General features: G+C 36.6%; 5 protein-coding genes and 1 long non-coding RNA gene across 7 annotated transcripts; 5 read left to right on the plus strand and 1 right to left on the minus strand.

Annotated features, from left to right (window-relative positions):
- The first annotated feature begins 20025 nt into the window (after positions 1-20025).
- On the plus strand, positions 20026-22203 carry LOC121244897 (UPF0481 protein At3g47200-like). Of its 2 annotated transcripts, none has more exons than XM_041143136.1 (2): positions 20026-20192; positions 20716-22203. In XM_041143136.1, the coding sequence occupies exon 2, from the start codon at positions 20785-20787 to the stop codon at positions 22135-22137; it is 1353 nt and encodes a 450-aa protein (XP_040999070.1). In that variant the 5' UTR covers positions 20026-20192; positions 20716-20784; the 3' UTR covers positions 22138-22203. The 2 variants fall into 2 exon arrangements, with proteins under 2 accessions (XP_040999070.1, XP_040999069.1); XM_041143135.1 differs by having other exon boundaries at positions 20743-22203.
- A 7571-nt stretch (positions 22204-29774) lies between these two features.
- LOC121244925 (putative nuclease HARBI1) lies at positions 29775-35384 on the plus strand. The gene is made up of 4 exons (XM_041143171.1): positions 29775-30090; positions 33753-34207; positions 34285-34510; positions 34620-35384. Exons 2-4 carry the CDS (start codon positions 33767-33769, stop codon positions 35123-35125), a joined length of 1173 nt encoding a protein of 390 aa, XP_040999105.1. The 5' UTR covers positions 29775-30090; positions 33753-33766; the 3' UTR covers positions 35126-35384.
- Positions 35385-37473: 2089 nt separating this feature from the next.
- LOC121244004 (uncharacterized protein At3g17950) lies at positions 37474-38450 on the plus strand. Its single transcript, XM_041142053.1, has 2 exons — positions 37474-37789; positions 37895-38450. Exons 1-2 carry the CDS (start codon positions 37706-37708, stop codon positions 38390-38392), a joined length of 582 nt encoding a protein of 193 aa, XP_040997987.1. The 5' UTR covers positions 37474-37705; the 3' UTR covers positions 38393-38450.
- Positions 38451-46502: 8052 nt separating this feature from the next.
- Positions 46503-50903, plus strand: LOC121244938. Its single transcript, XM_041143191.1, has 6 exons — positions 46503-46631; positions 46936-47078; positions 48188-48348; positions 49233-49319; positions 49645-49803; positions 50661-50903. The coding sequence occupies exons 2-6, from the start codon at positions 46949-46951 to the stop codon at positions 50757-50759; spliced, it is 636 nt and encodes a 211-aa protein (XP_040999125.1). The 5' UTR covers positions 46503-46631; positions 46936-46948; the 3' UTR covers positions 50760-50903.
- Positions 48355-49173, plus strand: LOC121244939. Its single transcript, XR_005936510.1, has 2 exons — positions 48355-49006; positions 49096-49173. It is a non-coding gene; the product is annotated as an uncharacterized LOC121244939 (long non-coding RNA).
- A 1857-nt stretch (positions 50904-52760) lies between the features above and the next one.
- LOC121244275 lies at positions 52761-53555 on the minus strand. The gene is made up of 2 exons (XM_041142287.1): positions 53339-53555; positions 52761-53083 (listed from the first exon to the last, which is right to left on the minus strand). The coding sequence occupies exons 1-2, from the start codon at positions 53553-53555 to the stop codon at positions 52761-52763; spliced, it is 540 nt and encodes a 179-aa protein (XP_040998221.1).
- Between the last annotated feature and the right edge of the window lie 8371 nt (positions 53556-61926).

Consider the following 61926-nt stretch of genomic DNA (forward strand, 5'->3'; position numbering starts at 1 on the left):
TAATTCCTCAAACCCAAGATTTTCCAACGTCTCGCGCTGTGTAAAAGATTTTACTATGGCTAGCAATATGATCCACCAACTACATCTGAAGCCATACCCTCGCCAACTCTCTTCTTCTCCCCGTTTTTCGGCTCCAATAGCTATGAATAGACCATACAATTCATGTTCAACATACACTGCTAACCTTTTCTGTTCTTTCTCAAATCGTTCTAGCTTTGTAGTAGCCAATAATATAGCCAGCAATGAGATGGTGCTAGTTACAGAAGAACAACCTTTTAAGGGTACTAGTCTGAACCTGTCAAACATGTCCAACGACCAGGTCATGAATCATATGTACGCAGGCCATCATCATGTTGATCATGATGCTGACAAAAACTTTGATCCCAACTCTGTTTTCGTTGTCGTCGACAACATTCTTATGCAAGCAACTCATACTGTTGACAATGCTTTCCTGGTATATATATGGTTCCGCCATAGATATTCAGTTTTTAAGTTTTTTTTTTTTTTCTGTAAACTTGTTTCCCTTCTACTTCTAATATTTTATCTCCTGTTTATTCGATTATTTTGTCCGTAACAAGGTAATCATCAATTTTACAGGAACTATCGCTCTCGGCTCAAAAGATCAACATCTCGCTCCTCTTGCGAAAGATGCAGACCGTACTTTGCCGTCGACAAATAGGTAATTAGCCTGTAGTACTTGGCCTAGCTGTATATTTCATTCATAAGATCAAAACAAGTTAGCTAGCTGCTTTCATTCTGTTACACATGATGCATGTAATGTAATATTATGGCTTGAAAATGGGCAAAAATGCTAGATAGGCCAAATTCATGTATTCTTCATCACCGCAGAGGAGGATGTGGAGGCCGCATATTGGGAGGTGGAATACCCAAATGCATTGGGTCGCATGATTCGGCTATGGGGAATGATCAATGCCTTCGCTTCCACCAACCGAGATAAAAAAGCGCCGACACGTGCAAATCCTCTGCCAGTGTCAAAAAGGCTTGATATCGGTCCTGGGACAGGGCCAAAGGTGAAGTTATCCCAATTGATGAAATGGATGCTATCTCTTAATTTAGGCATTAATAACAGTTTATAACGTGGATTCAAATAAAATTTTGAGGTTTGACATGATCTCAATTATCTTGTTCAATCAGAAACCAAAGTACACTTTCTTCTATGGTGGCCAAGACAAAGAATGGATCAAAAAATTTGGTCAGATGGTAGGTCATGTGGCTCAAGATAAGCTCATAATCAAACTAGGCATTTCCATAGTGCGGTATCCGGTTGGAAACGACAACAAAATCGAGGCTAAAAAACGTTTATTGAAAGTCACTCGTGGGAATTCGGAAAAAGTCAACAAGCTTTTGGATCTCTTCAAGACTGATAAGAGGGGATGGGTTGTGCTGAGTGACGAGAATGCAGTGAGGGTCTCTGATCATGGGGGGAAAATGCTGGCCGTATTGGAGCGTTTTGACGAGCACTGGAAGGCAAAAGTTGAAGAAATAGGCTTTGTAAGAAGTTTCGAGTATAGCCATAACCACTTTAAATAGATGGCTATTATGTGGATCATGTTTGATCTATAATGCTGCGCAATAATAAAGGGCATCCTGATTACGCGGGTCGTGATCTATGCCAATGTTGTTTGGAATTAAGTATCTATATATGTAATTGTTTGATAATATTCGTGTTGCCATAGCCATCTCCAAAATTTGATAAAAAAATACATGTTTTCCATAAATCTAAAACTTCCCTAGCCATAATTCCACAGTAGATTGGCTATTGGATTAATCAAAATAATAATATAATATTATTTTTTTTAAAAATAATATTTTAAATTTATTTTTTTCGTATTTTCTAATTACACTAACTATATGTTAATTAATAATTTAATTTTATACTTAAATTATTGTTTCCCAACTAATTTTTTTCCTCAACCTAATTAATCCTGATTAATACTTAGACCATGGTGGCATTGATCTGAAAGTTGGAGGAAGTGATTTTGTAATAAAGTAATAGAAATAGACCATGAAGAGTGTTTTCAAATATGAAGATGAAAGTAAATACACTGTAACTCAAAGTTGGAGTTTTGATTGTTTAGTGAATCTAATGTAGTGTTTTTAACTACAAACTATTCAAATTTTGAAGATTCCTCTATTTTGAAGACACCGATGCAAGTGGTCTAATTTCATTCAAAATTGCACGAGAGAAAAATAATATATTTTTTCATTATTTATTAGACAAGTAGTGATATTTGAAATCTATTACACCATATATCATTTACATAACATTATTTGATTTGTAAGATTTAAATTTTAAAATTTATCTTCTAAATCAAATTATACAACGTGTATGGTGTGTAATGTAAAGGTTTTCCATTAAAATTATTCTTTATTAGACATATGTTCAACCCTAGTCATAGGGAGTTTGGGTGAATCAATCCAATGCATGCACATTTTACCTTACGTTGGCATTGGTATTTTTTTATCTCACATGTCAAGTAATTATTAAATATTTTCAAAATATGAATATATGATTATGGGATATTCTTATCTTATTGCACTATATCATATCATTAAAAATTATTAATTGTATTTTTATTTTAATTATAAGAAGATATTATATAACTACATTTCATCTTAATTCTACCCTATTAGATAAATTATTTGTACAATTCTATAGTATACAAGTCTCACATACTCCTTTTGAAAATATTAGATAAATCGGGAATATACAAGAAAAAACTCACTTTTTAATGATGAGCCTCACTATCTTTTAAAGAGAATACATGAGACTTGCACAGACTATATTTATATAACATTATTTGTCAAACTCTAAATTTAATATTTAAAAAAATATAAGAGTTTGATATAGTAAGTGATAAAGGAAAACATATTAGAGCATTAGTAGTGGACTCAATAAAGTTTGGCTGAAATTTTGTTAGAGAATTCACTTTTATAAATTTAGCTAGCCACTTTTCAATAACATCAAATAACAGACTCTCCAAATCTATCATTATTTGATTAAAATATTGATTTTAACATTTTCATTTATTTTATTTCTAATTGCAATTTGAATATTTATTCATTATTAAAAAGTGCATATTAATTTTTTAACGTTCATATTATTCCTAACAAATATAATTTTCAAACGGTATTTTTTTTATAGCGGTCATATTCTTTCAACTGATATATTTTTCAACAGCTATATTCTTCCAACAGTCATATATTCATAACGAATATATTTTTTCTGCAGTATTTTTGCGTAAAAGGAATAGCAGGCAACGGGAAGAGAATTGTTTATGGTAAAATTAATATTTAGCTAGCACAAGGGGCTGGCCAAATTTGGCTAGTGAATAAATCTTAGACTAAAATTACTGTTTATTTATTTAGTACATTATAGTAAATTTTTGTACAACCTAGCTAAATTGAGTCTACTTCTAGTGCTCTTAACATGATAAAATGAAAATAGCACTACACATCTTCACTGTCTCAGTTAAGACTTACTGTGGCGCCCACGACCCCCATGTAAGGAGACACGGGAATCGAGACACCAAGATGGTGACAACACGGTCACACATCCCAACGAAGTGCCAGTGTGTGTACATGCAACAGTGTATAAATAAAATAACAGCGGATAATCAACTAAGTACCAGAATTTATTTACAATCAAATATCAGTAAAAATTTAAATAGCAGTTATACAGTCATCCATAAAAATATATTACAATAGTTTTCAAATAAACAAAAGAGTGATCCCAGATCACTCCTCGGGCGGAGCCGTCACCTCAGGCTCGCCCTCCTCCTCCTCATCTGCATCAAAATCTGCGTTACCACAAAATGGTATCGCAGGTAAGTATGACCCAAAATAACAACGTAATATAAAATGCATCAAATGCAACTAACATGCATGCACATGAAAAATATGCATTTTACTCAACACATTATTTTCCCCGAAAATAATTATTTCAACGCACGCCAAAATCCCATTTTGGCCCAAAATATCCGTAAAATTTTTTCCCAGAAAATGATTTACCCAGAAATCCAACTCGCACTATTTTCCTAGAAAATAGTGCATTAATTCCATATGCACCATGCATTAATTTCCATATACACAATGGCCTCCCCTATGGACCATCCGCACGTCCTGGCTTTGTAGCGGTGCTCAGTTCCTCGCCCGGCACGTACATGGCCAAGCACCCACACTATGCAACGAGCGATGCCAGTTCCGCACCCAGCGCATACGTGGCCAGACATCCTCTAGTCCCCGCCAACAGAAGGACCACGGAGTCGGCACGAGACCATCTCGTCCGATCCCATTGTCGCCCGGCGACAACCCAGGGGACGTTACTCAGTATATTCCGTTCCCGAGTAACCAGAGGAGCTCCACCGAGTTAATGCCCCATCTCGGCTTGGGGTCGTGATACACACGCACCCAAAAATAATATCACATAAAATCACAGCCTTTCAAATCACACATGAGCATGAATGCAATGCACGAAAACCCAGTTTTCTTTACAAACATGATCATGCATGAAATAATGATATGAACATGCACCAACACTGATCCAACATCCATCCAAAACCAATCCCAACAAATCCAATCAAAACAACTCATCAACAACCAAACCCAAATAAACCAAACCAACCAAACAATTCCAATCACAAATCCATCCGACCCCCGAACTCCTCGGACTCAGTTCGGCATGCCAAAAAATATAGTGAAATGGGTTAGTGCAAAAATACATTTAAATTATAAAAGTTCTTTGAAGAAATACTTACAGCGCTATATAGCAATTTTCGAAGGATCACGAAGTTGAAAAAAGCGACGTCTGAGCAACACCACAGTGTATTTGCACTGTGGCCGTGGGTCACAATAACTAACTTTTCAACAGGTGCAAACGAAGACTCAAGATTGATAGGGTAGGACCTAGGGAGGTCGGTGAAGCTAGTGGTGGTGGTGGTTGGCCGTGGGTGGCGGCGTAAGTGGTGTTTTTAGGCCAAAAATACCCAAAATGAAAATGGAGTTGGATGTGCTTCACCGGTGACGGATCGGAGGTGGGGTTGGGTCCAATGGGTTGCTAGGAGGTCGAGGATGAAGTGGTGTGAAGATGGTGGCCAATGGTGGTGCGACGGCGGCGCTGGAGCGAAAGTGACGCCGCGGCTTTGAAGGGCTACTGGTGGTTAACAGCGGCGCGAATGGAGGTGAGGTTGGTGGGGTAAGGTCGTCGGCGGCTGGGGAACCAAATGGGGTGGGCGGTGACGGTCACGGCAGCGGGTTGGGTATGGGCGACGGACGCACGGGAGAGAGGGAGAGCGGGTTGGGTCGCGCGGGAGAGAAGGCCGAAGGAGAAATAAGGGGAAAAAGAAAAGAAAGAGAAAAGAAAAGGACAAGAAAGAAAAATGGAGGAAAAAGAAATGAGGTCCAATTCTCATAACTTGGGTCACAAAAATGATCCAACGGAAACGATTTCAAAACCTCAAGTTAAATAAAATAATTTAAACGTAATAGTAAAGTCAAATTGAAATAATTAAATCCCACATTAATTAATTAAATATGAAAAATAATTTAAATGCACAACAATAAATATATATTAAGAAAGCACATAAAATTTAATTTTCACCTATTAAAAAATCCTAAAAATAATCCAATTAAAATCCAATAATTTTAAAGCAAGAGAATGATTTTTGAATAAAATGAAAATAATCATTCAATAAAAATACACTAAAATACGGGGTGTTACATCCTCCCCCCTTAAAAAAAATTTCGTCCTTGAAATTAGCAAGGTCAAACATTAAACCAAGACAGAATCAAGATTCAACCGAGAGCATACTTAGAACATACCGTCAAAATCAATCAAACAAGTACGGATATTGCTCCCTCATGTCGGCTTCTCTCTCCCAAGAGAAATCTTGAGCCAACGGATCACCCCATGACACTTTCACCATAGGTATTGTCTTGGATCTTAACTCTTGCTCTTTCCAATCCACGATCTATGTTGGGAAAACTTCATAAGTAAGGTTGGGCCGCAGTTGAATGTGTTCGGGATCCACAAAACGTGGCTCTTGTTGTCCAAAACTCTTCTTCAATGAGGACACATGAAACACATCATGAACATCCCCAAAATAATCTGGGAAGGCAACTCTATAAGCAGCAAGCCCAACCTTCTCTACGATCTGAAAAGGGCTAACATATCTTGGACTAAGCATTCCTTTCTTACCAAAACGCTTAACTCCTTTCATAGGAGAGACTTTAAGATAAACCCAATCACCTTCTTCAAAGGATAAGTCTCTTCTTCTTGTATCTGCGTAACTTTTCTGGCAACTTTGCGCTTCAGCCATCTTCTTCCTGATAAACTGAACTTGATCCTTCATTTCTTGAATTATCTCAGGCCCAAACAATTTGTTCTCGCCAACTTCATCCCAACATAAAAGCGATCTGCACTTCCGTCCATATAAAGCTTCATACGGGGTCATCTGAATGGAGGAATGAAAACTGTTATTATAAGATAACTCAATAAGCGGTAAGTGATTCTCCCAACTTCCTTGAAATTCCATGACACAAGACCGCAACATATCCTCCAGAGTCTGAATAGTACGCTCTGATTGGCCGTTCGTTTGGGGGTGATACGCCGAACTAAACTTCAATTTAGTGCCTAATGCTGCCTGCAAACTCTTCCAGAAATGGGACGTGAATCCCGAGTCCCGATCTGACACGATACTCTTGGGTATTCCATGCAAACGCACTATTTCCTTGACATATATCCGAGTCAACTTACCCAAAGAGTCAGTATTATTAACAGGCAAGAAATGGGCACTCTTGGTCAACCGATCCCAATCACCCAAATGAAGTTCTTCCCACTAGGAGTCCTCGACAAACCCACAACAAAATTCATAGAAATATTATCCCACTTCCACTCAAGTATAGGGAGAGATTGAGGTCTACCTTGATGCTCAGCCTTAACTTGACGGCACGTGGCACATTCCTCAATGAACATGGCATTATCCAACATACTCATTTTAGTCCCCCAATGACACATCACGACCAGTATTCCTAGAGTGACTGCTATCCAAAAATCTCATTTCCTCGAGAACCTTAATACAACATCCAATAAATTCCAATGATCAAAAGCCCTTACAATAATATGTGCCAACTGCAATCAACTCCTATGCTCCAACTTCTACACCTTCATTGAATTCTACTATTGGAAACCTAATAGCCACTTCCAATGTTAACCATCAGTAACAGATTTTGCACAACCAAATGATTAATCTCCAATTACAAGTATCTTCTCAAAATTCAAGTCACCATTAATTCTTCAAATCAGCACAATTTGAACTCCTGACTACAACAAAAATACCACGCTTCTGCTGCGCACTCCGATATTCGCCACATGCATAAAACTTACATCCTCATGAAACTAACACCATCGAGTACAAGGTGGCTCCATTCCTACTAACCAAAACTCTCATCACAATTTGTAGAAAAATACCCTCTCCCAAAACCACGAGTTATAACTCAAATTCCTCAATTAATTCCAGCTGCCTTGATCAAAATCAAATTCCATAAAATACACCCATGATCATTGACAGAAAATCAATATCAAACAACCTCAACATCTCAAATTGAAAATAAGCAACTTCAACCCAAAATACATTCATCTCATCTACAATAAGAAGCATACTTTAAAAGACTCAATTCCAACCTAGCGAACTAAAAAGAGTGCCTAGAAACTTCTACCTAACAACCTAAACCCGAAAGCTCATCATCTACATTTTGAACATCTGATATAGCGGTGACTAAACTCATTATGAACCACCATTGACTACACCAAAACATTATCAAAACCTTCTTGGTAACTCACCCACCTATTTCTACTCCTATAAGCTAGCATTAACACGACTAGTTCCTTCAATAGCATTTCACTATTTAAACCTTAATGCAAACCATACTGCTTAAATATTCAATCTACCAAAAGCCATTGCAAAGCACCCAAGGATCCTATTGCTTTATTAACCCACATACTTGATCATATTATCCACCGTTGATGCCTAAGCTTCAACTTCGAAGATCTTTTCATACACCATACATGATGTCCCAACAATCTCTCTTCAAGTTAAATAACAATGTCCTTAATTCAACCAATTAGATGCTCAATCTCCAAAGGTAAATATAGCCTCAAGATAAAAATGAAAATAAAAAATAAAAATAAAAATAAAAAATACCTAAGTAACCTCAAGTCACAATTAATTCCTGAAAATAATCACAATAACTATTATCAACCATGATTCCATTAAGTAACCCACTTGACTACACACTTTGATCAACTCACCAAAAATTCCAAGCCAAGGTCTCCTGAATTAGTACTATTGTGTCGACTCATCTTCAACACTTACCAAAGTTACTTTCTCCAAACCAAAATAATACTAGAACCTATACCCTCCGAAATGCGTACACACACCATTTCTACGCATCAATCTCATGCACCTCAGCCAAAACCAATAATCCTCCAAACGTGTAAGTGATCGTCCTTACCATTTCCATTACTAGACCTATATCCTCAAAATCAGCAAAAATCATTTCCTAAATCCGCACCATCTATTTTCCTTAAAATTTAATATGGATTAAATCATTAACCTGTCACTGTAACACCAAGCTAAAAATAATTATTTAACCAAATTAGATCAACATCTTCAATCCTCAGAAAATAAACAAACTAGATTATTACCTTCCATCTCCAAGAAAATTCTCGCCTGAAAAAAAAATATTCTCATATCAGTAACTCAACTCTCAGCAATCCTATTTTAATTCAGCCCTTCAACTCTGCAATTCTAAAACCTTAACCCAGATATAAATCATTTCCTGAAATCCTCAAGATCGATGATCTTAAATCTAAAACATTCGCCTTATAAAACTTGTAAATTCTAAAACCCCAAATGTTATCAAAATGCTTATCGAGGTCGACAAGATCAAAAACTTTTAATCTAAGTAATCCCTTAATTGTTTGTTGAACCTACCAGCTTAAATCCCATTAACTTATTTCCTAAAAACTATGGGGCCACAAACCTTAGATGAACTTCTCATAAATCTAACATTGACATTCGTTGAACTTACAACCTCCTACCCATAGACTCACTACATAAATTCTACAGAACCTAAAACTTCAATTATTCTAAGCAATTAAAAACTATTCCCCTCCTTAGCAGCAACTTGAGTACCTAATCCAAAGAGTTCACCCAGACCCTGATGTTCGAGCCTTGATATTAAAACAACCAATCACCAAGAGTTCAGGCCTATTACACCAATGTTTAAGCCTAACAATGGCCTTCTCAGTCGTACCATCTTCCTGTCATAACATAACCCTTAATCCGCCTTTCAATTTCGAATAAAACAAAATAAAATAAAATTTCATAAATAAAATAACATACGACAAAATGCATAAAACCAATGAAGTAGTTCACAATAAAATAAATAAAACAATAAAATAATCCGCCATAAAATAAAACAATTAAATTAAAATGACATGCAATAAAATAAATAAACAACAAAATTATTATACAATAAAACAAATAAACAACAAAATTATTATACAATAAAATAAATAAAGCCAATAAAACCATACTCAACCAAAGGTAAACACTAATTAAAGCAATAAAATAAAATAAATCAAATAACATCAATTAACATAAAATAAAATAGCAACAAACTCATAATATAAAATAAATAACTTAACTTACACCACTTAAACAAAAATTTTATTATTTTAAAATAATAAAAATAATTTCTAGTAATATCCTAAAGGACATGTGGTTTTACCTAGAGCCGAGCTGCTCTGATACCACCTGTGGCGCCCACGACCCCCATGTAAGGAGACACGGGAATCGAGACACCAGGATGGTGACAACACGGTCACACATCCCACCGAAGTGCCAGTGTGTGTACATGCAACAGTGTACAAATAAAATAACGCAGCGGATAGTCAACTAAGTACTAGAATTTATTTACAATCAAACATCAGTAATAATTTAAATAGCAGTTATACAGTCATCTATAAAAATATATTACAATAGTTTTTAAATAAACAAAAGAGTGATCCCAGATTACTCCTCGGGCGGAGCCGTCTCCTCAGGCTCGCCCTCCTCCTCCTCATCTGCATCAAAATCTGCGTTACCACCAAATGGTATCGTAGGTAAGTATGACCCAAAATAACAACGTAATATAAAATGCATCAAATGCAACTAACATGCATGCACATGAAAAATATGCATTTTACTCAACACATTATTTTTCCCGAAAATAATTATTTCAACGCACGCCAAAATCTCATTTTGACCCAAAATATCCGTAAAACATTTTCCCAGAAAATGATTTACGCAGAAATCCAACTCGCACTATTTTCCCAGAAAATAGTGCATTAATTCCATATGCATCATCCATTAATTTCCATATGCACCATGGCCTCCCCTATGGACCATCCGCATGTCCTGGCTTCGTAGCGGTACTCAGTTCCGCGTCTGGAGCGTAAATGGCCAAGCACCCACACTACGCAACGAGCGATGTCCAGTTCCACGCCCAGCGCGTACGTGGCCAGACATCCTCTAGTCCCCGCCAGCAGAAGGACCACGGAGTCGGCACGAGACCATCTCGTCTGATCCCATTGTCGCCCGGCGACAACCCAGGGGACGTTACTCAGTATATTCCGCTCCCGAGTAACCAGATGAGCTCCATCGAGTTAATGCTCCATCTCGGCTTGGGGTCATAATACACACGCACTCAAAAATAATATCACATAGAATCACAGCCTTTCAAATCACACATGAGCATGAATGCAATGCACGAAAACTCAGTTTTCTTTACAAACATGATCATGCATGAAATAATAATATGAACATGCACCAACACTGATCCAACATCCATCCAGAACCAATCCCAACAAATCCAATCAAAACGACTCATCAACAACCAAACCCAAATAAACCAAACCAACCAAACAACTCCAATCACAAATCCATCCGACCCTCGAACTCTTCGGACTCAGTCCGGCATGCCAAAAAATACAGTGAAATGGGTTAGTGCAAAAATACATTTAAATTATAAAAGTTCTTTGAAGAAATACTTACAGCGCTATATAGCAATTTTCGAAGGATCATGAAGTTGAAAAAGGCGACGTCTGAGCAACACCACAATGTAAAATACACTGTGGTCGTGGGTCACAATAACCAACTTTTCAACAGGTGCACACGAAGACTCAAAATTGATAGGGTAGGGCCTAGGGAGGTCGGTGAAACTAGTGGTGGTGGTGGTTGGTCGTGGGTGGCAGCGTAAGTGGTGTTTTTAGGCCAAAAATACCCAAAATGAAAATGGAGTTGGATGTGCTTCACCGGTGACGGATCGGAGGTGGGGTTGGGTCCAATGGGTTGCTAGGAGATCGAGGATGAAGTGGTGTGAAGATGGTGGCCAATGGTGGTGCGACGGCGGTGCTGGAGCGAAAGTGACGCCGCGGCTTTGAAGGGCTACTGATGGTTAATGGCGGCGCGAATGGAGGTGAGGTTGGTGAGGTAAGGTCGCCGGTGGCTGGGGAACCAAATGGGGTGGGTGGTGACGGTCACGGCGGCACGACGGCGGCGGGTTGGGTATGGGCGACGGACGCACGGGAGAGAGGGAGAGCGGGCTGGGTCGCATGGGAGAGAAGGCCGAAGGAGAAATAAGGGGAAATAGAAAAGAAAGAGAAAAGAAAAGGAGAGGAAAGAAAAATAGAGGAAAAAAATGAGGTCCAATTCTCATAATTTGGGTCACAAAAATGATCCAACGGAAACGATTTCAAAACATCAAGTTAAATAAAATAATTTAAACGTAATGGTAAAGTCAAATTGAAATAATTAAATCCCACATTAATTAATTAAATATGAAAAACAATTTAAATGCATAACAATAAATAAATATTAAGAAAGCACATAAAATTTAATTTTCACCAATTAAAAAATCCTAAAAATAATCCAATTAAAATCCAATAATTTTAAAACAAGAGAATAATTTTTGAATAAAATAAAAATAATCATTCAATAAAAATATACTAAAATACGGGGTGTTACACTTACCATATAAGAGCATTCACATCTCATACCCCAAAACACTACTTTTCCTATAATTTGAGGTTTATTTTAGGGTTTTGATCAAAATACTCTTCACATCACAATCTCTATTTTAGAGAAAAGGTTTAGGAGATGAACAGTGGTTCTCTAAATATAGGGAATCATTATTCATCTCTAAAACTATTTTTTATCAATATTTTATTCTAATGCATAAAATAAATTTTTCTTCTAATCATCTATACTTTCTCTAATACTCATATTTGTTATAGTTTTAAATAATAATTTTAAAAATAATTTAGTTAATTACAAAATTATAAAAAAAATTAATTTTAAAAATATTATCATATCCAAAAATAATAATTTAAATTTAAAATATTCACTAGAGTAATAGATCAAAATATAAGAAAAAATATTGAGTAATTAATTTTGTAAATGGAAGTAAGAGAAAAAATAATAAAGAAAGAATAAAAAATTATTATTTTAATAGAATATAAAAAGTATAGAAAATGATATATATGAAATTTTTAAAAGATGAATAAAATTTAAGAAAATACTTTAGGAGATGTATTTTTTAACTGAATTATAAAGAATTTTATAGGGAATGAGACGTAAATGTTATAAACAAGCGCTGAACATGGGAATAAAAACACAATCGCTCTGTGCACAGACCCAACATTACTGCTGCCACCAAGACGCCATTCATTTGGTTGTCTCCCTCTCCTTCTCTCGCTCTCTCTCTGATCTCAATAACCCTATTAACATTGAATTCTACCTCTCGCCCCCACCTGCCTCTGTTTCTCGAAAGGAATCAGCTAAACGTCGTGGTCTTCGCCTTCTTCGACTTTTCAGGTATGGGGGTTTAAGGATTTTGGAGGAGGTCAGTTTGGTTTCCTAACAAAAAAAATGTGGTAAAAGAGTAAAAGAGGAATCTGGATTGTGACTCTCGAAATTCTTTGTTATCTAGGAATTGAGAGAACAGTAATGACCGTGCCTCTACTGTGTGTAAAGTAATGATCGTGCCTCTACTGTGCCTCTACTGTTGATGATTGAATAGTTCGATTGGAAATTCTCGTTTGTATTGAAGGCTACATGTCTCTATTTTTGGTAGGATCACTAATGATAATTGGTTGGTCTTAAATGGCTTGTTTTGTTTGTGAATGCTTCTTTCTCTGCAATTTGATTGATACCTTCGTTCCCATCTCTACAATGGTGCTTGGTTTTTTTTATTTGAATACCAATGTAAAACTATGCCGCGGTCTCTTAAAGCTTTGTTCAATGGAGATGACAAATGTCGGTTGGCTTACACTTTGTGCCAAGACAAGCACTTCTATACATTCTTTTGATTAATAAACAAATGAATGGATGAATAAATAAATTTCTTATGGTGGGCAATGGATCCACGATTAAATTCTGGAAAGATATTTGTTGCGGAGATACTGTCTTACAAGATGTATTTCCCTCTTTATAAGGCTAGGCCTATTCTTGGAGTAATATAATTTGTTTACTTATAAAAAATGGATGAATAAATAAATTAGGGTTGTCTATCCATCTGAATACGTCCCTCACTTGGAACGAGTTTGTTCTTGTATCTTGCTATTTCCTCTCACTGCCAAAAGATTTGCATCTCATTTTAGGATCTATAACCTGTTTGTATATGAGGGGGGGTGTGAATGGAGATGGAGTTAGATTCTAATTCGAATAGACATTATGAATTTAATGGTTCTTTTTTAGTTCATTATCCGCATATTATCAATAGGCACTGACTGTTTTAATTCAATTGCCCAAAAATATTGGAAATAAAATTTGGTTATTACCTCACACTGAAATGGAAGTGACCTCATAACTTGTTCAGTGGCCAGTCTTTAAATATTTGATTCGTCAACTTTAGCTTTTTTGCATTAAGCATGTATACCTATGTCTGACTTCATAGAATATTGCCTTCCTTGATCAAAATTAACATCTTGCATGACCCTCCCCGGCACTAGCTTTGTCTATAAATCCATCATCCTGTACAATATAATGGGAAAAATGATAATAGTAATAATAAAGGGGGAACAAAACAGATGGTTAGTCAATCCATACCCCACAAGTTCACATAAAGAGAACATGGGGCTTTTATGCGTCAAGCGTTCGAGTACTGATAATCCTCGCTGTGTGATATATTCAGTAGGTCTGTGAACGGCAAGTCTTTTAACTTGATGTTATTTGTCTGCATGACAAAAGGATGCTTGAAAATCTTTCCACTTGAGGGAACATGGCCAGGTGAGGGGTGATGGAGTTGGATGACTCGGTTTGTTCTTCTTCCGGTTGCTAGTCATGTTGGTTGTGCTGGTCCATTATATGTTACGTCTTTCCTTGAACTCTAAACTTCTGACCTTGGAGGCTCATCATGTTGTTGAATGCTTTTACAGATGAGTTCTAAACTTATGTCTGGTTCCTTGAGTTATATAGATTTGAGTTTTTGAAGATAAACATTTGAATTTGGAAAATATCTGCGCGCTGCCTCTGTGAGACTATTTGATCTCTTGTTGGAATAGTGGGGATGGCAAGCACATTGCAATAACAAGTTTCTTGAATATTTGGTTATTATTTGACAGCATGTATTAAATTAATACAATTTTACTTTGATTATTTATCAAATTGACTTAAATAATTGGGGATCGACTGAGCCGAGAGAGGGAATCGAGTGGGGGAGAAGGAATCAGGTGGGGAGGGGAAAACGGACGCCGCGTAAGGTGTGTGAAGAGTATAATGCTACATGGGCTGATGTATAATAGTACTCTTTTAATTTTACTTAACTAACCTTCATTTTAAGTAGAGTAGTAAACTAGTTGTAGACTAATTGTAAGTTTATCATTTTCTTTTGTCAAAAGTATAAGAGAGTGGTTAGCATGAGTGAAGTGTGACTATTAAAAGAAATGAAATAATAGTTGCAGTCATGAGTGTGCGTAATTATTTTTAAAAAATTGAATAAATATGAGATCCATATAAAAAATTAATTTTTTTAATAATATACTCTACTTTCTTTTAAAATAACTGCACGACATTTGCATATTTTATTATTATATTTAGCATTAATCAATAATTTATACATAGCAATTACTCTATTTCGAACTATTTGCATTCAACATTCGGATGTGATATCATCTTTTCGAATGCTTTTAAAACCATTTGATTTGATATATGCAGTTCGAGTAACAGATTTTGTTCACAACTTTTCGAACGAGATTTAGGACAAAACACTTGGGTTTGGAGAAGTTCTTGATAGAAACGAACCAAAATCGCTTTATTAAGATATTAGCAAACACAAGACAAGCACATTATAACTAGAGATCGCTTTCACTCTTACATGCACAACATATTCAATTTCTTTATTTTAAGAGTTTTATACATACAGATATTTTTATGCATTCTATTAATGTGATTGACTAAAATAATTATTTTATATTAAAAAAAGAAAAAAGCTACTTTCACCCTGGACGAGGACACGCCACGTACCCAGATTCGAAGTCAGCATTATTTAAACGGTTAAACCGTACGTTTTTTAAATCAAACTTCTAAAATCAAACTCGAAACCCCCACGAAACCGAGAGCCCAAAGTCTGAGACCTTCAGCCAGCTTGCCGCAACACAAGATCTTAGAGAATAGCTCACCACCCGTGGCGAGCTCCACTACGAGATAGATTTTGGTCTTGGTGGCCATGACCTCGAGGATTTTGAGGATGTTGGTGTTGGGGTATATGTGGAGACTGGTTTTGGAGCTAAAAAAAGTGTTTGTTGAAAGTTGGCTCCACAGCTGGCTCGAGCCAAGTTCGCTCGACGTCGCTCGACAGACCGCTCGAGCAAAGGCAAGTCAGAGAAGTTCGCTCGAGTCACGCTCGACACTCCACTCGAGCGAGACGCAAACCCTAGTGTTCGCTTGACCATCGCTCGACACTCCGCTTGAGCCAATGTTCATTTGGCTGTTCGCTAGAGTCGCGCTCGACACTCCGCTCGAGCGAAACAGATTAGGTTTCCAGCGCCACTCACTATATATTCATCATATTAGACTTGTGTTGGACGGCCTTAAGCATATTTAGAGAGAGAACAATTGTCTAGTGAGTGCATATTGTGTGAGAGAGCAAAAAGTCCTAGAGAGTGTGAGTTGAGATTGAGTGATTGTAATCTCCTCTGGTTAATAAGATTTCTGCAGCTCCTGTGGACGTAGGCAATTTGCCGAACCACGTATATTGTGTGTTGTGTTCTTGATTGTGTTGCTTTTACTTTATTTGACATCGTTGGTGTGTGTGCTTTGTATAGTATTTCACAACAACTGGTATCAAGAGCCAAGGTTGGATCTGAAGGAGAATGATGGCTAGAGATAAAGTGAACGCACCCGGGATTGAGAAGTTTGACGGCACTGATTTTGGATACTGGAAGATGCAGATTGAGGATTATCTTTATGGGAAAAGGCTCCACCTTCCACTGTTGGGAAAGAAGCCGGAGAGCATGACTGATGCTGAGTGAACCCTGTTAGATCGACAGGTTCTAGGTCTTGTTCGGCTGATATTGTCCAGAACAGCGGCACACAATGTCAGTAAGGAGAAAACCATGGTGGATCTCATGGCGACTTTGTCAGGTATATATGAAAAGCCGTTTGCAAACAATAAGGTGCACTTGATAAAGAAATTGTTCAATCTGAAGATGTCTGAAGGAATGTCTGTAGCCCAACACTTGAATGAATTCAATACGATCACAAATCAACTGTCTTCTGTAGAGATTGAGTTTAATGATGAGATCAGAGCATTGATTCTGTTGGCATCGTTGCCAAATAGTTGGGAGGCCATGAGGATGGCTGTGAGTAGTTCAGCTGGCAAGGCAAAACTGAACTACGATGACATACGTGACATGGTGCTTGCTGAAGAAATACGTAGGAGCAAAGTTTTAAATTTCGTACCGTACCGGCCGGTACGGCCGAAATTTTTCGTTTCGGCCGTCCGGCCGGTACCGGTCATATCGGCCTCAATTTCGGCCTATACTGGCCTATATTTCGGCCGGTACCAGCCGATATTTCGGCCTGTGTTTTTTTTTTTTTTCGTTTCTTCAAACTACAAACTTATTTTTTAACCCTCAATTCAGACTAGACTATTTATAATTTATATATATATGTATTTGTATATAATTTATTTATATATAGACTATTATTTTATAATACAATTTTTATATATATTTATATATATAATTTATTTATAGATCAACTATCCCGAAACGTTATTCCAAAACGCTATCCCGAAACGGTACCGGTACCGAAATATTTCGTTCCAGTGCCTTGACCGGTACGGTGTCCGGTACGGTATTCAAAACATTGCGTAGGAGAGACTTTGGTGAGTCCTCGGGTTCAGGATCTGCCCTGATTGTTGACAATAGAGGCAGAGGACATGGCAGGTCAAGTTCCAAGAGTAGGGGAAATAGCAAGATGAGATCTGGGCAGCAGATCACGTTCTGGAGTTGTGGCAAGCCGAGCCACATCAAGAGAAACTGCAGGCAGGAATCAAGAAAGTTCTGATAATGATGCTGTGAATGTAGTGGCAGAAGAAATTCATGATGCCTTACTTCTTGCAGTACACAGTCCGATTGATGATTGGGTGTTGGATTCAGGATCTTCGTTCCACAGCACTTCACATCGATAAATCATGCAGAATTATGTTGCTGGTGATTTTGGGAAGATGTATGTGGCTGATGGAGAGGCATTGGATGTAGTGGGAGTGGGTGATGTGCATATCACACTTCCAAATAGGAGCGTGTGGACTTTACAGCAAGTCAGACATGTTCCAAATCTGAAGAAAAATCTGATCTCTGTGGAACAGCTTGATGACAACGGTTTTGCAGTAGTGTTCTTTGGAGGAGCTTGGAAGATCACTAAGGGTGTGCTGGTCCTAGCGCATGGTAAGAGATCTAATTCTTTGTATTTGACATCAGGATCCAGTGATGTGCAGGGAAATACAAGAGTGCAAAAAGGCAGGCTTGATCACGCGAAACATGTGAGGAAGCCAAAGGGAGTCAGATTTGTCGTTCCTCATGAAAGCCTGGGAAAGTTGGCTAAGGTTGCCAAGATCGGTTTGAGACCGGATACTCCTAGTGTAGTGGGAGTTGTGAGAAGCCCTAAGGGCAATGTATGTGGAAGACTAAAGTCGGGCTTGACTTCAGTGCGTCTTCTAGCTTGAAGACAGGAGCTGTGAGTTGCAGAGATGATAGGGCTTGGCTGGAAACAGTGGCTGGTATGTGGAGATCCAGTCTCCAAGTGGGAGATTGTTGGGGTATATGTCGAGACTGGTTTTGGAGCTGAAAAAAGTGTTTGCTGAAAGTTGGCTTGACAGTTGGCTCGAGCCAAGTTCGCTCGACGTCGCTCGACAGACCGCTCGAGCAAAGGCAAGTCAGAGAAGTTCGCTCGAGTCACGCTCAACACTCCGCTCGAGCGATACGCAAACCCTAGTGTTCACTTGACCGTCGCTCGACACTCCGCTTGAGCCAATGTTCATTTGGCTGTTCGCTCGAGTCGCGCTCGACACTCTGCTCGAGCAAAGTACGCAGATTTTGCCAGATTAGGTTTCTAGCGCCACTCACTATATATTCATCATATTAGACTTGTGTTGGACGGCCTTAAGCATATTTAGAAAGAGAACAATTGTCTAGTGAGTGCATATTGTGTGAGAGAGCAAAAAGCCCTAGAGAGTGTGAGTTGAAATTGAGTGATTGTAATCTCCTCTGGTTAATAAGATTTCTGCAGCTCCTGTGGACGTAGGCAATTTGCCGAACCACGTATATTGTGTGTTATGTTCTTGATTGTGTTGTTTTTACTTTATTTGCCATCGTTGGTGTGTACTTTGTATAGTATTTCACAACAGTTGGGGTGGTCCTAGAGGCGACGCATGGCCATGATCTCTTGGATTATCTTTGGTTCCATGGCAGCATCAACAATTTTGGACTTGTCGATGATCTTCACAGCCACAACTGTGTCGTCCACTATTGACCATGCTTGGTACACTTTGGCGAAGCTACCTCATTCCAGTAACCGCCCCAATTGGTACTTCCCCAGTAGGGTAGTGGTGTTGGATGCCGGTGATGGTGATGGTGTTGGGGTAGGTGCAACCCTTGGTTCCATGGCTCGAGAGGCCGAGAGAGAGATAGAGAAGGGAAAGAACCCAAGAAATGCGTGGAACGGGTTTGAAGAATTGCAGTGAATTTTTTTCTTTTTTAATAATAATATAAAATTGACTTGGCTAATGTCATGTCAGACAATTTTGCTATGAGTACCCACACGGATATCTAACGGCGGGTATCTGTAGCAGAATTGTTACAAAAACAATGTAATCAATCCTCTTAATAAAGTACTCAAAAAAAACGTAAAAATAATTATATATAAATTTTTTATTTTTTAATGTGATATATATCAGAATTTCAAATTTCGTTATCATTTAATTAAATTCGAGGAAAGATGGGTAGATGGCCCAGTTTTTTATGGCATTAATAGCGGACTGAAACTCGCATAGACTTTTTATGTAAAATCGTGACAAGTATTTTCTTTGATTCCTCTGACCTACCAATCCAACAAATAAACAAATAAATAAAACTACAAAACTATTAAATATTGATAGCTTTTGAAAGTCTCATTTTTGTATTTTGTAAGGTTCAATTTATGTAAATATCTCTTTCGTACTTTATTTGCATTTTAAATTTTGCACAAATATCTTCCATCTAAACATGAGTTATAAAAGAGGAATTTCTAATTTCGTGGAAATTACTTTATGGCAGATGGCTCGGTTTTTATATATGGCATTAATTATTGCTGACTTAGTAGTCAAAGTCTTCATCTTTGATTAGTCTTTTTTTCCAGTACTCTTCCCTTTCTGTAAATCATTAATTCAATCACATGGTATGGACGACTCTATATATATATATAGAGAGAGAGAGAGAGAGAGAGGCCACTGCAGATCAGCATTTCATTGCTAGGTTTATACACTCCCCTGCGAACGATTGCTGCTAAGTTTCGGAAATTAAGGGTGATCAACAGCGACCTGATCTTGTTCGTCAGTGGCACAGAAAGCTGAGAGTATTTCGTTACCAGGTGATCCGATAAAACTCCCTCCCCTCAGCAGTGATATATATATATATATAGACACTCAAGATTTTTACAATTTTTAACATAAACTTTACTACTTTGTGATAAAAAGATGGATCAGATATATAATATTAATAAAGTTGATGGAGATTATATTAATTAATTTTTGTTGTTTCAAGTGAATGGCATTAAATTCTAATTAAGACTGTATTCTTATCTAGAATATCACCAAGATTAGGCTTTTTTGCTTCTTGTAATTTAGGCTGCACGGACAAAGCCAAGGGGGCGAGGGCCGGGGGCCTGGCTTCTTGTAATCGCATGTTTTCCTTTTTAAAAATTTATAATTATTTAAGTGAAATATATTTAATGAAAAATAATTTATAATTATATGGATAGCTAGCTGGCTGCACAATGTGCGTAATTCATGTTATATAATAGTTTCTTAGCTTTTTTTTAGTTATAAAATTGAATATGAGATTTAATTGCATAGTAATGGGACTATATAATTTCCTTTCAATATAATTTGAAGGCCGGTGGCTCCAGTTTTTCTTGTCAGGAAATTCAGGAAAAAAAAAAGGAAAGAAAGAAACCTTGATAGATGGCCGAGGAATCAGCAGCTATGGTCATACCAGAAGAAACAATTAATGTTGTAACAAATATTAATGAGCATCAGGGGCCAACATGGTTAGTAGAGAAAATCAAACATGCTAAAAGCATAGCGCTTAATCGCCCATCACGTCGAACTATTTTGAGTATTTACAGGGTTCCTCATTCGCTTCGGGAATTGAACAAAGAAGTTTACACGCCTCAAGTTATTTCAATAGGGCCTTTTCACTACCGCTCGCAAAAATTGCAATCCATGGAAATTTATAAACTGAGATATTTCAGGAGGTTCATGGAAAGAATTACCAAGATCAACAGGGATGAGATGTTAGCAAGCATTATACAAGATTCGGAAGAACGGGTACGTGGATGTTATGCAGAGGCCATTTCATTTGATAGTGATACTTTGAGGCAAATTATCCTGGTGGATGCGACCTTCATCATTGAGTTTTTCTTGAGAGCTTGGTCGGTAGAATTTTTGAGAGATGACGGCTCTATAGAAGCAGAGCCATGGGCGCTGCTTTCTTGGATAAAATCTGACTTGATATTACTTGAGAATCAACTTCCTTTCTTTATAATCGAGAAATTATATGAGCTGCTTCCACTCGATCAGTCTCCCTCAATATACCCATCCAGCTTCCTCGAGCTTACCTTTAACTTCTTTGAATTTATGAATATTCAATTGATACGTCATGATGAGATAGATTCAGAAGAAGTATTGCACTTTGTTGATTTGTTGAGATACTTTTACTTGCCTCCTGACCAAAATAGGCTCCCAAATAGAAGTTTTAAAGTAGTACACAAAATGTACTGTGCCTCCCAGCTGGCTGAGGCAGGATTGAAGTTTAAGGCAAGTTCAAGCGGATCCATACTTGACCTAAAACTTAACGAGGGAGTGCTGGAAATCCCAAGATTTACATTACGCAATGCCACGGAGATTTATGCTCGGAACCTCATGGCCTTGGAGCAATGTGTCTATCAATTTGAAAGATATGTTACTGATTATTTTATGATGTTAGATTTCCTTACCAATACAGGCAAAGATGTGGATTTACTTATTCAACAGGGGATCCTTGTGAATGAAATGGGCACCAACAATATTAGGCCACCTTTCGCCGGCAATTTGTGCACAGGTATCTCATTTAGGGATGTCAGTGATGATTATTATGATATCTGTAGACAATTGGTGGATTTCCATAGAAAACATTGGTACGTAATTCTGAAGAGTAGCTTGAAACATGATTATTTTCGCACGCCTTGGATGGGTGCTGCTACCATTGGTGCTATTATCTTGTTGATTTTCACTCTCATACAAACTGTTTGTGCTGTCATTTCGACATTCAAGTAGAGTGAATTGCTGCTTGTGTAATAAGAGTATATATATTAATGGATTGCTTGCGTTGCATTGTCATAATATCTTTCATTGATCGCTAGTTTTTGCTTAATTCATGGAAGTTTGTAATTAAGTTGGTTGTGGGATGCATTCAAGCTACGTACAAGTTGGAAAGCTATATTTATTTTATTTTATGAATGTCCCTTAGAGTCAGTACTACAATATGATATTATAAAGAATGATCATTTCCTTTTTCTGAATGGAAAAAAAAAAATATATATATATATATATATGCTTATTAAATTGAAAAATCATATTTTAATATCTTAATAAAATGATTTTGGTTATTTTCCATTAAGAGCTTCTCCAAACCCACCAAGTGTTTTGTCCCTAAATCTCGTTCGAAAAGTTGATAACAGAGTCTGTTATTCAAACCGCATATATCAAACCGAATGGTTTCAAAAGTGTTCGAAAAGATGATATCACATTCGGATATTGAATGCAAATGTCACAGTCCATGAATGGAATGGTTGGGCTGGGCTTGGGTCAAGTCTAATAGGGACTGATTTTCTTAGCTGTTATTTCATCTTATGGAGTAGGCCGTAGAGTAGCTAGGCCTTAGTTGTTTTGCTTTCTTTCATTGAGTTTGTTTAGTTAACAGTTGTGGGCTAGTTTAAGGTTGAGGCCATTTTCCTTTGTTGCAAGACCTTCATATAAGGTTATTGTAGCTACCGAAAGGGGCATCGAGAAGGAAACTAAATGAAAAGTCTATTTTCCTTCTCTTCTCATCTTCTTCTTTCTTTTATGAAAATGCTCTCCTCGAAGTGAGCAATTTCAGCATATTTGTTCTCAAGTCACTTAAGATGTGTTACAATTGGTATCAGAGAGACGCCGATCTCTATATCATCAAGTTATGGAAATGGAAGAAATTATCTCATCCTTACTTAAAATCAAAGAGCCGGTCGAGCAATCACAACAACGCTATGAAGTTATACTGCAAACATTCAAAGATGTCAAGAACGGCTTTGAAGGCTTCAGGAAGAAATTTAATGAAGAGTTCACCTATCTGGAATACCAACTTTACATTCTGCATAAAAAGAAAAAATGTGCAGCAACTGTAGAAGAAAAAGAGTTAGTCAACCCAAATCATGTTCCTCTTTCTCTTGTTCCCATAAATCTCGTTAGAAATCGGAGACCATTTTCTCCATTTTCATATCTTCATCACCGACTATCGGGTCCATCCTTTACTCTGAAGAATTATTTCATTTCTCTTTCACTTTCGTCGGTCAAGCCTAGCAATAACTTAAGCATCAGGATGAATCTAGATACTAGATGGAAACTTGATCCTGGTGGTCTCTGATTACTACCCTCACGTTTCTTCTTCTTTAACCTTTATCTCTATCAATGTTGTTTCCACTCAGCAAAGCATCCTCTCCCCCCGATATTTCCCACAGATATGATTTTCACTCGATATTTCCTCACGACTTGTTCCATCGAGCTTTGAAATGACACTCACGACCACCGTTCATCTTCCTTCCACGAGCATCGTAAACACCCATATTTGGGCAATCAAAACCTAAACCTCTAAGTCCTTTCTCGTCCTGAGGTCACAAAACGAACAGAGATCCTCCAAACCGTTGGCCTAGACCACGACGATAAGGACTTTCTTTCGATCGACCATGGGCTCCTTAAGGTCGTAGCGGTGCAGTTCAACACCAACCAGCTCCTCGCCGAACAACCACAAGTTGCATCTAAAGGTGGTTATAATGGATTCAGTGGTGGTAGTAGAGGTGGTGGAGGCTTTTAGGGGGGCTGCTTTCGAGGAAAGGGGGGTCTGAGGAGTGACAAAGGTGGCCCTCCTAAAGGTGGTGTGCATCTCAGTTTTGGTCGAGATCTTAATGCTCAGTATACAATCGAAGGTATGATTGAGGTATATAAAGTCCTTTCTACCTTGCTTGTAATCTATGGTGGAGGGAAAATATTCATGGGTTTGCAAGTTTTAGGAGATAAGAAATTTGCGCCTCAGTTGCTTTATTTTTGCCACTTAAAAATTTGTTTTTAAGTCCTTTGATGTATTACTTGGTTCTGTTTGTTCAAGAACTTCTCTATTGCTCCCGACAAAAATGGGGTTTTGAGTCATGATGGCAGTCATTTGGCAAGCACGCACAATGCTCTAGCCATACTAAAAATTGTTGGCTATGATTTCTCAAGTATCAACTCTGAAATGAGGTTGACATAGATATAGGGAAAACCATGGCTGCCACCTTTTGGGCCGAATGAGTTGTCCACGCTCTTGGATTCTAAAGGAAGAATCATGGATTCAAAAGCTTTAAGAAAGAGAATATTTTATGAGTGAGTGGAGCATAGATTACGGAAGGAGTTATAGGCATTCTTGCTTGGATACCATCGCTATGATTCAACATATGCTGAGAGGGAATCTCGTAGGTCCCTAAAAAAGACAGAGTATGAGACCATAAAGATTCTGTGGCAGAATATCTCGTATGCCTTATTGAAAATGATGTGATAAGGACTGACAGATCGCTCTTCTTCTATGATGGGGATGATAATGTAAATGTGAATCTGATGTGTGATACTTTGCTAGCATACTCATTCTACAACTTCGATCTTCGTTACTGCCAAAGTACGAGTGATCCCTTGTCCCCAATATTGTTTGTAATGGATGATGAGTTAGAGGCATCTTGGTGTTTTCTTACAGCTTGTGCAAAAATAACCGACATCTCATTGGAAGCAGTTGGGTCGCTCTGCAAATCTTTGGAGACCTTGTCGTTGGATTTAGAGTATAAAAGCAACAAATGGTTACTTGTTGCGGCCAAGGGATGTCCTCTTTTGAAAATTCTGAAACTACAATGTGTTAATGTAACCGATGAGACTTTGGCAGCTGTTGGCACCGGTTGTTCATTGCTGGAGTTCTATACAACTTATAGAGATTTACTGATAAGTGTCTACAGGCAATTGGCAATCATACCCTAAGTGATTGTTATCTCCTAAGCGACAAGGGCTTGGAAGCAATTGCAACTGGTTGCAAGGAACTTACACAACTAGAAGTTAATGGGTATCATAATATCGGAACTATGGGATCAGTATATGCAGCAACACCCCTTGATAGTGTTAGTATTATGAAACATGAAGTGGCTGTTGGTACAAAGAAAACTTTTGTCGCTTAGTTGACACTATTGGTGGGACAATTGTGGGCAAGGCTAATGCACCTTATGGACAAGGTGCTTCTATGGGAGATGGTTTGTCACTGTCCAAGGGCTAGGAAGCAATTGCAACTGGTTGCAAGGAACTTACACAACTAGAAGTTAATGGGTATCATAATATCGGAACTATGGGATCAGTATATGCAGCAACACCCCTTGATAGTGTTAGTATTATGAAACATGAAGTGGCTGTTGGTACAAAGAAAACTTTTGTCGCTTAGTTGACACTATTGGTGGGACAATTGTGGGCAAGGCTAATGCACCTTATGGACAAGGTGCTTCTATGGGAGATGGTTTGTCATTGTCCATGAATGGAATGGTTGGAACGGGCTTAGGCCAAGTCTAATAGGGACTGATTTACTTAGTTGTTATTTCATCTTATGGAATGGGCCGCAGAGTAACTGCGCCTTAGTTGGTTTGCTTTCTTTTATTGAGTTTGTTTAGCTAACAGTTGTGGGTCTTGTTTAAGGCTTAAGACATTTTTCCTTTGTTGTAAGACATTCATATAAGGTTACTGTTCCTACCGAAAGGAGCATCGAGAAACTAAATGAAAATTCTATTTTCCTTCTTTTCTCATCTTCTTCATTCTTCTATAAAGGTGCCCCTCGAAGTGAGCAATTTTAGCATATTTGTTCTTAAGTAACTTGCGGTGTGTTACAGCAAATAGTTCGAAACGGAGTAATATGTGATCAAATGGTCAACTATTATATATTGTTCAAATGTTGCAACTACATCTAAAACCATACTGAAAGGGATATTTACCAGTTCTACCAGGCCGACTTGACTCCCTTTCCCGAAGGCCCACTTGACCCGTGGGCAGTCCACCTCTATGAGAATGAGAATGGAGAACTTGGACCTAGTCCATGATGACATGTCAAGGAGAGAAAATGAAAGGGAAGTTGCATCATCTGAATCTGTCGTAGCCAACATGCCCGGCAAGAGGCCATGCCACATTAAATGCCCAGAGGCGGCCAAGCAACAACCCCAGCTGGAATCACACCTTTTCCAGAAATCCAGATAGTGTGCGCACATTCTCCACCTAACACAAGAAACATACGTGTCAAGAGACACAGCCACGTTCGATACAGTAACACAACGCTTGAGACAGCAGGTAGTCACCCTGCCGCAAGTGCTGCGTCCGATATGATGCGCGTATAATGTTCTGATAGCAACTGAGGACCACCTCAATCAATGGATATAAACCCATCCCCAGGTATAGTTAACTGATTGGCTTCCTCTCCTCTTTCTCATACATTCTAGTTGTTCGTCCTTCCCACGATACTTCTGTCTCTATACTAACTTTGGCATCGGAGGTGTCCCTCGCCACCCCGAGCCCGCATTCTCAAGTGTTTTTCCGGCCAACAAAACCCCCCCTCTCAAAGGAGTTGCCCAGGGTATGTAACACATCATCAACAGTAGCATCATCTATGGGATCTTTTTGAATACCATGTCATTTGTATGCCGGCAACAATGCATTTGCATACCACCCACGAACAAGAAGAATAAACAAGAAGCATGGAAGCAACGCTCGCTGAAGTGGAAGACGTGGTTAGAAGACTGCAACGGAAGTGGGGAGGCTCTAGCATGAGAATGAAGCTCTGGGAAGAGGAAGCAATGGACCACCAGAAGATGTTGAACTAGGCCAGAGTGAACACGCCGAGTCATGGAGCCCAACGGGAGTAGATGCAGTCAACGAACAGAGAAGACAGATGCATCACAAGTTGCGTGGTCTTACAAATAAATACGAGAGATAGCCAAGAAGATGGGTGCATCTTCCTCTGTGGACCAACTGCTCACAAGCACTAATTTTCAATACAACGCGGAGGTCATGGCTGCCCCTCTCCTACCCAAGTTCAAATTCCTTCAAATGCAGATGTACGATGGATCTAAGGATCCCCTCAAGCATCCGAAAACTTTTAAGGCCCACATGACCCTCCACAGGTTCTTCTAGAGGACATATGCATCTGTCTCATGGGCCACATGGTGAAAGACACTATGGTCAATCCATTGCCTGATCTGACCGATAGTCTTCTCGTGCATCTTTTTTCACACATAATCCGTAACTTCATTGGGTTTCTTCCCTTCATTTTTCAATGGGTCAGACAGATCTTTAAGAGGTCGAACATATCTTTAAGAGATCCTCCATCCGAGGTCTCCAAAGACTATAGTTTGAGACAGTCAGCTTTATCATGGAGCCTGATGCGGAATCATCTATGGACTTAGACTGATTCTAAGTTAAAAGTGTAGTACAGGATCTTCAAGGTGGATTCTCAAAAAACGGACAGTACCGTTGTGTCCGAAACGTCTGATTTTGTTAGAAACGAGTCTTGTTTTGTCAAAATCAGCCTCAAATAGCACAAGGATGAGCAAAATACTAAAACAAGAACTCTGTCGCACATGGACCACGTTAAAATGCGTAGGCGCGTGAGTCATGCACCTTCTAGGGTCTGGAGTCCGTGGGGCTCACGCGCTGGACCCCCTTTGGAGCGTGTGTGGTGCGTGGGCATTAATACTATTTATAATATGGATTCAAAGAAAATTTTGAGGTTTGACATGATCTTAATTATCTTGTTCAATCAGAAACAAAAGTACACTTTCTTCTATGGTGGCCAAGACAAAGAATGGATCAAATAATTTGATCAAATGGCAAGTCATGTGGCTCAAGATAAGCTCATAACCAAACTAGGTATTTCCGTAATGTAGTATCCGATTGGAAACGACAACAAAATCGATACTAAACAACGTTTCACTCATGGGAATTCAAAAAAAGTCACCAAGCTTTTGGATCTCTTCAAGATTGATAAGAGGTAATGGGTTGTGCTGAGCGACGAGAATGGAGTGTGGGTCTCTGATCGTGGGGGAAAATGCTGGCCGTATTGGAGCGTTTTGACGAGCACTAGAAGGCAAAAGTCGAAGAAGTAGGCTTCAGAAGAACTTTCATGTATAGCCATGACCACTTTAAATAGATGGTTATTATGTGGATCGTGTTTGATCTATAATGCTCTACAATAATAAAGGGCATCCTGATTATGTGGGTCATGATTTGATGCCAATGTTGTTTGGAATTAAGTATCTATATATGTAATTGTTTGACATTCGTGGTGCCATAGGGAGGTTTTTTATGGAAATTCTCTGCTTGGCCAGCTGCATGTTCTATCTTCTTATTTATTCATCTAAATTTGTAATGGTTTTCACCTTCATCAAAGTCATCTCTAAAGTTTGATGAGAAGTACATATTTTTCATAAATCCAAAGTCTCCCTAGTCATAACCACACATTAGACTAGTCACTGGATTAATCAAAATAATAATATAATAATATTTTTTAATAATAATATTTTTTTCATATTTTACAATTATACTAACCATTTATTAATTAATAATTTAATTTGATACTTAAATTATTATTTCCCAACCAATTTTTTTCTCAACCTAATTGATCCTGATTAATTCTTAAACTGTGGTGGTATTAATCTGAAAGTTGGAAGAAGTGATTTTGTAATAAAATAATGGAATAGACCATGAAGAGTGTCTCTTCAAATATGAAGATGAATGTAAATACACTATAGCTCAAAGTTGGAGTTTTGATTGTTTAGCAAATCTAATGTTAAGGTTGTTAACCACAAACTATTCAAATTTTGAAAAGACCGATGCAAGTGATATAATTTCATTCAAAATTGCGTGAGAGAAAAATAATATATTTTTTCATTATTTATTAGAAAATTAGTGATATTTGAAAGTTGTTACACCATATATCATTCACATAATATTATTTGATTTCTAAGATTTAAAATTTAAAATTTATCTTCCAAATCAATTTATATAACGTCTATGACGTGTGGTGCAAAGGATTTCAAATAAAATTATTCTTTATCAGACATATGTTCAACCCTAGTCATGGGGAGGTTGGGTGAATTAATCCATTAATGCATGCACATTTTACCTTACATTGGCATTGATATTTTTTATCTCATATGTCAAGTAATTATTAAATATTTTCAAAATATCAATATATGATTATGGGATATTCTTATCTTATTGCACTATATCATATCATTAAAAATTATTAATTGTATTTTAATTTTAATTATAAGAAGATATTATATAACTATACTTCATCTTACTTCTATCCTATTAGATGAATTATTTGTACAATTCTATAGTGTGTAAATCTCACATACTCCTTTTAAAAAAATTAGATAAATTTAAAATTCACATGAAAAAATTTACTTTTTAATGATGAGCCTCTTCATTTTTTTAAAATAATACACGAGATTTGTACACCTTAAGAATATATTTATGTAACATTATCTGTTAAAATCTAAATTTAATATTTTTAAAAAAATAAGGGCTGGATATAATAATTGATAAAGAAAAACATATTAAAGTGAAAAATGTGAAATATAATATAACTCTTATAACAGGATAAAATGAAAATAGCACTGCACTTCTTCACTGTCTCAGTTAAGACTTACCATATAAACAAGCGCTGAAAATGGGAATAAAAACACAGTCGCTCTGTACACAGACCCAACGTTACTGCTGCCACCAAGACGCCATTCATTTGGTTGTCTCCCTCTCCTTCTCTCGCTCTCACACCCTCTCAGTCTCTCTGATCCCTCTATTAACATTGAATTCTACCTCTCGTCCCCACCTGCCTCGGTTTCTCCGAAGGAATCAGCTAAACGTCGTCGTCTTCGCCTTCTTCGAGTACCAAAGCGGCACCGAACACTCTTCCGGACTTTTCAGGTATGGGGGTTTAAGGATTTTGGAGGAGGTCCGTTTGGTTTCCGAAGAAAAAAAATGTGGTAAAAGAGTAAAAGAGGAATCGGGATTGTGATTCTCGAAATTCTTTGTTATCTGGGATTCGAGAGAACAGTAATGACCGTGCCTCTACTGTGTGTAAAGTGCGGCCTACTGTTGATGATAGAATAGTTCGATAGGAAATTCTTGTTTGTATTGAAGGCTACGTGTCTCTATTTTTGGTAGGATCACTAATGGTAATTGCTTCGTCTTAAATGGCTTGTTTTGTTTGTGAATGCTTCTTTCTCTGCAATTTGATTGATGCCTTCGTTCCCATCTCTACAATGGTACTCGGTTTTTTTTATTTGACTACCAATGTAAAACCGTGTCGCGGTCTCTTAAAGCTTTGTTCGATGGAGATGACAAATGTCGGTTGGCTTACCCTTTTGTGCCAAGACAAGCACCTCTGATACATTCTTTTGATTAATAAACAAATGAATGGATGAATAAATAAATTAGGGTTGTCTATCCATTTGAATACGCCCCTCACTTGGAACGAGTTCGTTCTTGTATCTTGCAATTTCCTCTCACTGCCAATAGATTTGCATCTCATTTTAGGATCTATAACTTGTTTGCATATGAGGGGGGTGTGAATGGAGATGGAGTTAGATTCTAATTCGACAAGGCATTATGAATTTATTGGTTCTTTTCTTTTCTAGGTCATTATCGGCATATTATCAATAGGCATTGACTGTTTTGTTCAATTCCCCAAATATTGTGGAAATAAAATTTGGTTATTACCTCACACTGAAATGTAAGTGACCTCATAACTTGATCAGTGGCCAGTCTTAATATTTGATTCCTTTGTGTTTGTTTTGGTGCCTATGGCTGGAGAGAAATGGGAGGTGCTTCGAAGATTGTGAACGCACTATGGGGAAATTTAGAGATTTTTTCTTTAGCACTTTAAATTTTTGGGTGAACAATCTAGTGAAAGACTTTTTTTTTTATAAGTACAATCTAGTGAAAGACATGAATATCTTGTAATGCTTTATTTTAATTATATTTTGCTTTAGTTTGTATTTAAGTGTATTCTCATGTATACTTCATGTGTACTTGGGCCATGCCTATTTACTTGGAATAAAATCTCTTATTACCTATAAAATATATATATATATATATATATATTTGATTCATAAACTTTAGCTTTCAAACGTTTGCATTAAGCATGTATACCTATATCTGACTTTGTAGAATATTGCCTTGATCAAAATTAACATCTTGCATGACCCTTCCGGGCACTAGCTTTTTCAATAAATCCATCCTCCTGTACAATATAATGGGAAAAATGATAATAGTAATAATAAAGGGGGAACAAAACATATAGTTAGTCAATCCATACCCCACAAGTTCACATAAAGAGAACATGGGGAAAGGGGGCGTAAGGAAAACCCATCTTTCCAGGAGTTATACAAGAGATTTTAAGCCTGGTTTGGGGTTGGGGATGGAAGCTCTTGAATGTCAAGTTCTGGGGGGATGGGAGCTCTTGAATTTTTCTCAATGCCCGGTGCTGTTCCTCCGCTTTTTTCTCACTATGAAACTCTTCTCTTAGTTCCTTTTAATTTATGATTATCAGTTGAAGTATGCAAATTAACTCTAGCTCAAAATCTAAAATGGCGCTTCGCCCTCTCTTAAGAATGGAGTGAAGAGTGTGGTTGTGGGTTTAAGATGTGTTGGGTAAAATCAAAATTATGATTGTCACATCAAGTATTGGGAGATAGAAACTTTATACGCTCGTTTCTCAAGGAAGATGGTGTATAGAGCTGTTGAGGGACATATGGTGTTTCTAAGCAAGAACTTGGTTTTTCTGCATCCTAATTTTACAACTTTCTGGCTGGAAGACTGTTCAGTAAGACGCATTGTGAACCAATATGTTTAGTTTCATCTTGGTATGTCGTAAAGGTTTTCACTAAGCAATGATATACATTTTTCATAATTGCATGGAATGGATGTGGTAGTTTATCAACTGCTAGGAAATTAACATAAAAGGTCCGAGAAGATCTTGTGGAATGCTGCTGGCTCAAAATCTGAATTTTTGGCTCTCATTGCTTAAAGGGTGGCATTGTAAGTCTGTATTGTGCATCTTATCAGCTTAGTTGATTGTCCTATACATTTTTTGCCTAGTCTTCTCTGACCATCTTAGGGGTATTCAAGAGACCAGCTATGGAGCTTTTATGAGTCCAGCGATTAAGTACTGATAATCCTCATTGTTTGATATATTGTGAACGGCAAGTCTTTTAACTTGATGTTAATTTTCTGCATGACAAAAGGATGCTTGAAAATCTTTCCACTTGAGGGAAAATGGGTAGGTGAGGGGTGATGGAGTTGGATGAGTCAGTTTGTTCTTCTTCTGGTTGTTAGTGTTGGTTGTGCTGGTCCATTATATGTTACGACTTTCCTTGAACTCTAAACTTCTGACTTTGGAGGCTCATGTTGTTGAATGCTTTTACAGATGACTAAACTAATGTCTGGTTCTTTGAGTATAGATTTGATATGACTAAACTTATGTCTGGTTCTTTGAGTATAAATTTGATTTTTTGAAGATGAACATTTGAATTTGGAGAATATATGCTGCCTCTGTATAAGAAGTGAGCCCCACTTTGGTGCCTTGGTAAGAAACCTTTGTACTTAAAATTACTGGATCGTGGAGAAATAGGATGGAAATAGCTTTTAGGTTATCACTTATCACTAATAGATGTAATCTGTTGTCTCTTCTGAGGCTGTGAAATTGTGGTAACATCCTAAAAAAGCAATTTCTTATCCATATTTAGCCTCTTATTCCTTAATAATGTTGGCCTCGTCTTATTATTTATGAGAAGCACGGCTGTGTTGGAATTTCTTCAGTATAGGATTTCAAATCATAAAGCAAAATTAGATCCTGTTTTTAGGGCCTGGTAGGCACATCAATTCTATTTTTCTTTTTTTTTTTAATAAGTTTATCATTTGAAGTACTTGACCAACAAATAGATCATACATCAATTCTTATTAAAAGAAGTTATTAGGGGTTGGGCAGGTTGTTTGTAGTCCCAGTATTCTCACAAAAACCACTTTGTATGTTCTCGAGGAGAATCTTTATAGTTATTGTACGAGGGTTGGTGGTTAGATCTCTAGTGGATTTATTGGCTGGCTTATTTAAGGTAAACATATCTGTGAAGAGCGGCCAGAGTATTTTCACTCACTAACATATGTGGTTTTTAAGATATAAGCAGTGTGTCTTGTTTTCCAAGTTCTGTTCTTATTTTGTCTTTAAGTTGTATGAGTACCTCTAGCTAGGTGTTCCTCGTGTATACTTCATGTGTACCTGGGCTTTGCTTATTTCTATGAATATAACTTCTTGATTATCTATCAAAAAAAATATCTGTAAAGAGCGGCATCAGGTTATACTGATTCTGAAGAAATGTTGCCTATTCTCATAAAGGGTTTTCAATTGGTTCTGTCTGCCTTCTATGCATTACAAGTTAATTAGTGTCGCACTTCTCCTCAGTTGATCTTCTGCATTACCTTTTACTCATCATAGTAGCTTCTTGTCTTCTTCTATTTGTTTTCTGTTAAATATGAGATTCTGATTGTCCCCATCCTTTGCTGATATATGAATATGTTGTTGGGTGCAGAGGTTAGTTTTTCCATGGAGAGCTCTGATGATGAAAAGGATGGAGTCCTTGGGAATTACATTCCAACAGAACTGACACGTGTTTTGGCATCCAGTGGAGTAAAATTTGTGGATCAAGTACTGAATGGGCAAAATGAACTTTGTTTGGAAAATTTTCGAATGGATAAGCATGTATTTTACAAGTTGTGCGACATTTTGCAAGCCAAAGGCTTGCTACGCCACACAAATCGAATCAAGATTGAGGAGCAATTAGCCATTTTCATGTTCGTAATTGGCCATAATCTACGAACACGAGCTGTCCAAGAGTTATTCCGATATTCAGGAGAAACCATTAGCCGCCATTTCAATAATGTTTTGAATGCAATTATGGCAATTTCATTAGATTTCTTTCAACCTCCAGGTTCAGATGTACCACCTGAGATTTTGGAAGACCCAAGATTTTATCCGTACTTTCAGGTAACATAAATTGTGAAGGTTGACTGGCATCTCTTTTCTGGTTAATCTTTTGTCATTTTCCATTTGTTTTTTGTTAGGATTGTGTGGGAGCCGTTGATGGGATCCATATTCCAGTTATGGTAGGTGTAGATGAGCAAGGACCTTTCCGCAATAAGAATGGCATGCTTTCACAAAATGTTCTGGCCGCTTGCTCATTTGATCTAAAGTTCCATTATGTCCTAGCGGGCTGGGAAGGCTCAGCATCAGATTTGCAAGTCCTAAATTCTGCACTGACAAGGCGGAATAAACTGCAGGTCCCTAAAGGTATGGTCTGTATTTGGGAAGTTGTCATCAGTCGGATGTTTTCACCTTCTGCTAAAACAGTATGAAGTTCTTACTTCAATTCTTGTATACAAAATTACGATGATGGCAGGTAAATACTACCTTGTGGACAACAAGTATGCAAATATGGCAGGTTTCATTGCCCCGTATCCTGACATTCCCTATTACCTGAAGGAATATCCGATTGGCTATCAACCACAAGATGTCAGAGAGCTATTTAATGAACGGCACTCACTGTTACGAAATGCCACTGACCGCACATTTGGCGCTTTGAAGGCAAGATTCCCTATATTGATGTCTGCTCCTCCATACCCATTACAAACACAGGTGAAATTGGTCGTGGCAGCATGTGCAATACACAATTACATCCGTAGGGAGAAACCAGATGATTGGATCTTTAGAATGTATGAACAAGAAGGTACTGCGTTCGAGGATTCATTGCCTCCTTTAGATGTGGAACAACCCATTATGCATTTTGACACCCAAGACCCGGACATTGGTGTTGAAACAGAACAACTAGAAATTTCTTCACAACTGCGAGACTCTATAGCAACCGAAATGTGGAATGACTATATCCATGATTTTTCGGCCATGTAAATTGACTTATTTTGGCAATAGTTTTCAGGCTAGGATTGAAAATATTTCAGGATCAAGAACCGTATGAAGGTTTTGGATGTGATTTTCATGATGTACATTGGCCTTGTTCATACAAAGAAAATAGATCAGTAGATCATACTTCTCAAACATGATTGCACTATGACATGGTTTTTTGAAAGGTTAAAGAGGGTTCCCTTTGAAAAAGGGTTTACCTTTGGGGCTTTTGTAATTGTGGGGGACAGATGTTTTAGCTTTACGAGCAATTTGAGTCTTTAAAAAAATTAAAATAACTAAATCAATCATTGCAGGTGGTGATTGAACAGGGAGCCGTCAACCAATCTGTATATATTAATTATGCACAAAAAAAAAAAAAAACATGATCTTAACTTGTGTGATATTCCAAATATACAACGTTGATGCCATTGTCGTTCGAATCCTTATGAACATAGTCAGAGAAGAGGGACGGGGGCTGTATGGATAGAATTCAAAATACAAGTGGAGGTTTGGATGTTGAGATAAGATGAATTGAGACGAAAATTGAAAATTGAATAAAATATTGTTAGAATATTATTTTTAATATTATTATTATTATTTTAAGATTTAAAAAAGTTAAATTATTTATTAAATTTTGTATGAAAATTTAAAAAAATTGTAATAATTAGATAAAATGAGTTGATACGAAGCAATTTAGATTGAGAAACACTCTCAACCCATCTTATTTCATTCATCATTACAATTTTAATAAATTTTCACATAAAATATAATAAATAATTAAATTTTTTCAAATTTAAAAATAATAATATTAAAAATAAATTTTTAATAATTTTTAACTCTTACCCCACTCAATCCCTCTCTCAACATAACTTTGCAGGTAGCCCTCTCTCTCATATCTCCCTCTCACTCAATGGCTCTGCATGTATTAATACAAAGAATGTGTCAGTACAGACTGCTGTGTCCCATGTTCATGGGGACCCATTAAGCAAAAGAATACTGATTTCTGATGATAAATAAATAAATAAAATTAAAAATTCTCACAAAAGCGACACCTCGAGGTCATGCACGAGGTACAAATACACATGAATATTACCCGGAGAAAATGACATAACTTCCGAGGGTTCTTATACTTTGCATCAATCGGATAACGCTGTCATGGATTCCTCATGCACTTCATCAACCGATTATCATGTTTACCATTTTACAAGATAATATGTTAGGATCGCCTCAGGAATGCATGCATGCATGTGTCAATGACCATTACGCCAGTTCCAAGGACTAGTATATATGATTATCGTACGTAATTGGCTTTACTTTGTTGACAAAGGACATTATAATTAAAGAGCAAAACCACAAACTTAATTGGATTATATTGATTTTGTAGACCTCTCATGCAAAGTCAATGAGTAGTAGTACTACTTTGATCATTAATTAAACTACTAATTTTCACATGAATGGCAGCCCCAAATTGAGCTGTAAATTAGTTTCCACGTACACAATGAGTATCGATGCTATAATTTCTCACCACTGCCCTTATAATTCCTGTGTGGTGACCACCCTTCTTTGAGATCACCCCCTTTCTAATGAGACTTTGATCTTTTGCACGCTTTGAATAACACAATGTAAAAGGTGAAACGAGTTTGGAATTCATCTTGCATTTAAGATGGAAAAGTGACAAAAGATGGTGCCCAAAGCAATATTCTTATACTATTTTTCCTACTACTTTCAGACAAAATATAAATAAAAATAATTAAGGGTGATGAAATGTTGTGGACCTCACCACACAAGAGAGAGAGAGAGAGAGAGAGAGAGAGAGTCATAAAGGAGATGTAGGGGGTTGAAAGAATGAAGGGAATCGCCTAAAGGAGCATATGGTCAACATTCAAACCAATCAAGAGAACTAATCAACAGACCCATAAACCTTTGATGACTTTTGCAGCAAAGTTGTCGGCAGTCTTCCAGGCTCCAGCTACGTCTCACTTATGGTCTCTTTCATACCTAGCCTTCGCGCAAAAAAAAAAAAAAAAAAAAAAAAGGTAGACGGTAAAGAGAACTTCCTGACCATTTGCTAAGGTTCAAAGTTTTTCTTGTCAATATTTAATAATATTACTTATTATTTTTAAATATCATCTAATTATTTTGAAAATAATAAAATTTATTATTAAAAAATTAATTTTTTTCATATCAATCTTATATTTATTCATTTCTTTTAAATAATTGAGCGGAGCTTACACCTTTACTGCAATTATCATTTCCCTGTAAACATATCAGAGGCCATTAGTGATCATTATACGTAAATCCCCAATTCAGTTTTTCCTTTATATTCAATGTTTGTGTGTGAGAGAGAGAGAGAGAGGGAGAGGGAGAGAGAGGGGGGAAATAGATGCCTCAAGGGAGACAATACAAATGATGTTCGTAAAAACTCGAGGAACATCATCAATGGTTTCAAACACAAATCTTTTTTCCTAAATAAAACCCACCCAACTCTACTTTACTTTCACAAACTTCCTTCAGCTACAATACTCTATACATTACGTACATTTGATTCCTGATATTAGTCACTCTTCTGACAGCAAGATAGATCAGATGTTGGATCCAGCAAACGACATGATGCCTCCACCCTCGTCTCCATCCATCTCCTCCGTTTCTTCCTCCGATCTTGACACCGAGGTACCCATTAACCTAAATCCTTCAAACCCTTTAAAAATCTCTTCTTTTTCTTTCTGATTTTCTCTGTAAAACTTGATTTATTTTGTTAGTTATGAATGAGTGCAGTCTACAGGGTCTTTTTTTCATGATAGAAGCACAACTCTGGGGACTCTGATGGGCGTCAGCTTCCCTTCCATTGCCTTCAGAGCTTCATCTCAGCACAGGGAACCCCACGCGTCCGTGTCGGTGTCCGTTTCCACCGTGTCCCGGAAGACCAAGAAGGCCCGGAAGAACAAGAACAATGCACAGCCGCCTTTTGCGATGGTGGAGCGTCCGCGGAAATGGTGGCAGATTTGCAGGGACAACGAGGCGGTGCCGGCCTCGCTCGGAGAGTTTCTCGAGGTGGAACGGAGGTTCGGTGATGGCGCGTTCTTCGGTGCTGCTGAGGAACTCGAAGGCGTCGTGGTGGTGCAGCAGCATCAGAGGAACGGACACATGTTGTTTGCCGACGGGAGGGTACTTCCACCGGCCGCGGCGGACGTTGATGATGGATCATCGACGGCTGGGGCTCTTTGTAGATTCCCGGTTTCACTCACCGGAATCTGTAGTGGCGGTGTAGTATAACTTCCATTTTTCTATTTTCTGGAGGGATTCTTAATTGGAATTATTAACGATTATATTCTCTTTTGTTCGTGTAGTGCCGCTGCTTTATTTGCCGCAATAACAATATAATAATAAATAGGAAAATAATTTCTAAGTATTCAGGTCAATATATTTGAAAACAAAAAGTGAATTATACTATAAAAATACATTTCACGACCATCATGAACAATCATCGTCCTTATTTATATTCTATGCAAGTGATCTGTTAATTTTTTTCTTAATCATTCTCCTTTGGTATTGCTGCGCACCGACAATGTGAGAGTCGGAGTACTCTATCTCCGACTCGTACTTTCCAATATTAGTATTTTCGTATACGTGATAGAAATAGACTCAATGGATAGCGTGAAACCCAACTCAGTTTTACCAAAAATATTGGGAGGTGGTAGGTGAGCAAGTGTGTAATTTTGCACTCAAAGTCCTAAATCAAGGTGGTTCTCTCAATGAGGTTAATGATACTTTCATTACCCTCATACCCAAAGTTAAAAACCTCAAGAGAGTTACTGACTACAGACCTATTAGCCTGTGTAATGTTGTTTACAAAAAGTTTCTAAAACCCTTGCAAACAGGCTAAAGGTCATTCTGCCCAAGCTTTTTTCCCTTAACCAAAGTGTCTTTGTACTCGGGAGACTCATTTCTGATAACACATTGGTAGCCTACGAGATCCTACATTCCATGAACTCAAGAATGAAAGGCAAAAGAGGCTTTATGGCTATTAAATTAGATATGAGTAAGGCATACGATAGAATGGAATGGAAGTTTGTTGAAGCTATCATGACCAAGATGGGATTCCCTCTACATTGGATTAACTTAATCCAGACCTGTCTCAATTCTGTATCTTACTCCATACTTGTAAATGGGGAGCCTCAAAAGTCTTTTTTACCTTCAAAGGGCCTTAGGCAAGGGGACCATTTGTCCTCTTATCTTTTCATTTTATGTGCAGAAGCTCTCACTGCCCTTTTAAACCAAGCTGAAGCCTGTGGTGGGTTGACTCCAGTCCCTATTGGAAGAGGTTCAGTATCAGTGAATCATCTTTTCTTTGCAGATGATAGTCTGCTTTTCTGCCAAGCTAAAGTTGAGGAACTTAGATATGTGCTCAACATACTTGACATATATGAGAAGGCCTCGAGACGAGTTTTAAACAAAGACAAGTCTTCTATTTTCTTTAGTAGAAACACTGGCCAGGCAGTACAACAACAAATTTTGGAGCTTGCAGGGGTTAAATCTTCTGGCACTTTTGAAAGGTACTTGGGACTACCTGCATTGGTGGGGAGAGCAAAGGTGGGATCTTTTCATTCTCTTATCGATAGGACATGGAGTCAAGTTACAAACTGGAAAAACAAATTTCTCTCTGCAGCAGGGAAGGAAGTCCTCCTCAAAGTAGTCCTCCAAGTCATACCTACCTATGCTATGGGTATGTTTATGCTACCAGTATCCATAACTAACAAGCAAAATCAACTACTCAGGAAATTCTGGTGGGGCTTCAATGAAGATAGTTCCAAAATCCAATGGGTCAACTGGAAACAACTTAGCTATAGCAAAGACATGGGAGGCCTTGGTTTTCGAGATTTGAGGAGCTTTAATCTAGCCTTATTTTCCAAGCAAGGTTGGAGAATTTTACAAAATCCAAATTCTCTGGTGGGCAGGGTTCTTAAGCAGAAGTACTTCAGTAAGGTGGGGTTTCTAGAAGCCAGTGGGGACAGGGCCATTTTTTGCCTAAAGAGATATCCATGTAGGTCTAAGGCTGTTAAAGGAAGGTCTCATATGGAGGGTGGGGAATGGCTAACAAGTTAGTATATGGTCAAATAAATGGCTACCTTTCTCCCCTCCCTATAAGATTCAGTCCATCCGAGATGTGGATTGCTGGTGTGAGAATGTTTGTGATCTGATTGACCCCCAAGTGCAGCAGTGGAAGGAACCTATCCTCCAAGTGCTTTTCACCCGGCAGGAAATAGATGACATTAAATCAATACCAATTAGCCTGGGGGGGAAAGAATACAAGCTAGTTTGGCAATTTACTACAAATGGGATATACACTGTCAAGAGTGGATATCACCTCAGCAAAGAATTGGAGTGTGATCTAGAAGGGGAGACCTTAGGCAAAGCAAAAGAAAAATAAGCTTGGACGACTATTTGGAAGCTAAGAGTAACCCCTGCTACCAAGATGTTTTTATGAAGAGCATGCAACGAGGCCCTACCAACACTAGCAAATCTGAGAAGAAGAAAAGTTGTAGAACAGAGCTCATGTCTGGTTTGTAAGCAGGAGCCAGAAACATCTGGACATGTTTTATGGGTATGTATTGCTGCTGAGGATGTGTGGGGTCAGGGAGTGAAAAAGGTGCAAAAGCTATCCTTTCAGAGTGATTTGATCTTTGATATCTAGTCAAGACTCGTAGAGATCCTCAGTTTAGAGGAACTTGATGAGGTGGTAGCTACTATGAGGGGCATATGGTCTAGAAGGAATAATACTATCCATGGTAAATAATTCAAACCCACAACTGCTCTTCACCAACAGGCCAAGGCAGAACTTGTATCATACATGGAAGCTCTCACAAAGGATCTAAGTGTCAAGCTCACAGCTCCTGTAGGGGCTCCAAGGTGGTCAAAGCCCGATGTGGGATCCTTTAAGGTAAACTGGGATGCGGCTGTAAATCAAAAGGAAGGGAGAATTGGAATTGGAGTTCTTATCAGAGATCACCATGGACTTTTTATTGGAGGTTTACATGCAAACAAATCCCTCAAAGGAACCCCTTTTGATGCTGAAGCCTATGGTATGCTCTTAGCAACAGTTTTTTGGAAAGTGGTTGGCATAACACATTTCTGTCTGGAGGGTGATTCAAAGCAAGTGGTGGACTTATTGCAACACTACACAAAGAATTGGAGCTTGGGTGGCTGCCTGGTAGAAGATGCAAGGGAAATACTTAATTCTTATGCTTGTTGGTCAGTGGCACATACATACTGAGAAGCTAATATTGCAGCACATCACCTAGCAAAAAATTTTCCTTGAATGCACAGAGGATACCTATGATCTTGAAACATGTCCCTCATGTATTTTACCTATAGTCACAAAAGAAATGATGTAACTATATCACTTGGTTTCACTTTGAGTTTATGTAAGTGACAATTATGATTAATGAGATCAGTTCTTTTATCAAAAAAAAAAAAAAAAGAACTCCAAGGTTAAGTTATGACTCACAAGGAAGAGCTACTTGCAGTTGGTCGTCATGTACAATTTATCATTCTTATTTGAGAGATAGGGTCCAAATCCTATATGCTGTTATGCTCGCACTGAAGATAGGGATTCAATTTATGGCATTGCTTCATTGGATCGCATACAATTCACATGTAAACAATATTATTGCCTCTATTTCACTAGTGAATGATGTTTAAGCCACAAAAAAATTTGTATATAAATAAACTTACAAACTTATGTGATTTAATGTAGTATTTCATATTTTATAGTTATTTTTATTATAAAATAGATCTAACGAATTTTATAAAATCACATCAGTTTGTAAGTTAATTTTTATAAAATATTATTGTAACTGTAGCACTTCTCAATTATAAAATAGATATTTCTATGTAAATTCATTTATCTAATTAATGGGAATCAATTATTCTCTACAAGTTTATATACTACTAATGTAACGCACCGGTCCTGTAGGGGTCAAAGAGTTATTTTTTGTCACTTAAACTCATATTCTAACAATATATTCATAGAATTCCAAAATCTCAATATCATATAAAACATTTTGTTTTAGATTAATTTCTTCGATATAACCAACCTTCCAAAAAAAACCAAGTCATCGGAATACAACAAAATTTCTAAACAAAAATGCTAATACTCATAGAAACTTTATATACTTAATTCACTATGCTTAAAACATCTTACCCATACTCTATAACTTGATCCTCAGTTGAAATATCCAAATTATCTAAAAAATATTGTGGAGATAAGGGGTTAGTTATCAACAAATCAATAAGTAAAGAACATATACTAGTATGTAAACATGAGCATTTATAACATTCAGAATGCAAAACAAAACATTTACTTTCAGAATATAAAACAAAACATTTGCTTTCATAATACAGAAACAAAACACTTGTTACAAAACATTAGAGCGAAACTTTCATAAAACAAACTTTTTCCCAAAAAAAAAAAAAAATCATTTGGCATATCCAAACTGAAACATCATCTTCATAACATATTAGAACATCACATCGAAACAAATATCATGTTTAACTCTCGTGATAACGTTATAAACCATCATTATATCCGTGATTGAGCCGTATACCGTTATAATACCCGTGACAGGGCCTTAACAAAAAATAAAAGAACATCATTGAAATCAAATCATATTTAGATACAAAATCAGAAACTCATACCAAGGTTTTCAGATGGCATATCATATCAAAACATAATACTGAATAGTTTTAGATTATTTCACATTTTCAAGAATAACATAAACAAAACTTCTTCATTTAATCAAAGCAAAACTTTTTGGATATCATATTTGCTCTTTTCCACATTTCAGAAGTAGAATGCTAAAATCAGCTCATGTCTACACCAATCATGACAAAAAGTACTTCATTCTTATACAGATTTCATGAGTAAATACAAAACAAATAACTGGGGTTGTTTCATGTTTCTTTTCAAAACAAACATGCATATTTTAAAAAATCAACCCCGTTTCATTTTCTTTTTATGTAAAAACTAGTATAGAAACTCCGTTTACATGAACTTTTTAATTTTTCTGAATCATTCTACAATCGTGTCAAATGAATATCAATCGTCACCTATATAGAATACTAAATGTTACTAAACTTATAAAAGGACTGCTACAACTCTCCATCTACTTAAATTCATACTACGAAAATAGGTTTGATAACTATCTAGTTATCAGAAATCTAATAAATATATTATCATTAAAAATAATCTTAACTTATTATAATACAATTTTATCTAATATGGAAAACCAACTTAAATTCATTTCAAAAATTAACTTAATCATATTTAAAACTCATATCTCTATAAATTATTATTAAAACGATAATTTAATACTGTCAACATATAATCTAGTAGGAAATCATAAATTTCTTAAGTAATAGCAATTCATAAAATATTCTTAATAATACTTATATTAAAAATCATCATAAATTACTAATCATATCTAATTTAAAACTATCCAAGATTTATTTTATATACTAGGCTTAAAGTGTTTAAAAATAAAATTTTAAACATTTGCAATTTACTACCAAAACCAAATTATAAAGGTAATACCAGATAATATAAAAGTCTTTAAATATTTTCTATGAAATCAAGTTTATGAGCTCAAATATTTATTAAGTAAAATTATGCCTAATTTAAAAATACTAAACATAATCGAATTTAAAATAATCCATTGGTTTCTTAATACAATAAAATAAAGTCAGTTAAAAATCATTAACATAGTTTTTTGTAAAATACAACAAATCCAATTTAAACATCAAGCTCATATGAAGTCTTCCATTTTTCCAACAGTTTTTAAATTACAAAAGCCGATCTACACATACCAATTACAACTTAATAAAATAATTATACTAAATTCAAAGAATATAAACAATGAAAAACTCATTTAATAAGATATACTTAAATCGATTTTAGATCATTTAGAATAAAATAAAACTTATTATTTACTACTGAAATTAGTTGTAAGATGTATAGTAATTTAATTTGAAAACAAAAATATTTTCTATATAATTTAATATACTTCAAACAGAGTCATGCAAAGCAAGTTTGATATAAAATCATGCCCCATGGAACCATCAGATGACAAGGGTGTTTAGGGAAATAATAATATATACATGGGCTCTTTGGGTAAAGCACGCATGGTTACAAAAAAAAAAAAAAAAGAACTCTCAGATTATAACTTCCGGATTCAAACTGTGCGTAATGATCAGTCTATACTCACCGAGAGGTAGGGGGAGAGGCGCGACGGGCAGTGAGCTGGGAAGAGGTCTACGGTGGTCGGCACGGCGGCACGGAACTGAGAGAGAGACAGAGAGAAAGAGAGAGAGAGAGAGAGATAACGAAGGGAGAGAGAAACTGTTAACTTGAGGAAGATAACGGACTGGGCTTCTGTGGTGGTTAGCTTCTCCATGAAATCTCGTGGCTGGCTGCGTCCGTGGCCTACAATTGCCATGCGACGGTTATGGGGACGTGCATGGGTGGCTGTTGGAGTACCAAATTCCTCTGTTTTTGTTGAGGAAAACAGGGCATGACTTGGCGTTGATGCTTGGAGGAACAGGGCAGTGTCGGTTGGGTAGTTGGCCGTGATGGAGAGGTTGTTGGCGTCGAAGATGGCTCTCGACTTAGTCTCCATCAACGTGGGTCTTTAATGGTGCCGTGACTGTTGTTGGGCATGGTTGCTGGTGAACGAGTGTGGACAACCCACGGTGGCCGTGGAGTTGGCTTCTCGGTCGCGTGGGTGGAAAGGGACTGTGCTCTATCTCAATGTAGGGGAAACAGAGATTGAGTGCGGTGGTTTCCGACGTGTGGGGTGCTGTGAAGGAGCAAGGGTGCTGTGGAAGTATCCGGTTTGCGTGGTCTTTGTGGGGTGCTTGCCACTATATTTTGGTTATGGAAAACATAGGAGAATTGTGTGCCAGGGTCGTGTTGGGTTAGGATGGAAAGGTGCTACCCTATTATCCATGGTGCAGGAAGAGAATTGAGAAAATAAAAACTTTAGGGGAGGAAACTGAAGATGCGTGGGGGAAGGGAAAATCTGAGAAAGGGTTTGTTAAAAAAAATAATGAGAGAGAGAGAGAACATGTGAGTGTGAAGTGGGGGAAGTGGAGATAAATGGTGAGAAAGAAACCAACATACAAAATGGCAGGGGAGAAACCGACGTGATCATGGTATTCGGGGAGAGGAATTTTCGAATGAGGGGAACAAACCGAAAAATCTAAGAGGAAGGGGGCAGAACCGTCGGGTGAAGAAAAAATAAAAAATAAAAAATAAAAAATCTTACCTGCCTATGCCATTTGGCTCCTCCGCGGCATGGGTATTACAAAGCACACCTTTTACCAAATTTTACTAAATTTTAATTTTAATTCATCCATTAGAAAATTAGTAGTAACTATACGTAGAGTCTGCTGTAGCATTAATGGCAAATTGTACAAAATAGAAATACTTTGTAATGAATCTGGGTTCGAATCCCGGCAGCGGAAATTAGTTTTTATTACTATTACATATGCTTCACTTATTAAATATATTTATAAAGGCAGCCCTTGGCTCTCAATCCACCGTAGCACTAATGGCAATTCTAAGCATGTTATAGAATCCGGGTTCGATTCCCGGCTGGGGAAAATTTTTTATTTTTCTAGATATTATTCATTAACTTTATTTTTATTGAAAAGTAGTTCTAATAGATTATATGAAATTATATCATTTTATGAATTGTATAATTTTTTTGTATATATAATACTTCTCTTTTTAAAAACTACGCCAAGGTGAATGTAAAAAAGATTGAATAATATTAGATACAATCTTAATATTAATAAGTCTGTACATTTTTTTAAAAAATAGTGAGATTCATTATTAAAAAATAAATTTTTTTACATGGTTTCCAAATTTGACTATTTTTTTAAAATGATGTAAAATTAAATAATTAACAAATAATTTCTTATTTTTGCTTATATTCAGATAGTTTAACGTCACTTTTAAGAGATTATGCAATGTTCTAAGGTGTATAATGTTAAAATAATCCTAAGCTAGGTAAGTTATATGCACTTCTTTTAAAAAATAGTAAAATTTATAATTAAAAAACAGGTTTTTTATGTATGTATCAGATTTATATTTTTTTCAAAATAAATATGTAACACTTCCGTACTCTTAAACTGTACAAATTATTATTTTTAAATAAAATATATTTTTTTAAATATTTTTTATGTGATATTAAATAATTAAAAATAATTTATTATTTTTGCTTACAGATAATTTAACGTCACTGTCAAGATATTCATGAATATTGCAAATATCATTTTTAAGTCTTAAAATGTTATTTCGAAAAAAAAAAAAAAAGTAGGACCCAATTTTGTCGAGACTCCACCATTCAGAAAGATTTTTTTTTTCTCGACGACTGAGCTTAGTACCTCTCGTTTGGAAGGCCACAACCATCTATCCATTAACGGTCTCCACCCCACCAAGAGCTCCCGCTTCCAGGTACTCCACCTCCTCCTTCCTCTCCTTGTTGCAAATTTACGCTTCTTTTTCACCACCCTGAAATTAGTCATAGATAATGCTTATCTTCGCAGTATAGGGACAGTGAACGATAGAAAACTATAACATGAAAAAAAATTGTTTTACTAAAATTCAGTGGTCTGGCACCTGGGCCATACCTGTGCTTGCTTCATAGAAGCATTCCTTGTAAAGAAATTAACTTCAATTTTACTCCCCCACTTGATGCCTTGATGTGCTAGTTTCTTTTTATGTGTTTTAATTTGGTTTCTGTTTGTGTGCTGTGAAGAATATACGCAGGAATGGCTGCTCTTCCTCATGGAAATATGAATTGCAGCATCTTATGCAAAAGGGGAGTGGTTTCCTTTGTGGGTTTTGCCGCTCTTCCATTTTCTCAGCCGAGGGCGAGAGCTTTTGAAGGTTTGGTGAGAGGTCAGTTGGTTGTTTCTTTGCTTTGCTTTGCTTTAATTTTCGTCAGATGCGTATCATGAAGAAGTTTGGATTATTCTAATAGGATTTTTCGTTTTTGAAAGTGACTAACTGGATCGATTGAGCTCTGAATTGATCTACTAGGAAAAAAAATCTATAATTGTTCTTGAGTCGTGGGTTGTTTTCATTTGTAAGCCTTATAGCTGGCTTATTTTCTCTACAACAACCACAAGTTTTGTAATTTGTAACAACATGTTAGAATTTGGGATGAGCAAATCTGAGCGGCAGTTATAGATGAATGAAGATAAGCATAACTTTATATATATAAGTTATTATTATTATTATTATTTTGTCTTCTTGAATCCTCTTTGAGTATCATTGAATTTTAGTTGTAATTTAGCTGCTTCTCATATTTATATACTATCAATGTCTTCTTTATTCCGAATACATTTCTTACACCATTATCTATGTCCCTTCATCAACTCTCACCTTGGTACAAGTTTAAAAACAATTTAAGGTTTTAGTTAAAGTTTCTCTTTCTTCCCAACTATAATCTTACCTGGGAAGAGTTTTTGGAGCCCATATAATAATGTCCTCATACCGTGGGAAATGTAATGGTGCAAGCAACTGTAGTGATAGTGGTTGTTTACATGGCTTGTTATGGCAATTTTCAAATGTGCAGCTACAACCCTCTTACCGTTAGATTTGATCTGGGCTCTTTATTGAAGTTTGAGTCACAAGGATGAGGCAAGAATTATGCTTTGCAAAATTATTTTCTCTTGCGTAATCAAATGCTTAACTGACAATAAAGCTGGATGCTTGACATATAAAAATTATGACAGCCATAAAATAGGATACATGTTTTGACACATGATGCCCAACTATCTGTTGACTATTAGTCCGCTGCTATATCTGGTCATGTCACAATAATATAGACAAGTTTCCCAACGAGTCTCTGATTATCATTACTACTTTTTTTTATTCATTTATAGGTAATTGTTTTTTACAAGAAGTCTTCATGGTGCAGTTATAAGGCTTTATATAAATCAGAGTTCATTGCTTATATATCCATGTCCTCAATTTGATGATTCTATATGTTTTTATTGAACAAGGACGACTTATTAGTCAAAGCTTATATAGAAAGGAGAGTCCTATTTTTCTGGCAAATGGATCCAAACGCGTGTTGTCAAAGAAACTGATCCTTACCATCCCCAGAAGCAGCCCTTCTTCAAACTCCAGTGGTAATGACAATGACTCCTCTGATCAAGCCAAGGTATGTACAAGCAAGGACTAGTGAATGATTTTGTGTATGGAGGAACCAATAAGATCTATTTACTCGCAATCACATATTGGTCTCTAAATGTTTGATACTCGCTTTATTTTGTTTCTATTTAATTCCATTTTTATTCAAAAAGGAGATGATACATCAAGTCATGCTATGGGTTAAACCCAAATGGTTAACCTTAAAACAAAAATTCAGACTTTAATACGTTTTGACTCAAAAGCGAATTTCATTAATGGGTGATCCTTTCAGTTTGCTGATAGTGTCTACCTAGTGGTACACCTTGGGTCCTATGCTGTGTCCGTGGCTCTGTTTAATGCTGGAGTTTCTTTGGAATCCTTAAGTTAGAATGAAGCATAACTGAGAGCAGTATTTTATGATCATTTTGCCTGTTTGCTTCTTCTTTGCTTGACAAAGTATATATCTTGTTTCAAAAGTGAATTTGGTTAACGAGTGGTCCTTTCGGTTTGCTGATAGCAGTTGCCTAATGGTACACCTTTGGCCATATGCTGTCCCCATGGCTGTGTTTAATGCTACCGAGCTTCTTTGGGTTCCATTAGTTGTAAGGAAGCATAACTGAGAGCAGTAGACTTCATCACACACACACACACACACACTAGCAAAAGAAAGAAACAGGGACAGGGGCATTGTTAATTTGGGTGAAAGATGAGTGTTTCTTGTCCTCATCTGGTTTGATAGGAGTGTCACTATTCCCAATGTAAGGTTCGTTTAGTGAAGATTGAAGTTATGACTTTTGGATTTCAGAATTCATTAATTTGGATGCTATTATTAGACTCATAGCAGTCCAAGAAGAGAGAGAAAATAAAAGGCATTTCAGTAACTTCTTTCATAACTTCTTCTTGTTTCTAGAGCAGGCACCATTTGGTTACACGAGGAAGGATGTTTTACTAATTGGACTTGGAGTTACTGTCCTGGGCGTTGGCTTGAAAACTGGATTGGAGGTATTAGGCTCTCTTATGTAATCATTTAAACTTTTTGGTACACTTGATGCCTATTTCTTTTTGTTTTACACTCTAGCTATATAGTGAAGGAATATAATATTGTTAGATATGTTGTAACATTGTCTGAAAATCATTAAGTAATATATTTAAGAATGTAAAAGAAAAATAGTGACTTCTTCTTATAATTATGCCCATTAATGATATTTTCACATTATTTTTTCTCATATATATTAAAAGTTATGCCATCAGTAATAAATTCAATCCATCAAGGTGGTTCACTGGTCGTCCATCCATGTAAATGTTCCTGTCATGATTTAATGTGCAGTTTGTAGGAGTTGATCCTCTACAAGCAGGGAATGTAGTTCAGCTGGTACTGGTTTTGGGCCTAACAGTTGGTTGGATTTCAACATATATATTTAGAGTTTCAAACAAAGAAATGACATATGCGCAACAATTACGAGACTATGAATACAAAGTCATGGAGGTATTACTTTCTTAAGATTTATTTTGTTCTTATAAAAATAAAAAAAGATTTATTTTCTTCTTACTTTTAGCATAATCTTGATCGAAACAATGGTTCATATCTGCCACTAATATATTCCTTATTTCCTTTTTAGTTTCCCTGGTTCCCACTTATATTTTCAATTGAAAATGTTCGTAAATATATATTGTGAAGTCCAATGCTTTCTCAATATAATACCTTGATACTTTGATTGATAGTTTCTTATGAATGGTCCAACTTCTTATTTAGTAAACAAAAGTTATTGCATATGGTTGATACTTATCCTGCTGTGCGATGTGGATGTCACCGAGATGTTTTAGTATGCAAATGTTTGTAATTATACAGGCATTGTGTCCAGAACTGTCCAGAACTGTCCTGTATCTATTCCTTTTTTTTCTTTTGTGAACTCTCAATCCTACTTTTAGGAACTCGCTTCATGTTACAGGAAACTAGAATTTACTAATGATTTCCATGATAATTGGGAAAATCTAATTGGAAAAAGGTTTCCATCCGGTTTGTCTTAACAGCTCAGCAGCTTAAGTGCTCTAATTATGATCATGCTGCCCCTCTTCATTAGAATGGGAACATGTTTTCCTCATTATTTCGGAACTGACACTGAACAGGATATATATTCTCCAGCTCCATTTAACTCGTCTTGAAAGACCTTTCAGTAATATATTTTGATGACTATCAATCTAACAACCTTCAGTAATGGTTACTCTTGATTTCCGTTTCTACTGAAATAAATGGACCTTGTGTGATGCAGCTTTTTTTTAACGATTCGTGTAGAGTTTTTTGCCATTATATTTGTCCCTAATACTGGATTGGCATTTTTGCAGAAGAGGTTAGATGGCCTGACAGAAGCAGAGATAGAAGCATTGCTTGAACAAGTTGAGGAAGAGAAGAGACGCTTAGCCAGGGGTGAGCAGGTTAATTAAGTACCCTCTCATACATGTCACTAAAACATAACCACAGTAATTTATGTACAACTCTATGCTATACATAGTAGTTAGATCAATATCATAGATGTTTTCTTAAAGATATATAACAGGATATGTTAATGCAAAATTGATTTTACGATAGTGAATGTCTTTCGAGAGGCCGGAAACCTCAAGCTATTTGAAGTATTACTATTTATATGATTTAGCAATGTTTTAAAGGGGCCATTTAGGAAGATTGAGGGTGCAAGTTAGCTTCATAGAATGGAAAAAATTGTTCAAGTTCTCACTTGCCTGGTGGATATAGTTTCTTTCGTCCTCAGTAGACTTTTGATTCCCCAACTAATATGGAAGGGATTTGGTTCAGTCCCTTTTCTAAAGGGGAAAAAAGAGAGCAATGAATGAAAGAAATAGAAGCACTTGCTCCAACAACATCTTTAATTATAAATTCTGAGGGGAAAAAGGTCTTCTACTCTATGGAAGTAAGACATCTTTAAGTAAGGCAGTAATATTTTCTCTTACTTTTCCATTCATTTTCTAGTTTGAATTTGCAATTTTTTTATTTTATTTTGTTTAATAAAATAAGTGTAAGTATGGTATTTTTAGCCAAAAGTTAAAATTTTAGCCTCTTTTTTTTTTCCAATGAAAAAAACAGTATTTGTTTAATAAAAAGATGTTTCGATTAAAAAGATTATATCTAAACAACTTTTTATTTTATTTATCCATTTACACAAAATTTAATACAAAACACATCTTAAAACCTTTTTATCTAACAACTTTTCATTCTTCCTATCCACAATCAGAAAATCCAACACAAAACACATCTAATTTTTTTTTTTTAAAACGCTTTCAAAAATTAATTATGTTTTTTTTTCCCCCCAAAAATCACAATATTTTGAATCGAATATTCAAGGAAGCGGACATCAACCTAAAAGAAAATGTATCTATTCCACAATAATGGCAATATGATGTACAGTGGAAAATTGTCTTTTTGGAAAAGAACGGAAGACTTAGGCCTTGTTTGTTTTCAGAGATGAGATAAGATGAGATTTTTTGAGATATGTGTAAATAGTATTGAGATATGTTGAGTATAGATGAGATAAGATAAGATAAAATAAAATTGTGTTTGTTTATATAAATGAGATAAGATTAGTTTGACTTTTTTTTTAAGTATTGATTGTTGTGAGACCCCAAACTAATAATATTATTTTTAAAGACAAGTTAGCTGCTGAATAGGAATTGAAGCCCGTGCATGAACAGTGAACAACGGCTTCAAGAGCTTGAACGGCGTTTTCCTGGGCCTACCTAGCGTTTTCGGATAATTTTTTAAATTCCTGTTTTTGTTTCATGCTTCCTTTATTTTTCTTTCATGTGTAATTATTTTTTCTTTTTATTATATATTTTGCTGAGTCATTAGAAATATTTATAAACTAAAAAAAAAAACCACAACCTCATTTTAAAAATATTATGCTAAAATCTTTTCTATCTATAATCTTTTTATCAAATATTTGTTTGAGTCATTCATAATATTTTGTAATGATTTTTGCTATTTATTATTACTACAGCAGACACTCGTTAAAAAAAAGAGAAAAAAATATTAAAATAAATGTGATGCATGGATGACGAATAATTTTTTTTTTTTTGATATTTAAAATTATTCGCGTGAGATTTGCTATACATAAATTAATGTGTTAATAAACCCATTATCGTCAAACCTATAACAATTTGAAAAAAATTAAAAATACCAACCATTAAACCCAACAAGTAAAAATAAATAAATAAGTAAATAACCAAATCCAATAACATAATTCATCTACCATTTTTCATTAAATAAATAATCTGTCTAGCATGATGAAAGATTGAGCAATCCACATCGACAATCGTATCATGTTTAAATTCATTGCTCGCATAAAATACATCAGTTGTCGAAAATAAAGGTAATTTCAATGCCAACAATAAAATATCAGTATTAAATACACGCGTAATTTTTAAATAACACCATCAATGGCCACCCCTTGCTTCCCACATAGAAATGGCAATCTCATCTCTAATCGCAGCCATATTGTTTTGGGCTTCAGTTGACAAGTCTACATGAGCAGATGAGGATGCCCCGTCACCAACCGCAGGCTCAATAACTGGTAGATGCATCGTACTCCATGTCTGAAATATCCAGTCATCAGGGGTGACCGTTCTAATAAAGTTGCGTAGTGCACAACACGATGTAATAATCAGTCCTTGCCGCCCAACCGAATATGGAGGCATGTTGGAGAGAATGGTGAATCGTTCTTTTATAACACCAAATGTTTGTTCTACAATATTACGAACTGTTGAGTGACGGTAATTAAAATAATCTTTATACCCATGAAAAACCCTCTGATTGTGACAATCACTCTAGTGATAACGTTCTCTTGGATAGGAGGCAGCAATCCCGTAGTGCATGGATAAGCTGAATCCACAAGATAATACTGACCTGAGAGTCTATTTATTTTCAAAACTCAAACTTCAATTAATATAAAGGCAAAAACAATAAAAGTTACAAGTTAAAAATATTTGACAAAGTTAATAAAAAAGAAAATTACCCTCTGGTGGCCATGGAAAACGGGCTTCTGGATCACTTGCAGCATGGTGGAACACACGTGCATCATGCGTGGATCCCTCCCATCCAATGTAAACAAATATAAATTTCATATTGAAGTCAACTATTGCCAGCACATTTTGGGCAACTCGGCCCAACCTATTTCGATATGCCTCGCGCAACTTAGTTAGGACGACAACTGGTATCATCGTACCATCCATCGCGCCAATGCATCCCTATCAACTCAATAAATAAATCCCGACTGGCGTACACAACCAACTAATGCATGATGTGATTGTTACATTGTATGTTGTACAAGAAAGTTTCAATTCGAATTGTTATCTGAAACCAAGGATAATTATGATGGTTGCTTGAAATAAAAGGGTGCACGTTGTCCCTTGGAGTTGGCACAATCAAATGTCTCCCAACCTCACATAATGCATTAATCACTTTTCTAACATTTTTATTGATTGTTTGTGTCGAATGTTGAAACCTGTCCCCAACAATTCCCTGGCCTTCTGCGTGGCCCACAAGAAGGCAAAACATACCCACAACTTCCTCCACCGTCACTTCTCTTCTAGAATCACGTACCAAGTGATTGTTATGTAACAATGTGCAAAACAGTAGAATGTACGTACCTCCATACGAAACATAATCTTGCAGTTATCTGCATGGCCATTTAAAATTCCTAAAATATATTGATGCCCTCGGAGGCCTATATTATGTTGTGGCCTTGGGTGATTCCTTCTCTGTCCGTGGGACAGTATCCTAATAACGTTGATGATATCTATGGGCTCTATCGGATCATCACTATCACTCCCGTCAGTCCAAGAATTGTTATGCTCCATTTTCTACTATATGATGTGGAACTACGTTAAAAACTCAAGACAAGTTGGGGAATAGACCAACAGGACTGACCTATAGCATTGGGAAGTAGTTTACATGAGTGTACGTTTCCATTCTAGACAAGAATAAGCAATCTCAATATATGCAAAGAATCATGCAAACCTTTGGGATTCTTGACCATATCCCGTATCTTTCATTTCCAAGCAAATGGAAATTACACTTATTTCAGCAAAAATTATTTCATATATCACTTAAAATATACTTATAAATTCTTATGAATATATATATTTTATATATATTTATATATATATATTATATATTTATATATATATATATTATATATTTATCAGTGCAGCAAAGACATGTGAGAATATTAGTTCGTCTCTACTATTCAGATTAACATCATGGTCAGTTTTCTTGTATCGCTGGCATGCATCTAACCCCATGACCAAATTATATATGATCATTCTGATATGACATCTTCACCATATTAAATTACATAGAGCAGATTGATCAATGAGCAGTGTTTCACACAAAATATGCAATCATTTTTTAGAGATAACATTCGTTGGACCAAACCACTACCCAAATCTAGATCAAGATAGAAGGAATCATCTTGTGTGAGCTTTAAAAAGGTAGCACAATTCTTGTTGTGCCAGTTTTAAAAGAGAAAAAATGAAAAAAAAATAATTACATAGAATCCAAAGTGTAAAGTATTCAGAAAGTCCCAAGTATTGGGAAATCCTATTCAGTCCAAATAGTAACTGCCATGACAAAACTAGAATAGACGGCAGAGTTATAAACTATTTCAAATTGAAGGCCCAAGTAATTGGGAGGTCCTCTTCAGTCCAAATAATTATTTCAATAACTAATAGTTTTTCTTTTCACTATTCTTGTTGATATGGTACTTTCTGTGGTCCTATGCAGGGCCATTTAAACCATATGTTACTACTGTTTTTTAGGAGAACTTTATCAATGTTTCCTGTTTTATCTAACTATATTTTGTCCTGATGTTTAAAGTTGATTTATTCATAGCTTGACTATGCCGAGTGTATGTAGGACTGGACATGGTACATGCTAATAACTACAACAACATTGTGCATAAGTTTGGCACTTAAGGTTCTCCTAAAGTTCATAGTTTTCTAGGTACTAATTCTATTTATATTAGATGGATTTGCTGGTGATTCTATTTCGTGCTTCAGTGGTACAAGGTAATGGCTTTTATTTCAAATTTTGCAATTGATATGAATAACTACCCTCATAATTTATGTACTCCATGGGGCAATATGAGGTCCTATATTTTCACCTGTAAAGTGTATAATATAAGTTCTAAAGATCATTAAAGATACATCTGCATTGGAGCTTTGGAATCTCTAAAGTATACTATTACTTTAATACATTTACTTTTACTTTAATAAGATACATCTTCATTCTCTTCAATAAAGTTACTTTTACTTACAAATATATATATATATATATATATTTCAGTTATTAACATCAAAACTGTCTGGCTTAACCACGATATTGATGTTTCTCATATTTAACATTAGAACTGTTTGGAGTCTCCTTCCATCCATTCTTTCAAGTGAATATCAAAGGGTTGATACAATAAACAACAGAAACAAAGCATTTTGGAGAAGAACAATAACCTTTTTTGGAAGGCAACCTCTACCCTTGATGTAATTTTATGCCTTTGAGAAGTGTTGATGACGTTCAAAACCTACAGCTGCCTGTTGGGCAAAGAACCAGAAAAGTAAGATACCAAAATGTACATATCATCTAAGCCAAGTTCTCATTATGTATTTCAGAAAGCAATTCAAGATGCATGAAATAGCAAGATATAAACAAACTCTAATAACATTAACAAATAGATTCAGAATTTTGTGGATCTAACCAACACATAACACAATACTATTAATATAAAAAGATGGTTTCCAAGACATCACAACTGGAATGAAATAATAAAAACCAATCATCTTCCAAAGATGTCCATGAAACCTACAAATGTTAACAACAATGAAGGACACATACAAAAACATATTACATAACGCCAATGAAAAATTACAACTCAGCAAAGCAACTAATCAAGTTCTAATGCACAAGCTAGTGTCCAATCAACTATGCATAGCCCACGCTCTAATCAGCTATGCATAGCCCAAGCTCGCCTATGGACATCATCCATTACCAAAAATCCTCATTGTGCAAGGGGGTTCATTAACCGATCAAACGCACGAGAGAAAATATCGTCAGGCAGTGGGGGCTGAAGTGCCTGTAACGAGGCCACACAGTGTGAAAAAGAATCGAAACCGTCATCACTATCCATGCAATATGTGGATCCTCTACTACGTTTTTCCCCTGACGCTTCCCCTCTGCCCTCATAACACTTTCGGCGTGCCTCATAGGAACGCGTGATCGCGTCAACCATGTTCGATATCTTCTCGTCGTGCTGGTTCTTTTGCCCTCCCTTCTGACGCCATCGAGAAGAGCAACTCGATGGTGTCCCCATGTCTATGGGAAATTGCGACGGGCCATCAAAGACAAAATCTCGACTGGCTTGGGTGCCAAGTGCCGGGCCCCGACGTCGCATCTCAGCGTTAAGATGCTCCTCCTCATCCAAAGATGGTGGTGGTTGGGTGGACGCGTGGTGGAGTGTGCCCGTGGCTACAACAGCGCCAAAAATGGTACAAAGGTCTACATATCATGGGCAACCCGAGGTACGAAACTTCTTTACTTGTGGCTTGGCCTAGACAAAGAAATTTAAATTCAATATATTAGGGAGGGATTAAGGCAGGAAAAAGTGATAATCAATAAAGGGACTATTGTATCATATGAAAATATGGTGTCGTTAGAGATTCGTTACCCTAATGGCATTTGCCCAGTGTTCATCGCTCCCTAGAACCGTTTTGGTATTGGGGTCCCATCCCATACCAGTTTGGTGCATGAGGTCTGTGAAAAGTCGTTGCATCATCTTAAGCCGATGTATTTTTCCCTTGATTTGGCTCGCATCGTATGTCTTTACGCCCATAGCCGTAAGACGTGTAGCATAGGAAGCTTGGTCCCTAGAAGTGATCCTCCTAGCTCTCAGTGCACCACTAAGGGCGTCAACTAACATCATGTCAATGAAGACATCCTCCATTCCATCCACCCATATTTCGCGATCAACGTGTGAAATGTCGGAATCGGGGTCCATGTGAAAATGCTAATAATATGATATAAAATCCAAAGATATTTATATCATACGTGGCTAAATAAATGATAAATGAAATCCAAATTCTTTTATTTAGAAGTAGGCCATACCTGCCGAGGGTATGGTACTCGAGAGGAGCATAGGTAGTAACGCTAACAAATAAAAAATGTTGTTAAAAACAATTTGTTGGCAGCATGAAATCCAAATAAATCTGTGTTGTAAAATTTTTCACGTGATCACATACCAGCGTGAGATTAATTACCCACATCATCAACGAAGATGTTGTATAATATTATTTTTCTGGGTAGAGACTTAGTAATTATTAGCAAGTATGAATGGCACAAACTGCACATATGCAGAACATGCAATTAATTTGTAAAAGTGTCATGTGGGGGGCTAAAATTGCAAGGAAGTGAAAAGCAAAGAATTAGTCTAAAAATTAACTGACCAATCATTGTCCACTGCTTCGTAAATCCTATCACAGATCATAAATGTTTGAAAAAAAAAAAACCAACCATTTCGCTTGGTGAGATATATATCCAAAACAGCGGAAAGAAGGAAGAGCCGAAGCTGACTGAAGAAGAAGAGAAGGAAGGGAATGGAAGAAACAAGATATATTACACAATAATTAAATTATGCAAGCATAAATAAACAGGCGGTAAAACCGTCCATATGCATGTATGAGTATGCAAAATTAATTGTAAAAACATATAAGCTTTATTAGAATTAACAAGCTTAAAGTAGGTACAGGTGCAAGGTAGTGCAGATTTGCACTTACAGAAATCAGGGTAAATAAGGAGACTCAAGAATAGGGTAAAGAGGATCAGAAGTATTTCTCTCGAGTGAGTTCTGGTTTGAGTTCCGCCTTAGCTCAGAATAAGATTCTCCTTTTATAACATAAGGAGTTCCTGTTTACAATCATTAAAGTAAAACAGTAAATCAACCCGTGAGTAAACAGTGGGAACTGTTTAAGCACGGGGCTCAGGGTATCATCATTGTGTCTCTCCAGCTGTCTTCGTGGGCGGCTGCTTTGGGCACAAGGTGACAAAATAGCACTCGGTCGTCTTTGTGTCTTCCAGCTGTCTCTGTGGGCGGCTGCTTTAGGCACAAAGTGACAAATATCTCAAAGAGGACTATGGTCGGTTTTCTTTGAACTCAAGTAGTAGTCAATCATTTTCCAGCCTTGGAATGCCTTCTAAATCATGACCAAATATATTACTGTATGAAGCTTCTGAGGATGCTTCTAAATCATTTTCAGAATTATCGCTCGTAGACTTAGACAGTTATTGCTCCAACAATTTTATTAAATCTTTTTTACCAAGTCTGTTGAGGATATTATCTTTAGCAGACTTAGATGATTTCTTTGAGGATGAGCTGGCGGCTTTTCCTCTTGATGACGCAGTTGGTGAATTAGAGGCCCGAATTACTAAAGGGTATTCGGGAACAAATGAACCAGATTTGATGGCTGGAAATTCCCTTCTTGTCTTCCAAGTCAGGAGCGATTTGAGGGAAATCTTTAATCATTTGGTTGATCACTTTTTCAGTATATCCAAACATATCCCACCATTTTGTGAAATAAGCTCAGTCAATTATATCAGCATTTTTCTCATAAGTTCATTTGAAGATTCACGGTAATTTGTAGTTCTTGTAAAAATGAAGCTCATAAGGAAACATCTGTGAGTGCTGGTTCAATTTTGTACCAGCGACTTGTTGATAGAATGTAAAAGCTCTGGCGAGCTGCTCAGGGAGATTCTGTGGAATTAGTCCGAATTGGTCCCACCATTGGAGAAACCAGTAAGGGAAAGTTCCTTTGAATCTTGTATCAAAATTAATGAACCACGAATGGCTCATATCGGGTACCTGAAAGAACATGAAACGTCTCCAGACAGTTATGTAATCAAAATAATTATAACTCAGTGCAGAGTCTGAGAATCTTTTGGGAGTCCATGGGTTTGTTCCCCATTCGGCCTCTGTCATGACTTGGAGGATATAAGCACTGTGATAAATTAATTTGGTAAAATCATTCTTATCATAAATGGGTTTTATGACAAGAGAGTTGGTGAGAATCAGGATACTGGAATAGTACTGGAAATTTTTGGATGAATCTTCAGGTATCCAGTGGAAATTAGGGGGAAATAGGAAGAGGCTATTTTGAATGGATCTGTTGAATTAGAACGGTTAGGTTCTATATGAAACAGATGAGTAATAAATGGCTTCTTCAAATATTCAGATTTTCCTTTTGGGAGGAAAAACTGAGGAGTAATTAAAGTAGGACCTTTTGATGCAATTGCTTTCGTATATGGATCAAAAAGTGTAGAAACTGTAGACGCGAAGGTCGCCGGTTGCACAATTTTACCAAGAGGTGTGAACCTATTGACAATATCCAGTGCTGTTGAAGAGACACTGGGCACAATGGAAGATCCAGACTCATTCTTGATGAGTTTTATACTGGGTATTGGAGGTGGGGGGTTCACTCTCTGTTTCTCTTTTCCTTTTTTCTTGCTTACACTCATGTTTGGGTGTCTGCAAGAACTCTCTGGTAAGAAAATCAGGGATAGAATTATCAGTGCCTTTGATGTATTCAATATCAAAATAAAAAACACTTAAAATACCTTGTCATCGTGCAAAAATATGTTTTGATGCAATGTTTTAAACATCTTGTTCTAAAACAAATTTAGCATTCATGCAATCAATACGAAGTAAAAACTTCTTGTTTGACAAATTAGATTGAAATTTAGAAATACATAGTACTATAGATAAAATCTCTTGTTTAATAGTACTATATTCTCTTGTGCAGAATTTCAGGTTCCAGAGTGAAAACGAACATTTTGCTCAGAAGATCCTAGTGAAACAGATTGTTTCAGAATGCCACCATAACCAATGTTTGAGGCATCTGTTTCAACGATTTTAAATGAATCAGAAGTGGGGATACCAAGGCACGGAAGAGTCTTGACATGTGCTTTGATTTTCCTCACTATGTTAATATGGATTTCTGTCCAAGGGAGAGGATTAGAAAGAAGTCGTTTGAACAAGGGACGACATTGTTTCCTCATATCCTTGTAGAAATCAGCAACATAATTAAGAGATCCTAAGAATCTCTGTAATTGATTTTTGTCAAGAATGACATCAGGAAATTTGTCGGCAAAATCAATGGCTCTTTGGATAGGCCTGATTTTTCCTTCAGAAATATCATAACCAAGGAATCTGATCTTGGTTTGGAACAGTTTGATCTTTTTCGCAGAAACGACAAGACCATTGAGTCTAATGATGTCTAGAAATGAATTCAAATATTTCCAGTGTTCATCAATAGATTTAGAAAAAACAAGGATATCATCTATATAGACGATGGTAAAAGAAGAGAACGAATTGCAGACATCGTTCATGATATGTTGGAACTCACTAGGGGCTTTTTTGAGACCGAATGGCATCACATTCCATTCGAAATGACCAAAGGGGGTTACAAAGGCTGTCTTGTACCGGTCTGACTAGGCTATCTGGATTTGCCAAAAATCAGATTTGAGGTCAAATTTAGAAAAGACTACAACATCACTTAACCTATGAATTAAGTCATTTTTGTTGGGAATAGGGTACCTAATCCACTGTAAGACTTTGTTCAAAGGTTTGTAATTAATAACTAGACGAGGGGTGCCTCTTTCTAGTTCAGCATTTTTCTGGACATAAAAGGCTGGGCAAGACCAAGGGGATATGCTATCCCTAATTATGCCTTTTTTCATAAGATTTGCAATTTCTTTTTTGTAGAACTCTAAAGTCTGACTATTCATCTGAATTGGTCTGGCTTTAGTGGGAATAGTGTTTTCATCAAAATTTTTGATATAGGGAAGAGAAACGATGTGTTTCTTCCTATGCCAAAAAGCATTTGATAAATCAGAACAAACATAAAAAACAAGACACTTGTTAAAATTATCAATTTTTTAAAGTAAAATTGGCGAAGATAATTGTTCAGAAATCTTTTTGTATCTTATTTCCTGTTGGAGGAAATTCAAATGCTTTTGTTTTGCAAAAAACAAAGATTTCAAACATTTATCTTGATCAATTTCTTGACGAGATGCAAATTTGAATTTGACCTTTTGACCAAAAGGGTCGGTAGTAATATCATCTTTTTCAGTCAAAAATAGATATAAAGCAGAAATAAATGGAATGCCTAAAATCACTTTGTCAGACATATTTTTAGCAAGATATTGCCAATAGGTTCACACTGGATCTTCCATTGTGCCCAATGTCTCCTCAACAGCACTAGATATTGCCAATAGGTTCACACCTCTTGGTAAAATTGTGCAACCAGCGACCTTCGTGTCTACGGTTTCTACGCCTTTTGATCCATATGCGAAACCAATTGCATCAAAAGGTCCTACTTTGATTACTCCTCAGTTTTTCCTCCCAAAAGGAAAATCTGAATATTTGAATAATCCATTTATTACTCATCTGTTTCATATAGAACCTAACCGTTCTAATTCAATAGATCCATTCAAAATAGCCTCTTTCTATTTCCCCCCTAATTTCCACTGGATACCTGAAGATTCATTCAAAAATCTCCAGTA

Source organism: Juglans microcarpa x Juglans regia, chromosome 8S (genome assembly GCF_004785595.1).
Source record: "Juglans microcarpa x Juglans regia isolate MS1-56 chromosome 8S, Jm3101_v1.0, whole genome shotgun sequence".
NCBI classification, from domain to species: Eukaryota; Viridiplantae; Streptophyta; class Magnoliopsida; order Fagales; family Juglandaceae; genus Juglans; species Juglans microcarpa x Juglans regia.

Coding starts and splice junctions, on each gene's coding strand:
- LOC121244897 (XM_041143136.1), top strand. CDS start 20,785: ATGGCCGAGGAATCAGCAGCTATGGTCATACCAGAAGAAACAATTAAT.
- LOC121244938 (XM_041143191.1), top strand. CDS start 46,949: ATGGCTGCTCTTCCTCATGGAAATATGAATTGCAGCATCTTATGCAAA. Junction 48,349..49,232: donor ACTCCTCTGATCAAGCCAAG/GTATGTACAAGC, acceptor TTTCTAGAGCAG/GCACCATTTGGTTACACGAG. Junction 49,320..49,644: donor GCTTGAAAACTGGATTGGAG/GTATTAGGCTCT, acceptor TTTAATGTGCAG/TTTGTAGGAGTTGATCCTCT.
- LOC121244275 (XM_041142287.1), bottom strand. CDS start 53,555: ATGGATGGTACGATGATACCAGTTGTCGTCCTAACTAAGTTGCGCGAG. Junction 53,084..53,338: donor TTTTCCATGGCCACCAGAGG/GTAATTTTCTTT, acceptor GTCACTCAACAG/TTCGTAATATTGTAGAACAA.
- LOC121244925 (XM_041143171.1), top strand. CDS start 33,767: ATGGAGAGCTCTGATGATGAAAAGGATGGAGTCCTTGGGAATTACATT. Junction 34,208..34,284: donor GATTTTATCCGTACTTTCAG/GTAACATAAATT, acceptor GTTTTTTGTTAG/GATTGTGTGGGAGCCGTTGA. Junction 34,511..34,619: donor TAAACTGCAGGTCCCTAAAG/GTATGGTCTGTA, acceptor CGATGATGGCAG/GTAAATACTACCTTGTGGAC.
- LOC121244004 (XM_041142053.1), top strand. CDS start 37,706: ATGTTGGATCCAGCAAACGACATGATGCCTCCACCCTCGTCTCCATCC. Junction 37,790..37,894: donor CCTCCGATCTTGACACCGAG/GTACCCATTAAC, acceptor GAATGAGTGCAG/TCTACAGGGTCTTTTTTTCA.